Below are 72,089 nucleotides of genomic sequence, written 5' to 3'. Positions count from 1 at the left end.
TAGCCGTCCTCCAGTCAGCCTGAACCAATCTGGCTACTCTCCTCTGACCTCTCTCATTGACAAAGCATCTTGTCCACAGAAATAGCACTCACTGGATGTTATTCTCTTGTTTTCTGCACCATTCGCTGTTAACTCTAGAGACTGTTGACAAACAACCAATGCGCAAAAGACAGACTAAGCAAATATAAAAAGCAAATAATAAAAAAAGAGAATATGAGTCTTTGAAAGAGTGTTCATAGATAGTGGAATCAGTTCAGTGTTGGGGTTAAGTGAAGTCATCCACACTGGTACAGGAGCCTGAAGGTTGAAGGGTAATAATACTTTTAAGGGTAATAATGTTGTCATCCTCCTGTGAATATACTTGGAGCATAGTTTTGTTATAATGAATCCATTATTTTGTCAAAGGTGCAAGTCATGGACAAGTCCTGGATAAGGCAATTTCACTTGTTGGATTATGTTGACATCTGAGCAAGAAATCATAAAGATGTCTGCATTACAGGTGCTAACATTACCATTAATATGCATTAGTATCAATAGAAACATGGAAGCAAAAAGATCAATGTCAAAGCACTCAAGAGCTCCCAAAGCCAGTTTGTCTTGTACGTTAGAGGGAACGAGCACAGGAGGTGGCAGCCTTGACATGCTTGGGATCTCCAGCACTAACAGCGGCCCAATGCTTGAAGCCCCACCACATTGAGAGCCAAGAATGAAATGATGTTGAATATCAATTGGCTGCTAAAAGGTGGAGGTCACTGCAGCTTTATTCAGTGTTGACCTGAAAAAAGTTGGCAAAAGGAGAACTCGGAGGTAATAATACAGAGAAAATATTACAGAGGGATTATTAAAGGAACAAAACCAATTAAGCAACATATTCTGTAATTAATGACACTTTAATGCTTAACACTGTGCCATGGATGAAATTTTGAAATGAGACCACACTAAACAATCAGGTATAGAAAAGGTGAAGAATAAATTATTTACTATCTTCCTAACAGCTCTGAGACTCTCAGACAAGATTTCTCAAATGGCTTTGTTGGTAGAAAACTGCAGGAGAGAGTTCCGTAGAAATAAGTGAAACATTTTTTCTAATCACTATCAATATTTCATCTCCAGTATCCACAACAAGAACTATTAAATCAGATGCACAATAAAGATTTGTCTTTGTACCAAATTAATTTTAGTCGATTTAACCATAATGCATACTGTCTATATTTTGATGAAAGTACACGTTAACTGTGAAAGCACCATTGAGAAAGAAACAAACATGTAGTACTGCTGTAAGTCATAGAGACAGAGAGAAATACCGCTCCATCCCACTGAATCCATATAAACCATGAAGTGTGCATTTTTATACTAATCCTACCCTAATCCATTTTATCCTCTCCACACTCCCATCAGCTAGCCTCCATCACAGATTCTACCACCCACCTACAAGTTACAGTAGCTAATTACTAACTATCTGCACATTTTGAGTCGTTGGGGGAAACCAAAACAGCCACAAGAAACTATGCAGTTACACACAGAGTATTTTTAAGTGACAATTATTTTATTCATACAAAGCTGCCTACTCTACACAAATGCTTAAACTGGAATTACTGAGGCTCTTGGGCAAGTAGGACAATGTGGACTACAGAGGAAGAAGCTGGAGGTTCATGGTCCAGTCCTCATCGGGAGATTGGAGGCAAAGAGGGTCAGTCACTTAAAATTGAATTAAATTTAATTGACTTTATTTCTTACATCTTTCACACACATGAGTAAAAATCTTTATGTTGCGTCTCCATCTAAATGTGACGTGTGCAATCATAGTAATTTATAAAAAATAGAACAGGCAATGTAATACAGAATACACTCAAATCAGTGTGAGTTCATCAGTCTGATGGCCTGGTGGAAGAAGCGGTCCTGGAGCCTGTTGGTCCTGGCTTTTATGCTGCGGTACCACTTCCTGGATGGTTATCAAGGCTTCCTTGGCGTTATCGTATCAGTATCTGTCCTGGGATCAGCATATAGATACCATCACAAGAAAAGCATGACAAAGCCTCTACTTGCTTAGAAGTTTGCTTAAATTCAGCATGTCACCTAAAACTTTGACAAAATATGATAGGAGCACAGTGCAGAGTATTCTAACCAATTTCTTCATGGCCTGGTATGGAAAACCAATGCCCAGGAATGGAAAAGTCTATATAAAGTAGTAGATACAGCCCAGTCTATCACACGCAAAGCCCTCCCCACCACTGGGCACGTGTACATGGTGCGCTGCCACAAGAAAGCAGCATCCACCTTCAAGGACCGCACCATCCAGCCCATGCTCTCTTTTCACAACTGCCATCAGAAAAGAGGTACAGGAGCCTTAGGTCCCACACCACCAGATTCAGGAACAGTTATTACCCTACAACCATCAGGCTCCTGAACCAATGGATAACTTCGCTCACCATAATTCTGATCTGATTCCATAATGTGTGGACTCACCTCAAGGACTCTACAACTCTTCTTCTCGGTATTACTTATTTAATTATTTCCACAGTTTGTCTTCTAGTGCCCATTAATTGTTTGTGCGTCTTTGTTTATGTATGTATAGCGTTACATAAGTTATGTTGTATTTCTTTATTTTCCTATACATGCCTGCAAGGAAATGAATCTCAAGGTAGTATTTGGTAACATTTACGTACTTTAATAATAAATTTACCTTGACTTTGATTTCAATTGAACAGTTTCTTAGCATGATAAAATGGAGTCTTGGCGTTAAAATCTACCTTGTTATTATCTATCTGCTCTGCACATACTCTGTAAATGTAACATTTTATTCTGCACTCTTGTTCCTGTTTTACTTTATACTCCCTCAATGCACTGTTGTAATGAATTGTTCTGTAAAAATGGTGTGCAAGTTAAACTTTTCACTGTACCCCAGTACATGTGACAATAATAAACTAGTTTAGTAATTTTCAATATATTTTCCGTTGCCCATCCTTTTCATACTGTTTCATTACAGTATAAATCAAATATGAATTATACTAAGGAATTACAAGTGATGCTTTAAGACTCTCCTGCCACTGTGGGAGGACACACAGAAATAAAACTACAACTCCAATGTTCAAGCAACCTCTGCTGCTCTCTGCAAAATCTGTTTTTTTAAATTAAAATCATGGGCAGAGAGAGCAACAATGAGCCCACTGTCTTATTCTCTCCTCCCCAAATAAACCATTTTCAGATATTTTTTGATTTCCTAAAATCTAACCTTTCTGTAGTTTTTAAAAAGAAATACAATTGTTTATACTGTAAATAACAAGGGCTTTACAGAAGATCACTCTCCATCTCAGCATGACTTGACTTTAAGTTCTTTTCAAGCCTTGTGGTGAATTAGAAATTCATTGATTAAATCAAACAAGTCTCTGGAAAGCTTAAGTCTGAATTGTATTAAAGCTTTACTTGGGAAATCCTTGCGAAATCCCTAGGCTCACTGCTATTGATTTTTCTTTGACTTTTTAATCATCTGCAAACACTTGAGATGGGATCAACTGTACCCCTTGAAAAGCCTTTACTTTCACTGTTATGCATGAGTGCCTCTGAAGAAACTCACAGCCTTGTTTCACCAGCAACAGCTAGTCTTGTTCTAATTATTAGAAACAGCAGGAATTTCCTTTCGTGTTTGAGATACAAAGTGCTTCTTTAAGTAAGCTAACGCCCAACATGTTATCCTCATACTGTTTAAGCTCTGACTTCTTATCTTTTTATAAGAACACAAGGTGATTTGGAGCTTTTGCAGAGAAGCTTACAGAATTGCGGAATTTATAAGGTGCTTTTGTTTCGAATGTTTTCTTGACCTTTGAACAAACCACTTAAACACTTACCTTTCTCGTATCTCCCGAAGCTCATTCCCTAGGTATCTTGGTTCTCTAAGACCTTTCACTTGTGCTATTGATCTCTGCACGCCCAGATTTCAGGCTTCGGATGGCAAGCCAACAGATGGATGCCGGTCATCACCCAGTTGGCATCAAGGGAACATGTCAGGGGCAAAACACATGGGTAAGACCCATTGAAGGGAGAGTGGTGAGGAAGAGATAAGACCAGGAAGGGTGAGGGTGATTGGCAGGGAATGGGCTAGCAATGGAGCAATGGAGAAGGGATCAGACAGAAGCTGTCATAAGGTCTTTCAATGCTATCAATGACCTGGGAGGAATACTTTTGCTCCTCTTCTATATTTAGGGGATCGTTTTTCAAGAACTTTACATTTTTTGTGGGTACTTCAGTGATTCTTAGAAGGGCATATATGGCATTATGGCTGGAGCCTACACTTTTCTTCGGTCTTGAAACAGGGCGCAAATGTACTGTTTACTACATTGCAATAAGATAATTTAATTTCTGATCCTTGAACTGCATTTGGTACAGGGCAACAAACTATACATTTGTAAGGAGTATGTTGAGAGGACTGGATGTAATTGATTGTGGATATCAGGAAGGGGAAATCGAGAGAACAAACCCTGGTCCTTATTGAGAGATCAGCAGTGGAAAGGGAGAACCGTTTCAAATTCTTTGGTGTCAACATCTCTTAAGATCTATCCTAGAAACAGCAGTTGGAAAGGAGGCACATCAGCCGCTATACTTCATTAGGAGCTTGAGGAGATTTGGTTTGTCATCTAAGACTCTGGCAGGTTTCCACAAATGTACAGTGAAGAGCATTCTAACTGGTTGCATCACTATCTGGTATGGAGGGGCCACTGCACAGGATCGGATAAAGCTGAACAGGGTTGTAGACTTCATCAGCTCCATCATGGGCACTAGCCTCTCCCGCATTGAGGACATCTTCAAAAGCCAATTCCTCAAAAGGGTGGCATCCATCATTAAAAGCCCCCATCACCCAGGACATGCCTTCTTCTCATTACTACCATCACGGAGGAGGTACAGGAGCCTAAAGACACATGCTCAACATTTTAGAAACAGCTTCTTCATGTCCAACATCAGATTTCTGAATGGGCAATCAACCAACCCATGAATGCTACCTCACTATATTTGCACTACTTATTTAATTTAATCATATGTATATTTGTTATTGTAATTTATAATTTTTATGTATTGTACTGTACTGCTGCCACAAAACAACACATTTCACAAAATAGTCAGTGATATTAAACCTGATCCTGATCTGATCTTGTAATCTCCTGATCAGTTACTCGGCAACAAAAGTTCCCACTGTCCTAGTCATCAGCTAGTAATTCTCCTAAATAGTTGAGTGGGAGAAAACAAATATTTATTGGATCTGGCTGCGCAAAGTAATTTTCTAAGTTTATCTGGAATGGCCACTTCCATTCTAGGACAAAGTCCTGGCTTCGGGCAACTGTTATAGGCTCCCTGGCTACTACTGACATCTCAGGACCACAACTGAATTACTATATGGTATCTCTGAATAAGTCAGGTACCCCATGTCTAAAATATTAGGTAGAAAATTGCACACAAACTACTTCTGTCTGGAAGAGGTGTGCAAATTTTCTTCAAGCTAGTAACAGAAAGCAAACCTTTATCTGTAGCCCTGCACGTGCCTCCTGTCCCATAATGGGTATGATTGACTCCTAATGCCTTGTCAGTGTTTAAACAATCAGTGTAATACTCTAGCTCATAACTTGTCTCTAAGCACTACAGAAATTTAAACAGGGTACCTGAGCTTGGGCAATAAAACCATGGAATGCCAGAGTAATCCTCTCCACTCTGCTCTGGAGCATCTAGACAACAGCAAAATTTATGTCAGGATCTGCTTGTAGATTACAGCTTGGTATTCAGCACCATCTTCCCCTCAGTATTAATCACCTAGCTTCTAAACCCTGGACCTCTGTACCTCCCTCTACAATTGAATCCTTGACTTCCTCATTAAGAGACTACAATCAGTACAGATTTGTGATAGCATCACCTGTTCATTGACAATCATCACAGGAATACCTCAATGATGCATATTTAGCCCACTGCTCTACTCTTTCTACAACCATGCCTGTGTGGCAAAGCTCAGCCCAAACATCATCTATAAGTTCATAGACTGTTATTATTAAAATCTCGGATAGCAACGGAGACATGTACAGGAGTGAGATAGATCAGCTGGTTGAGTGGAGTTGCAACAACAACCTTGCACTCGGTATCAGCAAGTCGAAGGAATTGACTGGGAACTTCAGGAAGGGGAAGTCAGGAGAACATACACTTTCCTCATTGACAGGTCAGTGGTGAAAAGTGTGAGGAATTTGAGTTCCTGGGTACCAAGATCTAGGAGAATCTGCCCAACACATGGATGCAATGGTGACAAAGGTGCACTTGCAACTCTACTTAGTTATGAGTTTGAAGAGATTTAGTATGTCACCAAAGACTTACAAATTTATACAGAGGTACGACAGTTTGCATTCTAACGAATTGCATCACAGCTTGATATGGAAGCTTCAATGCACAGGATCACAAGAGGCTTCAGAGACTTGTAGACACAGCTAGCTTCATCACAGGCACAACCCTCTCCACAACTCAGAATGTCTTTAAGTAGCAGAGCCTCAAGAAGGTAGCATCCCTCATTCAAGACCCTCACCATCTGGGACATGTCTACTTCTCATTGCTACCATGAGCCTGAAGACCAACACTCAATTATTCAATAACAGTTTCTTTCTTTCTGCCATCAGATATCTGAAAATCCAAGAACACTTATTCGTTATTCTTTTTTTGCACTACTTAATTTGTAATTTACAGTAATTTTATGTATTTGTGGTATACTACTCCTGTAAAACAACAAACTTCATGTCTTATATGAGAAAACGATAATAAACTTGATTCTGACTGATTTTGACAGTGATCCCACAGTCCTATCCTCTCATCTCAAAAGAAATTTAGTGTTAGGAATTGATACATGATTTCTGAAATTCTGATCTTTCCTGAATTTATAAAGTAATACATAATTATAAACACACATTGAAGGATTCTCAAAAAGTCACCCCGGAAACAAATTTCTGGAAAGCTTAAGTCAAAATCACAATCGTTCATGCTTGTCAAAGCTGCCCAAACAGCAACTTGCTTTAATATAAGTTTTTAAGGTAGCAAAACATTCCAAGGTGCCAAACATTAGTGTGGATGCTGTTTTGGAAGAAATTGATTTTTTTGTGTAGATCAATCCTCCCTGGTTTTGCTTCCAGTGCCATGGCGGCCTGGCACAGTACTGTAGCAGTTAGTGCAAAGCTTTGCAGCACCAGCAACCCGAGTTCAATTACGGCAGCAGTCTGTCAGGAGCTTTTACGTTCCCCAGTGACGCCATGGATTTCCTCACGGTGCTTTGGTTTCCTTCCATATTCCAAAGAATACTAGTGTTAGTAAATCATGGCCATGCTATGTTGATGCCAGAAACATGGCGATACTTGTAGGCTGTGTCAGCTGACCTTCGGAATGCGTTGGTCATTGATGCAAATGATGCATTTTACTTTATGTTTCAATATACATGTGACAAATAAAGCTCATCTTTAAGATCGTTATCTGTATTATTTTCATATCCACGGGGCATTAGCAACGTGCTTGCTTATACTTACACCAATAACACAGCCAATATAATTTGTGACACAATGTAGTCACCATGATGTGACATAACATACATTGTGTTCTAACAATAGATGCTACACAAACTGAATTCTGGGGACTACGTATGTTTAGACAAAATTGTAAGGAGAAAATACTAGTAAAATATAAAACAATTAATATGATTACACTAATCAGAGTACTGCACATCAGGGTTTAATTCCTGATCTCTCTGACTAAATTGGTTAAATCAATCTGAAGTAGGGAATGGGAAAATACAATTAACTCAAACTAAGGGAGGTGAAGAAATCATTTCAGAGTCTCAACCCCAATCATTATCCAAATCATGCCCCCCACCCCCCCAAGCAGGAAAACTGACGTTTGGATGAAAATTGGATTGGACTTCATCTTAAGATGTTCCATTTTTAAATAAGCTCAGACCCCTGAGGTCCATAAAACTAGTATTAATCAAAAACCAATTCAATTACTGTAATTCAATATAAGAATTTACAAAAGTAATTGCAGTTAAATTAGAAGACATTTATTCAAGTTTCTTAAAATAATTGTAAACTTGGCCTGAGATTTAGCTTTAGCTTCAGTTTTAACTAATCAATCAGATCATTGCCTATTATCTTGTCATGCTTTTTAAATCCCTAACCAAACAAAGCTCATCCTTAACTAAACAAACAGACCACAGTCACTTACCTAGATTATCTACTTTGCAAAGTGACAATCCTTGGTAGAACCGAGAAAGTCTCTCTGCAACAAGGAGAGCAAGGTAATTATTTGTACTTAGAAATATTCATGTTATTAAGAAATATGTTGTCAGCAACAATGACTCATTTACTTGTTTTCCTTATTGTTTCTTTTCAGATTTGTTTCTCTTCTCCCTTCCTTAGCTGAGGGTGTTAATCTACAAGTTTGTTGGAAGTATTGTTGGTATTGGGATCTCTAGGCTGCAGAGTTCTCAGGTACAAGCCATAAACAAAAATTATTTTAACGTTCATTCCAGGTTCTGTTCAGGGTACTTGCATATGCATTCACAAACAACGGGGACAACTCATGTTCAGTGCCACAAGAAAACACTTTACTAGATCTACCAAATGCAATACAAAAGGAAAAACAAATTTCTACAGCAGTACAGAAATCAAAATAAAACTTATCATCCTCTAAATGAACTTATCTGTGGAATGCCAACAGACTTTCACACTGCCTCTGCTCTCTCTAAGTTTAAGTCTAAGTCTAACTCTGACTGGACATAATATCTTCATAACACTAGCCAGCAGCTATGATCTAGCCTAGGACAAAACTTTCTTCCCCCCCCCCCCCCCCCAGCCCTCACCCGCCACACCAAGAAAGTGCCCCTCTAATGCCCTTCACAACCCCTTACACTGGTACTTTTCCATTCCTTGGTGGTAGCGACTGCACCACACCCTTAGCCATCTTCTGCCCAGAAATATATGTCTTTCACCACTTTCCACTGTTACTGGTACTCACTTAAATTTCTCAAAACATTACTGTGGACTGTTTCACTTGTGCTTTCTCAAAACAATCCCACTCCAAGCTAACACCATTTTGTCTTACAGATTTCCATTTTATATTAGCACATACCAAGGAGGAATCACATTTAACTTCTTTCTTACACAAGCCTTGAACTTGAGTCTCTTCGGGTGACATTAGAGCACTATGCCCTTTGTCTTCTTCCAAACACCCATACCTGGACCCTGCCAGGAGTCACTGAATAGCAAATGAGAATCAGAAACCTATCCAACCTAGGTCCTCCGAGTTACATCACTGTGGCAGTGATGATCAAGCAATTTTACACAGAAAAAGTAATTGGTTTTCAGAATGGCCCATGAACCCATGAACACTACCTGATTATTTGCTTATTGCTTTGTATATTTGTTATTGTAACTCACAGAAATGTTTTATGTCTTGCTCTGTACTGCTACCACAAAACAACAAATTTCACAACATAGGTCAGTGATAATAAACCTGATTCTGATTCCAATTACCCACAGATTATTTACAAATCCCAAAATTAATGACATAACTTTAAATTCCTCAGTGTTATCATTTCAGATGGTCTGTTCTGGGTCCAGCACGTAAGTTCCATTAAAAGAAAGCACGGCAGCACCTCTACTTTCTTAGAACTTTGTGAAGACTTGGCATGACATCTAAAACTTTGACAAACTTCTATAGATGTGCAGTGGAGAGTTTATCAACTGGCTACATCAGAGATCAATGTGGAACCACCAAAGCCCTTGAATGGGAAACCCTGTAAAAAGGAGTGGATACAGCCCAGTCCACCACGGGTAAAACCCTCCCTACCACTGAGCACATCTACACCGTGTGCTGTCGCAGGAAAGGAGCACCCATCATCAAGGACTGCCAGCACCTAGGCCATACTCTCTTCTTGTTGCTACGAACAGGAAGAAAGTACAGGAGCCTTAGGACCCACACCACCAGGTTCAGTAACAGTTATTACCCCTCACCCATCAGGCTCTTGAACCAGAGTGGAAAACTTCACTCAACTTCAGTTGCCCTATCACTGAACTGTTCTCACAACCTATGACACATTTTCAAGAAGTCATCATCTTGTTTTCAGTATTTATTGCTTATCTATTTATTTATTTTGTATTTGCACTTTGTTGTCTTTTGCACAATGGTTGTTTGCCCATCTTGTTGGGTGCGGTCTTTCACTGATTCTGTCACACTTCTTGAATTTGCTGTGTATGCCTGGAAGAAGTTGAATCTCAAGGTCGTATATGGTGACATACATGTACTTTGCTAATAAATTTACAATGAACTTTGACCTTTGAGAATAGTCTAGTTTTTAAGGTAAATTTGGAAAACTCAGACTGCTGTGTTAGAGTCAATAAAACTGTTTGAAGAGCTGTGAAATGTTTGTTCTTTGAGGTTAACTGTTTGTGTACAAGAGAAAAGAAACAGACACACACAGTAATGCTTTCTAAAGGACAAAGTGCCCAGATGGAACGTTATAGAGACTACATGCAAGTGGACATTGGATAAGCAATGAGGCATGGTGAGACAGACCAAAACAAAGTAGTTGTCTTCCATTCCTGAAATTTAGGCTTTCAGCTGCTATCATGTAGACATCCTTCCAGCTGATGTTTAAGATACATGCACAGACCAAAGAAACCAAAAGAAAAATGGCCAACTTTTTAAAGGAATGCATTTTAATTTGACTGCATGGTAACGAAGCAGTTAGCATAACGTTTTACAGTGCCAGATACATGATTCAATTCCCGCCTCTGTCTGCAGGAAGTTTGTACATTCTCTCTGTGACCGTGCATGTTTCCTCTGGGTGCTCCAGTCTCTTCCCACACTCCAAAGTTTTACAAGTCAGGGTTAGTGAGTTGTGGGTATGCTGTGACAAGAGTCCTTGATGGTTTGGACCCAAATGCTGGAGTATCCAAGGCTCGGATTGAGACACTGAATAAAACTGGATCGGGAACTGAGCACAAAACAAAATGCTAGATGATATCTCCGATTGGATTTACGTTTGAGCACAGAGGCTCCATACAGGTGCTCTTTAAACCCTCAATTCTTGGCACCAATTAGCAATTCTAGTGATTGCTAATCAGCAGGATGGCCCTGAACCCTTAAAGGGGCCACGCCATCTATCCATACTCCGGAGATTTAGAGCATTTAAACCCCGGAAACTGGTGCAGGTGGGTGCGTCTTGTAACACTTGTTATGTTGGCAATACAAACATGACGCCCATTATGCACGTCCTCGGTCTGTGTTGGTGGTCGACACAAATGAAGCATGTCACTGTATGTTTCAATGTACGTGTGACAAATAAAGCTTATCTATCATTTTATCTCCTTCTGGAAAAATAAGAACTTTCTTTAAAATGTCTTTATTTTGCTTGCTTGCTCCTCTTGCTTTTCTTATGGAGTCACAGATGTTCCAAAAAGTGATTTGTGTAACTAAGGACCTTAATGCTCTCCCCCCCCCCCCACCCCCAACATCTCTTCACACTCCAAATGAAGTATAGCCACTGTCTTGCCTTCTTTATAACTGCATTGATCATTTTCAGGAGAAAGTGACTGAAGTTAAAGATGAAAATTAACTGATTTTATACAGTATTTACAACACACCTAAGAACAACCCCATTAGTCTCAGTCTATCCTCCTTATTCCCTATATTTCCCTCCTTATTCTCCCCCACACATGTCAGCAACAGCACTTTGATTCCTTCTGATATTAACCTACATTACAGAGTAATTGACAGTGGCCACTTAACCTGCAAAATGACATGGATGGAAACAGAGAACCCATGCACAGAGAGATGTTTTTTATAAGGTGGGTACGATAGCAAGAGGAAAACTGAATGTAATGTTGAAGTCAGTGCTGATACAATGGTCCAAAACTGAGTACGAATCCAGAAAGAGTGAGTCAAAACTGAAGACATATGCTGAGAAGACACATAGCTTTGTAAGTGATTCTTTGTCACATCATTGGGAAAGACAGACAGTAAATCTTCCATCCTTGGACTCACTTTACACAACACGCTGTCGGAGCAGTGCTGCCAGGATAATCAAGGACACGACCCACCCAGCCAACACACTTTTTGTCCCTCTTCCCTCTGGGAGAAGGTTCAGGAGCTTGAAGACTCATACGGCCAGATTTGGGAACAGCTTCTTTCTAACTGTGGTATGACTGTTGAATGGATCCTGACCCGGATCTGGGTCGTACCTTCCAAATATCCTTACTTTGCACTACCTTACTTTCCCTTTTCTATTTTCTAATTATGATTTATAATTTAAATTTTTATTACATTTACTTTGATTTGTTCTCCAGGGAGCGCGAAGCGCAGAATCAAATATCGCTGTGATGATTGTACGTTCTAGTATCAATTGTTTGGTGACAATAAAATAAAGTAAATGTTTAATAATTAAATCAAATAGGGGAAAATAGGTAAGCAGAAATGATGCAGGAGAGGGGAAAATTGATTTCTTTGAGATTGGTACTCCAGGAAAAGAAATGGCAGTAAGTGCATCAGTTTCCTCCCACATTCCAAAGACGTACCAGTGTGTAGGTTAAGTGGTCACTGTAAATTGTACCGTGATTATGCTAGCATTAAATTGAGGGACTGCTGGGTGACTTGGTTTGAAGGGCCGGAAGGGCTTACTCCATGCTTTATCTCAATAAATTTAATATGAGGCGGAGGCAAAGTAGTCTTGTTGCGTCTAGAAGTGGCACGTGTGTGTGTGTGTGTGTGTGTGTGTGTGTGTGTGTGTGTGTGTGTGTGTGTGTGTGTGTGTGTGTGTGTGTGTGTGTGTGTGTGTGTGTGTGTGTGTGTGTGTGTGTGTGTGTGTGTGAGAGTGTGCATGCACGCACACATGCTATAAGGATCAGATGAAGAATGCTTTAAGGAAGTGCAAGATCAGACCTGAGGACCCGGAGGATGTCACTGCTGACCGTAACACTTGGCGACAGCTGTGTCGGGATGGGGTTCATATTCTGGAGATGGAAAGAACAACCAGAAGACAGCAGAAGAGAGCCAGGAGAAATGCAGCCATGGTTGCCATCACTACCACCACTACCACATATACATGTCCCACCTGCAATAGAGCTTGTGGGTCCAGGATAGGACTGTATAGTCATCAAAGATCTCACCGTTAAATGAGTGGACGTTGTCATCAGATTCTGATGGACAACTGAAGAAGTGTGTGTGTGTGTGTGTGTGTGTGTGTGTGTGTGTGTGTGTGTGTGTGTGTGTGTGTGTGTGTGTGTGTGTGTGTGTGTGTGTGTGTGTGTGTGTGTGTGTGTGTGTGTGCCTAAGACTTTTACATAGAACTGTATATCAGAAATAATAAACCTGATTCAGTTGCATTATTGTCATGGCACACTGAAAGTACATTATTTTCATCTTTGTTCCAATGGACCTTTCCTTTCGAGGGAATATGATCGCTTATACAAAAGACAAGATTAAATGTTATGTAAAAGCACAAATCTGAAAACTGAGTCAAGGCCAGATGACAACAAAGCTAATCTGAATGTCTTGGGTAAGTAGCTGAGAACTACTGACAGGGTTGTCAGGTCCATATTTTGCTTATACGTCTTAGGTTAAAAAAAGAAGATAACTAATAAGATTTTGAAACATTTTCTGGCTGAAGACATTGTGGAGAGGATTCTTTTTGGTTAAGCGTTTTGGTTGAGCGTTTTGCTGGATCCTCCAGCATTTTGTGTGTGTCACTCTGATTTCCAGCATCTGTAGATTTTCTCTTGCTCATAAAAGTTGTCAGTGTTTCCTGAAAATACGCAATGAGAGTGAAAGGCTGGATAGCTCTTGTGCAGGACAGACATTTGGCATGAGAAACAGAGGGATCGGGAAAACCAGGAGTGGGGTGCAGAGCTTGAGAGCAAATGGAGGAATCAGAAGCCAGCATCAGGCAGCGATTAGTTCTAGGGAAGACAGTAGAACCAAGGCTACAGTCATGGAAGATTGAGGGGCCAAAGGAAGGTCAGAGGTCGGAAGGGAGAGCAGAAGAGTCAGGAAATGTATGATGGTGTTCATCACTGAAACCTGTGGCTGGAGTCACGTTTTAAATTCTTAATGTTTTTACATTAACCCCCACCCAATTTTACCCAACCTTGTATGTAACAATTGCCAAGGTTTCAGCTTAATGATCTTAAATCACCATCAGGATTGTTATAAATTAATTCACACTTACTGACAAATACATATGGAACAATGCAGAAAAGAACATTTGGCCTATCAAGTCCATGCTAGCTCTCATGGAGAAATGTCAAAGGTCCCATTTTCCATCATATCAGACATGGTCCTGATATGGTCATTGACCAAATATGGTCATCACAGCCCTCATATCAAGAAAGCACACCAGTGCTTCTACTTCTTCACAAGGCTAAAGAAATTTGGCGTGTCCCCTTTGACTTTCACCCATTTTTTATTGATGCACCATGAAAAGCATCATATCCCGATGTATCACAGCCTGGTGTTCAAACTGCTCTGCCTGAGACTGCAGAGAGTTGTGGACACAGCCGAGCACATCACAAGTTCCTTGAACATGAAGCATTTGAGAAGCTTTTACAGATTGTCCAGCGGTGGCAAGACCATGAATGTGGTCCTTATTGCAGAGCCTTTGTGCTGGCTGCTCTGATCCTCAATGTGTCCTTCAGTACAAACTCCAGCACCTTGGAATGTGCAAGATGGTGACATTCAGTTGTGGATACTCCTAACAAATGAAGATCAACAAGCTTTGTGCAAACCAAAATGCATCTCCTTATGCAAACCACTTTTTTATTTTAAAAATAAATCATACTCATGAAAATATACTGCACAAAATACAATATGAGCAGTACATCTTTCTATACATTCATATTGTTATCAAATCAGTCCTATCACCATCAACCAACGTATTTTATTTACAAAGCATCAATACACTCATGTTTCCTTCTCAAACAGTACTCCAAATGAAATGTCTGAGAAGCTGACACACAGGACCCAGGCCCTCAGAGTCTCGTGACAGCAGAACGTTAGATTTTAGACAGTCATCACAAAGTCTTTGTTGTGCCAGAACATCAACAGGCTATGGGCATCGTTCATGGAGTTGATGATATTGCATCAGCAGTTGTTATTTCTCTGACGAAGGGTCTCAGCCCAAAATGTCAACAGCGCTTCTCCCTATAGATGCTGCCTAGCCGGCTGCGTTCCACCAGCATTTCGTGTGTGTTGCTTGAATTTCCAGCACCTGCAGATTTCCTCGTGTTTGCGTTGATATTTCTCTAATGTGCATCCCTTTGAACAGCCTGGAGATCGTAGACTCCACTAATGGTGCAACTCCTTGGGACAAATCTTGACCCAAGTATTTATGTTTCCAATTAACGGCATTTGTAAATTCATAATTCATTCAGCAGTTAAGTTCCATCAGGAGATTTGAGTGGAGAGTATTGAAAGTAAAGGATGGACAAATATTTCCTGAGACAGAATACTTAATTAAGGCCCATTTGAGTGAGTGCCATGAATGGCATTTATACCATGTTCTTTATCTAACTAACAAGTACTTTGCGACAAACAAGATAGCATTGAATGGAATGCAAACCTCCTCTAGGAACACATTTTATTCCCAACTGTGTTGAGTGAGCATTAGATAACCAATGGAAAGAGTTAATGATTTATAGCTCCCCATGTGTTACAACTATGGAGCAGTAATAACATATATTGTTCACCCAGAAAAAATAAAGGCTTATTAGTTAAAACTTTAATAGATAAAATTGTAAGGTGTATATCTTGTATCTATATTATGATTATGTGATTTAATAGAGTGGCTTTAAAATACACATTCCTTCTCCCATCTGATACTGTCTCAGGATAGCAAACCCATCCAAAATCAAACTAAAATAGAATAAAAATGTTATTTTCTTTTGTATCATAGTCATTACAGATTTTTACAATCTATTTGTTTAATTCTAGAATCCAAAGATAAAATCGAGTTTTCAAGTTCCAAACGGAATTCAATTTAGTCTTTTTAATATAGTTTCACCTAAATCTGTACCTATGATATTAATGTAATTCACTATATGTCTAAATTAAGAAATTAGTCTAAAAAACCAACTTTGATATTAGGCCAGAGCAAGAATAGTGGGGTCATCTCCGAGTTTACCGATCTCCTACAAGTCATGACATTTGGCCTTGATGACCCAGGGCGAACAAGTAAAAAAAGAGCCAGGATTCTCACCTCTAATTGCTTTCCAAGTGACCCCCTGCTGGAAATTTCTTTCCCGTGGCCACCGGGTGACATCGGGGAGAATTTCTGGTCGGGTCTACTGGATGCTGTCGGTTTAGAGTCACATCCCCGCCAGAACGGTTCCGTTCTGAAATGAAACTGCGAGTAAATCTGGGGAAAGGAAGATAAAACCGAAAAGAGGAAAAGCTGAAGGTTCCTGTTGGATCATTTGAAAAGTGTGTGGCTTCATGTGGTCCCTTACCTTGAGGTGACCATTTTCATAACAGCTAAGCATGCAATGCCCAACAGCCGTCAATGATCGAACATTTGCTCAAATCAGCCTGTAAAAATTACTCTCTGGCCCTGTATTGACGTCCTGCCTTCTCTCGTCATCGCTAATAAATTGAGGAATGACTTATGCAGCGTCGGGTACAACTTGAAGCGCAGGAATTCAGAACAAAGTTCTCTAGAACTGATACCAATGCAGGGTCCAGCGGATCGCGTCTCTGCAAATCAGAGCGAAGGCATCGGAGCTCCCCGCAGCCGCTGGGCTCCTGTGTGTTAGTGTGAAAATTGCGGGTGGATCTGCTGCTTTCTGAATGTTGACATTAAAAATGAAAGCGAGTGAAAGATTCTGAAGTCAAAGGGAGATGGAGAGGCTGCTTATTTGAATGTGGAGGCGGGACAGGTTTGTACTGGTTTCCCGAGAGCTCGGGAAGGACGAGGTGAGAACTACAGTTGAAGAACGCTCCTGAATAGGAGGGTGGCAGCTCCCACTGGCGCCCCCTCGAATTTATCGGATTTCCGAGTAAAAGTGAATTATAACCCCTGAGCAAGAAAATGAAATTGGAAAGAGTCTCTCGGTGAGTTTACTGCAAGGATGACGTGCGAAATCCTCCGGTACGTTTAGTCCCAATATTCACCGCTATTTGATGTACTTTCAGGTTCCTGTCTGTGGTGATAGTCATCTTACAGGCGGCGGGAACTGAGGCTGGTAAGCGACTCAAGTGAAGCTTGAATTATTCATCTCATGCTCTTGATATTATTGATTTATTTATTTATTTATTTATTGTTATTTTACTTCTTTTTGTATCTGCACAGTTTGTTTACTTTTGCACATTGGTTGTTTGTCCATCTTGTGTGCGGTCTTTCATTGATGCCATTGTGTTTCTTTGTATTTACTGAAAATGCCTGTAAGAAAATGAATCTCGGGATTGTATACAGTGACATATATGTACTTTGATAAAAAATTACTTTGAACTTTTTCCTTGTGATATCCAGTAATACCAAACGGTTACGTTTGGTCAGCTTCAGGCTGCGAAGGTCAAAACTGTGAAGATAAGGATTCTTCCGACTCCACTGTTCAGAAACACACGGAAAAAAATCACAGATCTTCTTTAAGACACTTTAATCACTTTAACAAACAGGCGGAAGACCGAAAATCGAGAAGCCATGAAGCGGTCATACCGTTCATTGGATTAACGGACAGTAAGTCACGGCGATCAAAACATGAGATCGAGTAAAGTTGCGGAGTCTAATTTTGGATTCAGCCGTTAACTAACGGCAGTGTGTCTCTTTGTCAACGGCGATAAAATGGCATAATAGGTACTAATATTCCAGTTTATGCTGCAATATTCATACAGAAGTCGTAAACTTGATCCAAGTTGACTTTAATTGCCACGTCCCCCTAATCAATCAATCACATCTTCAATAATCTCTCTTTAGCTTTTTAATCCTTATCCAAACAAACGAGTCCTTACTAAGTAAACAGAGCACGCTCGCTTGGTTTTATTATCGTCCTACCAGCTGGGTGGGAAAATCTTCTGAAGAAGACGCTTCCAAAAGATAATTATTGACCGCATTTTAAATTCGTAATTGAAATTAATGGAATAGCAGAACGGGTTTGAAGAGCTAAATAGCCCGTTCAAACTAAGTGCCTGATAAGCGATAATTTATTTCTGCTTGTTGGACCCTCGGAACTGACCCTGTCGGACTCAAACGGGACGAAATTGAAATTGTGAGGGAGTAGGGGGTATTTCTCAATACAGTATCCAGGTTTTCCAGAATAACCATTTTTTACTGGTTTCTCAATTGTGATTAATTGAGCATTTTGAAAATTTTATTCTTACAGCGGTTAGTACTCAATATTTTAGTAGATTGTTAAGAATTGAAAAGCTTTCTGAATTTTCAAGCTTGCTGTGTCTGCTCTGCATGAATAATGGGATGTGTTGGAATTATGATTTTCAACCAAAAGAAGTATGCTGAAATATATCAGGATTTATTTAAACCCTGATACTTACAGTACATGGTAATTCTAAGATTATCCTATAGGGAGGATACCTGGGCGTAGCTTGACGTCAAAACAGGTGCATCTTTAGATGTAACATTTAGGTTGAGCCCAAGACAGAGTTCCATTTTATTTGATATTGTCAGCTGAGTGAATATATTAGCAAGACCTCTTGGTTAACCATCCCAATTCTTCTTTCAACAATGCAAAGACTTTCTTTTCAGCTAATTGATTAGGCAGGATCTCTGTAGAAAGCAAATACCCAAAACAACACAGTGCCACCCCACTCCTAGTACCTGTATTAAACTTCAATATCTCTGGAGTGGGCTTGAAAGTACAGCTTTCTAACCGATGGAAACCAGTGTTACCATAGACCATAGGAGCAGAATTAGGCCATCTGACCCACCGAGCCTGCTCAGCCATTCAATCATGACTGGTCCTTTTTTTCTCCTCCTCAACCCCAGTTCCTGGCCTTCTCCCCATAACCTTTGTTGCCATGTCCTATCAAGAACCTATCAATCTCTGCCTTAACTTCACCGAACGACCAGGCCTCCAGAGCTGCATGTGGCAGCAAATTCCCTAAATTCACCACCCTTTGGCTAAAGAAAATTATCTGCATCTCTGTTTTGAAAGGGTGCCCCTCTATCCTGAGGCTGTGCCCTCTTGTCCTAGATTCTCCCACCATGGGAAACATCCTTTCCATATCTACTCTGTCTAGGCCTTTCAACATTAGAAAGGTTTCAAGGAGATACCCCCCTCATCCTTCTGAATTACAGCGAGTACAGACCCAGAGGCATCAAATGTTTCTCATATGATAACCCTTTCATTCCTGGAATCATCCTTGTGAATTTCCTCAGGATCCTCTCCAATGCCAGCACATCTTTTCTAAGATTAGGGGCCCAAAACTGTCCACAATACTCAAGGTGAGGCCTCACCAGTGCCTTATAAAACCTGAGCATCACATCCTTATCCTTGTATTCTAGACCTCTTGAAATGAATGCCAACATGACATATGCCTTCCTCACCATCGAATCGACCTGCAAGTTAATCTTTAGGGTGTTCTGCACAAGGACTCCCAAGTCACCTTGCATCTCATATTTTTGGATTTTCTCCCCTTTTAGAAAATAATCCCCACATTTATTTCTACTACTGAAGTGCATGACCATGCGTTTTTCAAAATTGTATTTCCAACATTGTTACTACTAAACCTGGGTGAAATCAAATGCAAATCTCAGAATCAGAATCAGGTTTATTATCATCGGCATGTGTCATGAAATTTGTTAATTTAGCTGCAGCAGTTCAATACATGATAAACAAGAGAAAAAAATAATAGATAAGTAAATCAATTACAGTATACATATATTGAATAGATTAAAAATTGTGCAAAAAACAGAAATATATATTTAAAAAGTGTGTTAGTGTCCAAGGGTTCAATGTCCATTTAAGAATCGGATGGCAGAGAGGAAGAAGCTGTTCCTGAATCACTGAGGATGTGCCTTCAGGCTTCTGTACCTCTTACCTGATGGTAACAGTGAGAAAAGGGCATGCTCTGGGTGCTGGAGGTCCTTAATAATGGATGCTGCCTTTCTGAGACACTGCTCCTTGAAGATGTCCTGGGTATTTTGTAGGCTAGTGCCTAAGATGAAGTTGACTAAATTTTCAACCTTCTGCAGCTTCTTTCGGTCCTGTGCAGTAGCCCCCCACACCCCCCCCCCCCATACCAGACAGTGATGCAGCCTGTCAGAATGCTCTCCAGAAATCACTATGAAATTTAAATACTTGCATGTGCTTTGTTGAACCGAGTGACTGAGGGCTGTAATTTCTAAGTTAAATAGCCACAGCTGATCGGAAAGTACTGAGAAATTGAACAACAGTAAATATTAATCAAGTTGATTTTACTGTTTGATTTATATTTGTATGCATTACCAAAAAACGTCACTTGTCCTATGTTCTTTTGCTCCATTCGCCATTCTTTGCATTGTTTTATTAGACAAATGCAAAAATAGTGACAACCTCACTATTTTGCTCTCCTTTTGAATGACATATTGTATGTCAGTGATACTGATTCCATGCAAAGCATTATATCTGAACCCCGATCCTGTTCTCACTTAGCTTCCATTGGTGTGTGCTTTTCACCAAGATTCACTAGATATTGATTGGCATTTTATTGTAATAAGGAAACCAGTTGTAACAACACAACGAACAGTTCAGGTGAGATCAATCTTATTGATCATAAAACTAAATATCCACTCAGTGACCACTTTATTATGTACACCTGTACACCTTGTTAATGCAAAGGAGAGTGCCCTCTTCTTTGTGGTGGCGTGTTGGGGAGGAAGCATTAAGAAGAGGGTCGCCTCACGTCTTAATAAGCTGGTAAGGAAGGCGGGCTCTGTCGTGGGCAAAGTACTGGAGGGTTTAACATCGGTAGCTGAGCGAAGGGCGCTGAGTAGGCTACGGTCAATTATGGATAACTCTGAACATCCTCTACATAGCACCATCCAGAGACAGAGAAGCAGTTTCAGCAACAGGTTACTATCGATGCAATGCTCCTCAGACAGGATGAAGAGGTCAATACTCCCCAATGCCATTAGGCTTTACAATTCTACCGCCAGGACTTAAGAACTTTTTAAAAGCTATTATTAATGCTTTTTGAGATAGTGATTTAGATGTATATCATATTTTTTACTGTTAAGTATTGTATGTAATTAGTTTTGCTACAACAAGTGTATGGGACATTGGAAAAAAGTTGAATTTCCCCATGGGGATGAATAAAGTATCTATCTATCTATCTAAATATCTAATCAGCTGATCTTATCGCAGCAACTAAATGCATTAAAGCATGCATTTTAATGCCTCATTGTCAAGAGGTTTAATTATTCTTCAGGATGGGGAAGACATGTGATCTAAGTGACTTTTTGAATGTGGAATAGTTGTTGGTGCCAGACAGGATGGTTTGAGTATCTCAGAAACTGCTGATCTCCTGGGATGTTCATGCAGTCTCAGGAGTTTACAGAGAATGGTGAGTGCACAAAACCAAAAAAGCATTTAGTAAGTGGCAATTCTCTGAGCAAAAGTGCCTAGTTAATAAGAAAGGTCAGAGGAGAATAGCCAGACTGGTTTAAACTGACAGGAAGGTGACAGTAACTCAGATAACCATGCATTACAATAGTGGTGTGAAGAAGAGCACCTCTGAATGCATAACACGTTAAACCTTGAAGAGGATGGGCTACAGCAGCCGGAGACTACGAACCTGCACTCAGTGGCCACTTTATTAGGTACAGGAGGTACCTTATAAAGTGGCCACTGAGTGTATGTGTTCATGCATCTGGTTTATATAAGCATTGGTAGCCCAATGTAAAACATGATTTTTTTTATCATTTGAACCAAACAAAGACCCTTAATCAGAATGGCTCACTTCCACATTGCTTTCACTAAATCAGGCAACAAGTCAACTACCGGGTTCAAACAAGTTCTAATAATGAAACTTACAAGTTACATGCATCTTTCTTTGATGAAAGGAAATGGATCAAACCAGGCAATGCTCTATTTCTGAAGGTGCATGATTTATTTTTCTTTCCCCAGGCAGCAGGCTAAACAAGAGTTGCTGTCAGAATGGAGGAACCTGTGTACTTGGCAGTTTCTGCATTTGCCCCAAACATTTTGTGGGGAGAAGTTGTGAATATGATGAGCGCATTAGGTATGATCATTTGTGTTGTTAAATTTAAGAATTGCAATGCTCTCAGCTGGTCACAGTTGAGGTAGATATGGATTACATAGGCTTATAGGATTATGATAAAGAAAAATATTGCTATTCCTCCTAAGGTTTGCCTCCTCTTGACTTGTGCTGTTTATATTCCTTATATATTCAGGACCACAATAAAGGAAGACATTCTGTTACCTGCATTTAGTCATTATATATTGCATTCCAGATGACAAAACATTTATCTTGTTAATGCTTAATGACTGTGCGGTTCTCATCTTCTCGTTGGTTCTATAACAATTTTTTCTCACTAGTACAATTCAAGTGATTGATCTTTCAACGCCACCCCGAACTCCCATCCCCTCTCATTTCAAGTACAGATTCAGTGTCTTCCAGATATTCATTCTTTTAACGTAGTCATGGCACTGGTCGAACATAGTACTAAAGCACAGTAGAGAATATTCAAGAGTGTTGCTGAACCACACAATGACAAGCTTTATATCCTTTTGATTTCATTTAGGGGATCTTGGTTTCTGATATCCTTGATGCATAATTTTACTCCTTTCATTATCTATAATTGTAACATACACATGACTAAATATTTTGTCTAATATTTTATTATATATTAAGTATTGAATGGTCCCGGTCCCATAGTATAATAAGATGGACTCGTGACCTCACACTCTACCTTGTTGAGGTGTTGCATCCTATTGTCTGTCTGCACTGCCCTTTCTCTGTAACTGTAACACTTTATTCTGCTTTCTGTTATTGTTTTACCTTGTAGTAGCTTAATGCACTGTTGTAGTGAAATGATCTGTATGGATAGCATACAAAACAAAGTTCTTCACCGTACTTCATACATGTAATGATAATAAACTCATTTTCCAATTTATTTAAAAAAACAAGTTTGTACTGCACATTGAAGCATAAAATTAAAATCTTCAGATGCTTCTTAGTATACATAGGAAAGCAAATTGAAATTTTGCAATGATCCTGGTTGGTTGGCCAATAGGCTAGACAATACTAGGTTTCCTTGCATTGTCTGATTAGCAAATGGTTTTGTTTTATGAATCTTTATCACAATTTGACTAGAGAGAAAGGAAACTTAACTAGTTATCTGTATAATTCTTTTACAAGTCAAAGTAGGCTTGGTTGGGAAGCCTTTTACAGTCAATCAATTTGCAGATACACACTCTTTCGGTTCAAGAAGGATAAAAACTACTATGCTGGAGCAGTTCAAGACTATCTCAATGGAACACCTGCTGGAGAAGGAATATATATTCACAAAATTTGGAGGGAAATTGGGGAAATAAATTATATCTTTTGGATTATATTTTGCTGAATGATAGTTTATGCCAAATAATTGCCTATGAATTTTTTCCCACTTTGTGACAGAAACTGTGGCTACATTCCGGAAGGAGCATGGGTGCCTAAAAACTGTACATGGTGTAAGTGTAGCTATGGGACTTTACACTGTGTTCGTGGATCTCAGAGTGACTGTGGTAAGAATGTTTTTCTTGTGATCTTGATCTTAATGGAAGCTTTGCCATAGCACTCTTCAGATTCTTTTCAAGATTTAAGGTTCAATGTTGTTTATTGTCATTCTTCAGTACTTGAGAGTAAAGGAGAATGAAATGATTGGTTTTGATGCAACATAAAAGAACACAGTAAGCAGAAAGAACACATTAGAACTCGAAGTAACACAATGTACAAGTAACTGTGACAGACTGTACATCGATTGATTGTATATGGTTCTGTAAGGTTGTCATACCGGAAGGGGTTGGGGTGGGGGGGGGGGCGCGGGGCGGGTAGTGGGGAATAAGCTCCCACTACCTATTAAATGCTCCAAATGGTGTGTGTCTCAAACAGCCTCGACAACCAAGACCAGCTCTGGGCCTTTACATGCAGCTTAGCTACTAAGCCTAGCAGAACCAGTTCTACCGACAGGAGAAGAGGTAAAGGTGGGTTACTGGCACCTTAAAACCAGCTGCATTGGGCAGATAGGGTTTATTATCCATGGTTGGCAGGTCATCTCAGAGAAGGAAAACTTTGATCTCAAACCTCTGCTGCCTTCTGGCTGTACACACTCACGGGGAAGGCTTCAAGAGTAAACCCCGAGGAAAAATCTGGATCTGGGGTCTCTAAGGCAGACCAACATTGAGTTCAATGCTGACTGGCAACTCCTACGATGCCAAACTGTATCAGTCTTTGCCAATCCTTTTGATTCATCAGATGCATGGAGAGGGGGAGCCTGTGACATGGGCAACAGCTTGCTCTCCATATCGTGCTACCCTGGCTTGAATATCATGTAGACAGCTGGGACACAACTCCTTTGTTGACCCTGGCTAATGGAGGCCTCAAGATTTTATGTCCATAAAGTGACACCAGGTGGTGTGTATGTAGCAGTGGTGAGGGGTGGTGGGGTGGGTTAATTGGTGGAGGCGTTGATTAGTCTGACAGTTTGAGGGAAGTAACTGTTTTTAAGTATTGCTAATTAACATAGTTATTACCTAACATATTTATTATGCATTCCCTATGAAATCAGCATATTTAAGTGTTCATTAATAACTAATAACTCCACAGAAATAAATTGTTAACAGGAGGAAATCTGCAGATACTGGAAATTCAAACAACATACACAAAATGCTGGTGGAACACAGCAAGCCAGGCAGCATCTATAGGGAGAAGCACTGTCGCCGTTTCAGGCCGAGACCCTTCATCAGGACCCATCGAAGTCCTGACGAAGGGTCTCGGCCCGAAACATTGACAGTTCTTCTCCCTATAGATGCTGCCTGGCCTGCTGTGTTCCACCAGCATTTTGTGTGGGTTGAATAAATTGTTAATCTCTATAAAATTGGTTTGTCTCAGTCAATAAACATTTGTCAACAGAAAATTACAGGGAGTTGTTAGTCATTAGTTTCAGTAATCTTAAGCAATTTGCTGGAGGAGTCAATGTGAGTTTTTTGTGAGTCCACTGAAAATTCATGAGCACAATCATTTGGTTGAAGAGACTTTGCAACCATGAGTGTTTGTATAAACAAATTATTTTCATTCCAGATGAGGGGATGTTTGTCATGTAATCTGAGTTAATGGTTAACATAACAAAAGGAATTTGCAGGGAGAAAGGAGATGAATGATTCTTCCACTGATAAGGAATACAGAACAATGAATTAACACCCTGAAACTTTCAGTTTAAGTTTCTTGGTGATGAGCCTCATCAATACCACACACATGCAAACATATTAAAATTAGAACTAAGAGGGTATAGGTATTTGTGCTCAACTAGATCGCATCCTCAGTTCCCTATTCTACTCCCTGTACACTCATGACTGCATGACCAGATTCTGCTCTAACTCCATTTACAAGTTTGCAGGTGATACCGCTGTAATGGACACCACCTCAAATAACAATGAATCAGAACACAGCAAAGTGATAGATAGTAAAATGGTGTCATGACAATAACCTTTCCCATTAGTCAAAGGGGGAGGGCTTTACATACTTCTGTCTGCATCAACAGCGTTTGAGAGGGTTGAGAGTTTCATGTTCCTAGGTGTGAACATCACCAAGAGCCTGTCCTGATCTAATCTCATTGATATCAAGACCAACAAAGCTCGCCAATGCCTTTACTTCCTCAGGAGGCCTAAAGAAATTTGGCATGTCCCTGTCGATTGTAACCTTTTCTTTTATGCGCCATAGAAAACATTCTGTCAGGATGCATGGCAGCTTGGTATAGCAACTGTTCTGCACATGACCACACAAAAAAAAGCAGAGTTGTGGACACAGCTCAGCACACCACAGGAACCAGCCTCGCCTCTATGGGCTCTGTCTATACTTCTTGCTGCCTTAGTAAAGAAGTTGTCAGAAACGAGCCACGCTCCCGAATAATGGCTTTAAGACAAATTCAAGGAAACAAAGTTTATTAACAGTTCAGCAGAGCTGGGTGCCTTCAGAGAAGGGAACCCTGAGCCTTACAGGGCAGCAGGTTTTATCCTTCTTCCTTACCACCCCCCCTCCCTGACTCGGGAGGTACACAGTGTTTTCCCATTCCATATTTGGATAGATAGATAGATAGATAGATACTTTATTCATCCCCATGGGGAAATTCAACTTTTTTCCAATGTCCCATACACTTGTTGTAGCAAAACTAATTACATACAATACTTAACTCAGTAAAAAATATGATATGCATCTAAATCACTATCTCAAAAAGCATTAATAATAGCTTTTAAAAAGTTCTTAAGTCCTGGCAGTAGAATTGTAAAGCCTAATGGCATTGGGGAGTATTGACCTCTTCATCCTGTCTGAGGAGCATTGCATCGATAGTAACCTGTCGCTGAAACTGCTTCTCTGTCTCTGGATGGTGCTATGTAGAGGATGTTCAGAGTTATCCATAATTGACCGTAGCCTACTCAGCGCCCTTCGCTCAGCTACCGATGTTAAACTCTCCAGTACTTTGCCCACGACAGAGCCCGCCTTCCTTACCAGCTTATTAAGACGTGAGGCGTCCCTCTTCTTAATGCTTCCTCCCCAACACGCCACCACAAAGAAGAGGGCGCTCTCCACAACTGACCTATAGAACATCTTCAGCATCTCACTACAGACATTGAATGACGCCAACCTTCTTAGGAAGTACAGTCGCCTCTGTGCCTTCCTGCACAAGGCATCTGTGTTGGCAGTCCAGTCTAGCTTCTCGTCTAACTGTACTCCCAGATACTTGTAGGTCTTAACCTGCTCCACACATTCTCCATTAATGATCACTGGTTCCATATGAGGCCTAGATCTCCTAAAGTCCACCACCATCTCCTTGGTCTTGGTGATATTGAGACGCAGGTAGTTTGAGTTGCACCATATCACAAAGTCCTGTATCAGTTTCCTATACTCCTCCTCCTGTCCATTCCTGACACACCCCACTATGGCCGTGTCATCAGCGAACTTCTGCACATGGCAGGACTCCGAGTTATATTGGAAGTCTGATGTGTACAGGGTGAACAGGACCGGAGAGAGTACGGTTCCCTGCGGCGCCCCTGTGCTGCTGACCACCATGTCAGACCTACAGTCTCCCAACCGCACATACTGAGGTCTATCTGTCAAGTAGTCCACTATCCAATCCACCATGTGAGAGTCTACTCCCATCTCTGTTAGTTTGTGCCTTAAGATCTTGGGCTGGATGGTGTTAAAGGCACTAGAGAAGTCAAGGAATGTAATCCTCACAGCACAACTGACCCCATCTAGGTGAGAGAGTGATTTGTGCAGCAAATACGTGATAGCATCCTCCACTCCCACCTTCTCCTTATACGCAAACTGAAGAGGATCCTGGGCGTGCCTGGTTTGTGGCCTCAGATTCTGTATTATCAGCCGCTCCATGGTCTTCATCACGTGCGACGTCAAGGCAACAGGTCTGAAGTCATTCAACTCCTTTGGTTGTTTTTTTACACGTTTCTGTAAAACAATAGTCCATATCTCAGGACTTCAATGATTCCACAAACAGTTAATCTTGTCAGGGCTTCTGCATTCATAATTAAATCACATTTGTTTACAGACTTTAACCCAGGCATAATTAAATCACATTTGTCCTTTGACTTTAACCCAGACCTCTTTCAGAAACGCACATCTTAATTTTGAATCTTACAGAAGTCAATATAATCAAATACTCCACCCACCCAGACAATCTCTCTTTTCCCCAATCCCATCAGCTTTGAAAGCATGTACCACCAGATTCAAGGACAGCTTCTATCCCATTGTTATGGACCATGTGTACAGTAAAATGGAGTCTTACCACCACAATGTACCTGTTTCTTATCTTCATATATTTTGTACTGCCATTTTTTTGAAAGATTTTAATTTTTGTCCTTCATTTTTAAAAAAAATATTAAATACACTGAGTATTAATTTGATCTGTAGAAACATTAAGCAAGAACAAATACCAATATTAATGAATAGGAGCAAGAATCAGACCCCTAAAGACTTCCTTGCCATTTTACATGAACATGGTTGATCACTATTTCTCTTCTGTGCCATTTCTCCATAAACCTCCATTGCCCAATCTATCAAATATTTTGTTCTACCTGTTCTTTTGTTCTTGTGAACTTCATGGAAAATAGGCTTAAGACAGTTGCCTTATCCTAGGAATTAGCCTGGTGAATCTCCTTTGTACTGCTTGGTAAATAATATTCCACTTGTCTTACCAAAGTGCATAACCTCACACTTGCCCACATTGCTAATTGGTTTATTATTGTCAAGTGTACTGAGATGCAGAGAAAAGCTTTATTTTGTCTTCAAACAAACAGCTACAAACTGATCATCCCTAACATAAGTACAAAGAGGTAATCCAAAAGGAAAAACAGTATAGAATGTATTTTTAAAGCTTCGAAGTGCAGTGCAGGGAGACAAATATGGTGCAAGGGCCATGAAAAGGTCAACTGAGAGATCAAGAGTTCACCTTTATCCTGCAAGAGGTCTGCTCAAGAGTCTTAAAATAGTGTGATAGAAGCTGTCCTTGAGCCTGCTGGGTGATATTAACTTACATTTGACAGTCTTTTTTCTACAAATGTATTTATATCTATTGGCCGAATCACAATATGTTGTTCCATCTATTTTTTGTATCATCTGCAAATCTGAAATCTTCCAGGTCATTCCTGACTTGCTTTTGATTAATTCTGAATATCCACTTCTCTATGCTTATCCTTCCGTTTCTTTTATATTTCAGATTTTCAAGGTGATTTAAAAGAAGATCTCAGACATTACCAGTTAATTTCAGACGGTTCTCAGCTGTTACCAATAAGATGCTTACTGTTGCCTGGGATATTCTTAACGACTGTGATTCTTGGACTTTTACCTTTGAATGTATGGTCTGACAAATTAGAAACAGTTCATGGAACATTTTAATTGTGTTCCAGATATTCCAGAGAATTAATCCTCATCCATGAGAAGATGCTGCTGTGATATTAATAGTAGTTCACCTTTCAATGGATTCTTACTATTATTTTCCAAAGCACTGTATCAGCTTTATCATGAAAAGATTATGGGTACAGGGTATGTTTGTGACAGACTTTAAGTGCACCTTATATGTGAGGTATTGACTTAGTATAGTAAAATATAGTGTTTGTTTCATGATATCTTCATTGATTTGCAACAACATAAAGATAGGCGAGACGGGAGTGCTGCAATGATTCAATCGTGTGATATTGAAGAGGTAATATTGTTCAAGACAGCCTTGAGCAGATTAACAGTTTAATGAAAATAGCATTAAGCCCTTTCCAAGTTTTATTGTTCAAGGAATCTGCTTATTAGATTGTTGGATAATATTGTCAATGATAACCTTAAAATGTTATTTATGTTGTATATAATTTCTTTTAAAAATATGAAGTCATACAATAATATAATTGTAATAAACCTATTTATCCCAATAGATAATTACTGTTCAATCATATACAAGTTCCTTGATGTTTTGGAAATGACTACTTAATTCTGATGGCTAAAGATCTCCACTAGGTAATCAAATCCAGTAATTAATTTGCCATGCAGGTAGACTCAAATGTCATGTAGGCAGAAAGAAAACTGCAACAAGGTTGGCAGTACCCATTTAGCTCTTTACTACCATTTTCTAAAGCATAGAACATAGAACAGTCAGACTCGATGGCCCAGATGGCCTAATTTTGCTCTTACGTACATCATATGGGTTTACAGCATAGGAGCAACTCTTAGTTCTGCCAAACTAATTAAACTAGTTATCAATTGCCCAACCAAGCTAATCTCTTTTGCCTTCTCCTTCCACTTCCTGTACATTCATGTGCATATTTAAAAGCCTCTTGACTGCCTCCTTCATATTTGCCTCCACCACCACCCTGGCAGTGAATTCCAGGCACCTGTCACTCTCTGTGTAAAAACAAAACTTGCCCTGCACATTTTCGAAAGTTACCTCCTTCATGTCAAGAGTGGGGAAAAAGATACTGGCTATTTACTCTATCTATGTCTCTTACAATCTTATAAACCTCCATCAGATCTTTCCTCACTCTCGGCTGTTCCGGAGAAAGTAGCCCAAGTTTGTCCAGCCTCTCTTTACAGCAGATGCCCTCTGATTTAAGCAGTATCCCATTAAATCTCTTCTTCATTCTCTCCAAACTCTTAACATCCTTCCTATAACGGGGTATCCAGAAATGAATGCAATACTCCAGACGCAGACTAATGAGAACTTTATACAGCTGCAACATAACTTTGCACCTCTTGAACTTGTTCCTTGACTACTAAAGGCAAGCATGCCAGCTGCCTTCTTTACTACCTGTCATGGAAACACTAACTAAGAACACCAGAGTGACTTTGAGTTTTGATTTAAGAGTTTATTAACATATCATGGAAAGTCTGCAGCAGTCTCCACCACCACCAGAACTCTGATTTTTAGGTTGTACAAAGCTCATATTTATACAGCAAGACAAACAACGTCACATAACTTTGTTTGGCATCCCATGGTCAGTACAATATCAATTGCTTAAAAGACATGTCAATTATTCTCTCAGTGCGAGTCTAACAGTCCTCTTTGTTCCCTGTTATCAGGGCTCATAATTTACCCCCAGACACATCCTCCCTCCTGGTTCCAGGGACCTAGTATCTTATTAATTGGAGTTACTGGTACTGTGCTTATCATCCAAGGTTATTCTCGACACGTATCAGCAGTCTTAAGCCCAGCTGCACCAGAATGGTCAAGTAACCCATCAGATACTAGTTTTAACCATTTCTATCACACCTGCATAGCTGCATTCAGGGAGCTATGGATCTGAAGCCCAAGATCCCTTTCAACACTGTTAAGGCTCTTTCATTAATAGTGTCCAAAGTGCAACACTTCGCATTCGGCTGGGTTAAACTTCATGTGCCATTTCTCTGCCCTTATCTGCAACACTGCAAGTATGTTCAACCTCTCACAGGCCAGGAGAATCAGCTGCTGTTGGTCGTCTGGGAATAGGAGTAATCCCATTGACTTGACTGGATGCATTTTAAGAAGATATCCAGCTTGTCTTCTGCTCTTAGGCAGGATTACATGATAGATGATATCAATAAAAACTTCTTAGTCTCATGGTTATCTTGATTATATATCTCTCCCCCCCACCCCCCATCTCCTGTAAAAATGCTATTCCTTTTTCTCAGTTTCATTGCCTCCGCTGCATCTGTTGCCAGGACACAGCTTTCCATTCCAGGACATCAGAGGTGTCCTTTTTTAAAAAAATAACAGGTTTTCCCTCCCCTACTATTCACCCGCGACTCCCATGCATCCGCGCCTACCCCACCTTCCCGCTGCCGTAATAGTGATGGAGTCCCTCTTGTCCTTACCTGCCACCCCATCAGCCTCCACATCCAACACGTTATCCTCTGCAGCTTCAGCCATCTCCAAAGGGACCCCGTCAGTAAACATAGCTTTACACTCCCACCCACCCCCGCCTTCTGCAGGGATTGCTTCCTCCGTGATTCTCTTCACCATTTGTCCCTCCCCTCTAACTTCCTTCCAGGCACTTAGTGGCCCAAATGCTATACACGCTCACTTCCATTCTTGGGTCCCAAACAGTCCTTCCAGCTGGAGCAATATTTCACCAGCGAATCTGCTGGGGTCAGCTCTTGTGTCTAGTGCTCCCAATGCGGCCTTCTCTACATTGGCGAGACCCATTGTAAATTGGGGGTCTGCTTTGTCAAGCATCCCCACTCTATTTGCCACAAGTGGGACTTCCTGGTGGCTAAACATTTTAATTCTGATTCCCATTCCCGTTCCGACGTGTCATAGAGGAGACATAATGGAGGGGTCAGACACTGAGTCCATTTAGGTGGAACTCAGGAACAGGAAGGGAGCAATTACACTGATGGGATTGTACTACAGACCCCTTAATAGCCACTGGGACATTGAGGAATGGATATGCAACCGGGTTAAGGAAAAGTGTAAAAATAATGGGGTTGTTGTCATCGGGGATTTCAGCTTCCCTGATATAAATTTGGACCTTCTTAGTAAGGGGTTTAGATGGGGCTGAATTTGTTAAGTGTACCCAAGAAGGTTTCTTAAATCAATCTGTGGACAGTCCAACGACAGGAGGGGCCATACTGCACCTGGTGTTGGGTAATGAGCCTGACCAGGTGATTTAGATGAAGGTATTGAGAATAACATCAGCAAGTTTGCTGATGATACTAAGCTGGGTGGCAGTGTGATGTGTGATGAGGATGTTCGGAGAATTCAGGGTGACTTGGATAGGCTGGGTGGCAGTGTGACATGTGATGAGGATGTTTGGAGAATTCAGGGTGACTTGGATAGGCTGGGTGAGTGGGCAGATACTTGGCAGATGACGTTTAATGTGAATACCGTAGATTCCGGACTACAGAGCGCACCTGATTAAAAGCCGCTGGCTCTAATTTTAGAAATAAAATCAATTTTTTAATTGTAAAGGCCGCACCGGATTTTAGGCCGCACCGGATTTTCGGCCGCAGTGTCCCACGTTGTAATATGAGATATTTACACAGAAAGATATTACACGTGAGGATTTTTTTAACTTTTAATTAAATCCATATGGTAACAAAAACAAATACATATTGCAAATGCTTTTTTTCGAACCGTGCCCGTACGCGGCTACTTTTAAATATACGTTGCGTATACTTCTTTACTGAACAACATTCCAATATCTCCTAACGACTGGTAAAAAATATATATATTGCAGCCTACCAGGAAAAGTTATTGATCACCTTTAACTTAAAAGCAGCGTTCGCTCAGATCCAAAGCCGCTCGCGTAATGCGCTCCCTCCCTCCGTCCCGTTTCATCGCAAACCGGCATTTTCCCACAAGACACCGCGAAACCGGGTGTGACGTCATAGCATCCCACGATGTAGTACAGAAAACAAATATAGTTAAAACTCTTCTAACTTTAACTAGAAAATGAATTACTAAGCGAAAATATTATAAACTAAGTAACTGCCATAAGGCAGCACAATGCTTCGAGTGTTTTCCATGTTGATGAGGGTGAGTACAAATGACTGATTTACAATAATTTAATTGTGAAAGTGCGCTTGATTTATCGTACAATTTCATTGGAACTCTGTGAACTACTCATCAATTTTATTGGTCTACTGTTATGAGGCAAAATGTTTACGAGGCGGCATGAAAAAAAAACCTTGTATTAGCCGCTCTGGATTATAGGCCGCAAAGTTCAAAGCTGTTCAAAATGTGGGAAAAAAGTAGCGGCTTAAAATCCGGAATCTACGGTAAGTGTGAGGTTATCCACTTTGGGAGTAAGAACAGGAAGGCAAATTATTATCTGAACAGTGTAGAGTTAGGTAAGGGAGAAATACAAAGAGATCTAGGAGTCCTTGTTCATCAGTCACTGAAGGTGAATGAGCAAGTGCAGCAGGCAGTGAAGAAGGCTAATGGAATGTTGGCCTTCATTACAAAGGGAATTGAGTACAAGAGCAAGGAAATCCTTTTGCATTTGTACAGGGCCCTGGTGAGACAACACCTGGAGTATTGTGTACAGTTTTGGTCTCCAGGGTTAAGGAAGGACATCCTGGCTGTAGAGGAAGTGCAGCGTAGATTCATGAGGTTAATTCCTGGGATGTCCGGACTGTCTTACGCAGAGAGGTTAGAGAGACTGGGCTTGTACACGCTGGAATTAAGGAGATTGAGAGGGGATCTGATTGCAACATTTAAGATTATTAAGGGATTGGACAAGATAGAGGCAGGAAATATGTTCCAGATGCTGGGAGAGTCCAGTACCAGAGGGCATGGTTTGAGAATAAGGGGTAGGTCATTTTGGACAGAGTTAAGGAAAAACTTCTTCTCCCAGAGAGTTGTGGGGGTCTGGAATGCACTGCCTCAGAAGGCAGTGGAGGCCAATTCTCTGGATGCTTTCAAGAAGGAGCTAGATAGGTAATTATGGATAGGGGAATCAAGGGATATGGGGACAAGGCAGGAACCGGGTATTGATAGTAGTTGATCAGCCATGATCTCAGAATGGCGGTGCAGGCTCGAAGGGCCGAATGGTCTACTTCTGCTCCTATTGTCTATTGTGACTGACCCTTCTGTGGGTGAGCAGTTAGGGAACAGTGACCACAACTCCTTAACTTTCAGAATAGCCATAGATAAGGATAGGCATGGCCCTTGTGGGAAAGTTTTAAATTGGAGTAGGGCAAATTATGAGGGCATAGGCAGGAGCCAAGAAGCATTAATTGGGGGCACCTTTTCTCCGGCAAGTCCGCGTCAGACATGTGAAGTGTGTTTAAAGATCAATTGCGCAAAGCACAGGAAAGGTATGTTCCTATTAGAAGGAAGGATGGGGATGGAAAGGAAAGCTTGGATGTCCAGAGAGGTGATGGATTTAGTCAAGAAGAAAAGGATATTTATGTAAAGTTTCAGAAGTCGGGATCAAATGAAGCACATGAGGAGTATAAGGAAGCCAGAAGGGAATTAGGAAAGTAGGAGGGGCCATGAAAAGTCCTTGGTAAGTAGATGCATACATCAAGAATAAAAGGATACTAGGGAGAGGGCGGGACCATTAATGGGCAAAAGGGGGAACACTTGTTTTGGTGCAGAGAATGTGAGTGAGTTTCTTAATGAGTACTTTGCTTCAGTATTTACCAAGGAAAAGGATATGGAGGACCTGGAGATCCGTGGTGAGTGTATAAATATGTTAGGGCATTTAGAGGTCACGGACGAGGAAGTGTTAGGCCTCTTAATGAGTATTAAGGTGGATAAGACCCTAGGGCATGATGGGATTTACTCAAGTTATTGAAGGAGGCAAGAGACAAGATAGCTGGGCCCTTGACCAGTAGTTTTGTGTCCTCTCTAGCCATAGACAACGTCCTGGAGGACTGGCAGGTGGCTAATGTTGTACCTCTATTTAAGAAGGGAACAAAAGAAAATCCTGGGAACTATAGACCGGTGAGTCTCATGTCAGTTGTAGGGAAATTACTGAAGAAAATTCTTAGGGATAAGATATACGAGCATTTGGAAACCCATGGCCTAAGCAGGGCAGGTTGTGTCTTATCAACTTGATTGAGTTATGTGACAAGGTGATGAGAGAGATTGATGAGGGTAGGGTAATGGATGTGGTCTACATGGATTTTACCAAGGTATTTGACAAAGTCCCTCATGGGAGGCTAATTCGGAAGGTTAAGATGCTCGGGGTCGGCAGCAAATTGGCTGCTTGGATTCAGAAATGGCTTGTGCATAGAGGGCAGAGAGTATGGTAGAAGGAACTTATTCAGCCTGGAGGTCTGTAATTAGTGTTGTTCTGCAGGGATCTGTGCTGGGACCTCTGTTGTTGCTAAAGTATATAAATGACCTGGATGAGAATGTCGATGGGTGGGTTAGTAAATCTGTGGATGATACCAAGATTGGTGGAGTTGTGGATAGTGTAGAAGACTGACAAAGAATACAGAATGATGTGGATCAGTTGTAGACAAGGGCTGAGAAATTGCAGATGGAGTTTCTGCAATCAGGGTAAGACTCACACAGCAAATGGTAGGACACTGATGGCTACGGTAGAACAAAGGGATCTGGGAATACAGATTGATAATGCCTTGAAAGTGGTGTCACAGGGAGATCAGGTGTAAAGAAAGCTTTTGGCACATTGGCCTTCATAAATCAGAGTATTGAGTATGGGAGCTGGGATGTTATGTGGAAGTTGTACAAGACATTGATGAGGCCTAATTTGGAGTATTGTGTGCAGTCTGATCACTTACCTACAGGAAAACTATCAATAAGTTTGAAAGAGTACGGAGAAAATTTACAAGGATGCTGCTGGGACTTGAGGACCTGAGATACAGGGAAAGGCTGAATCGGTTAGGACATTTCCCTTGAGAAGAAGAGAATGAAGGGTTCAACATTTCCATATGAGTTAAATGGTCTTATCCTAAACCTTACTTTTATTATCTTTAATTATTTGGATGGAGGTTCGGAGTTATTGGCACTACTGTATGTATTTAACATTATATAATGGCCCATGTTGGTTAGTTTTTTTTTTCTCTTTTTTTTGGGGTTTTCTTTTTCTCTCTCCTTTTCGGTTTCTTTTATATAAATACCATGAGTTTGGGAGGCCTTATATATTGATTATTATATATCTGTGTCTATTTAAACTATTAATTATGTACTCTCAAACGCTTTGTATTCATATTTCATCTATGTTTTTCTTAAAATTAATAAAAAGATTTAAAAAGAAAGAAAAGAGAATGAAGGGAGATTTGATAGAGGAACACAGAATCACTAGAGGCATAGAAAGGGTAAATACAGCAGGCATTTTCCACTGAGGTTGGGTGAGACTAGAACTAGATGCCATAGGTTAAGGGTGAAAGGTAAAATATTTAAGGGAAACCTCTTCACTCAGAGGGTGGTGAGAGCGTGAGACAAGACATTGGTTGGGAGGGGTATGGAGGGTATGCTCCGGGTGTGGGTGATGGGACTAGGCAGAACAATGCACTAGATGGGCTGAAGGATGTTACTATACTATACTGCTCTATGAACCTACAACTTCATCCCCTGGTATTAAACACTGAACAGTAGTTCCAGTGAACTTTTGCAGTGCCCTCATTTGTTACTGTAGGTTTGTAAATTTGTTCTCCTCATCTTTCCTCCACTTCAGAAGGTGCTGCTGTATGTTTAGCAGGAACAGCAGGTGAATTTCACAGGTATAGATATTGCCTGTATGGCAAGTTAGCAAGGAGAGGTCCAGACAAATAAACTTGATTTATAATCATTCACCACTTCAAGCACAACTACTCAAACTGATTCTACAATCTATAGAATCACTTTCAAGGACTCTTAATTCATGTTCTCAGTATTTTTTTTATTTGCAGGGATTGTCTTCTTTTGAACATTGGGTGTTTGTCAGCCTTTGCTTATATATTGTGTGATGAGCAAACCAAGCTGAGATGGGGTCCAGAGTTGACCCACCTGTGAACTATGCTGCTAATGAGAGAGAGAGAAAAAGAGGGGGGAGGCATCCTGTGCAGATGAGAGAGAGAGAGAGATACATGATTTAATATTATGGCTCCTTGGCTGATTGTTTACCTTTGCTCCAAGGACACTTTTGCCTGCTTGAAAGATTCTTGCAGAGACAGCAAGGCGGGACTGCGTTGATGGACAGCCAGTGCCCTGAAAGGGGAGATAAAAAGCAGGTCTGCTAAGACACAAGCAGACATACCACGGGACACTGAAAGAGCGTAGTGCACCCACGTGAAGGTGGGGGTTTGGAGGACTGATTGAGGGAATCGATCAGTGGCTCACAGGGTGTGAAGGTGCGACCGGTGAGGACTTGTTTGTGTGTCCACCCTAGCCTGGGTGACAGGTCCACCACTGAAGAACGGTCATCGGTGACCGCAACAGGAAGACAACGGGAAGATCGATGGCAATGGCATCACCTCTCGCTCTCTCTCCAACAATATTCAAGCAACTATCTTGACCTAAACTGAACTGAACTCTGCACCATTGTAAGACTATCCATTTACCCCTAGACTTTGAAAGAGCTTGGTTTTGCTTCCTATTTCCACACTTCTGTATACATCATTGCTAACCTGTTGGATATATTTGCATTTTATAATACTGTATTACTTAGTTTACTAATAAACGCTATTAGTTACAGTTATACCAGACTCCAACATGTATTCCATTTCTGCTGGTTTGGTAACCCGGTCACGGCGTACGTGACAATTGCTTTTCATTAAATTCTATTGTATTTCCTTTTTCCCTCTAAATACCTTCAAGAAAATAAATCTCAAGGTAATAGCTGGTAAAATATATGTACTTTGATAATGAATGTACTTTGAACTTTGAAATCGACCATTGTTTTTATATTTGACAGATAGCTAGCATATCCGTTTGGAAACGTTTGTCTGATGATTGCTATTTCTCAAGACAGTGCAATGATTAATTCTGCACATTTCCCTGAGGTCCTCTGTTGGTTGAGGTCGACATTGTGTCTTTGCTGTCTATGGAATACGCAAGCCAGTGCAATACGACATGGAGAGCAAGCTGTTGCCCATGCAGCAGGCTCTTCCTCGGCTCTCTGGATCTGATGAATCCAAAGGAACATCAGAGACCCTTACAGTTTGGCACAGACAGCATCGCAGGAGTTGCCAATTGGTCTTGAACTCAATGTTCAACTGCCTTAGGGACGGCAGCTCTGGACATTTCCTTGGGGTTTACTCCCAAAGCCTTTCCCATGAGTGGGAATAACTGCAGCGCAGCAGAGGTTTGAGATCAGAGTTTTCTTTCTAGACGAGCTGCCAACATGGCCGACAAAGCCCATCTGCCTGAAGAGACTGGTTTTAAAATGAAGTTTAATGTAAATGTTTTGATAATATTAATACCTAATTAAAAAACCTAATATTAATAGATGACATTTTGTGTGACCTCTGGCCTGTTCAAATAGTCTTACTTTCTATGCTATCTGCAAAATAAATAAAATAACCAGCAGTAAACTGGTATTGTTAGAGGTCTTATTGTTCTTAAATAAATAAGTAGCCATTTTTACTTCTATTGATCTTTTATCTGCTCTTGCAGTGCTCAACAATTACACAAGATGTTCCTGTGAGCAATAAGATTTAGCACAGAATTAGTCTACTGAATTAATGTGCTAAATCAGTGATTATTCTGTGTAATTTCTTGAATAAAAATAATTATTTCTAAAATTTCCAGCTCTAGTTAAATGATCTTTGTTATATTGCAATCAATTACACCACTTTCAAGTTAAAATGAAGAACTATCAGATCTGCTGTTAGAAGCATAACTGTTTTATAAATAGTTTAACTTCACATGTTAAACTGTATATGTTGAACAATTTAAAGTTGATTACATGGTGGTAACCCAGTTTGAGATTTCAATGACATAAATTATTAAACACTTTATACTAACATTTGGAGTTTAGGACACTGTATAGAATTAACTGCTTCGCAGGATGTTTTTCAGTTATACTGACTTTTACTAGCACAGACTATTGCTAGAAACACTTGCTGCCAATGCTTCAAATCTCACTGATTTGCAACGATAGTGATGTGGAAGTCCTCCAAGAGGACCACAACTTTGTTGTAGGGTTTGGAGGTTTGTGTGCCTCAGTGATACAGAGAGCTACATTGGCTGGAGTCAGGGCCAGGTCCTCTAGGTTCGAAAGTTCATCTCTGGGCTAACAACCCTGACTGGTCAAAAAGCAATTGTTACGGAAACAACAATGAGGATTCCTTCTTTAATGGAGGACCTTCATTGCTGCCCTAAACACCAGCAGTGTAACGGGCAGTAAGTAAGTGACATGGAAGCATTCACAATCTTTAATAAAATATTAGAGATATCTGGACAGATTGTTCAAAGTTCAAAGTAAATTTATTATCAAAGTACAGATATACAACCCTGAGATTAATTTTCTTGCGTTGAATAAATCTATAGAATAATAACATTAACAGAATCAATGATAAGACCACCCAACCAGGGCGTTCAATCAAAGTGCAGAAGACAACAAAATGTGCAAATACAAAAGAAGAAATAATAATAATAATAATAAAAAATAATAAATAAATATTGCGAACATGAGCTGAAGAGACCTAGAAAGTGGAAAGAGGTATACAAAATAATGAAGTGCATAGATGTGTATATGGTCGGCAACGTTCTCCTGTGGCATGAGTATCTAAACCAGAGGGCAGTGGTTTAGAATCAGACAGGATCTGAGGAAGAATTGAATTGACTTTATTTCTTACATCCTTCACATACATGAGGAGTAAAAATCTTTACACTATGTCTCCGTCCAAATATGCAATCATAGTAATTTATAATAAATAGAGCAGTCAATGTAACATTAAAATACATTCAAATCAGTGTGAATTAATCATTCTGATGGCCTGGTGGAAGAAGCTGTTCTGGAGCCTGTTGGTCCTGGCTTTTATGCTGTGGTACTGTTTCCCAAATGGTAGTTCTGGAATAGATTGTAGTTGGGGTGACTTGGGTCCCTAATGATCCTATGGGCCCTTTCTTCACTCCTGTCCTTGTAAATGGCCTGAATCATGGGAAGTTCACAACTACAGATGCGCTGGGCTGTCCGCACCACTCTCTGCAGAGTCCTGCGATTAAGGGAGGTACAGTTCCCATACCAGGAAGTGATAGATAGATAGATAGATAGATACTTTATTCATCCCCATGGGGAAATTCAACTTTTTTCCAATGTCCCATACACTTGTTGTAGCAAAACTAATTACATACAATACTTAACTCAGTAAAAAAAAAATGAAATGCATCTAAATCACTATCTCAAAAAGCATTAATAATAGCTTTTAAAAAGTTCTTAAGTCCTGGCGGTAGAATTGTAAAGCCGAATGGCATTGGGGAGTATTGACCTCTTCATCCTGTCTGAGGAGCATTGCATCGATAGTAACCTGTCGCTGAAACTGCTTCTCTGTCTCTGGATGGTGCTATGTAGAGGATGTTCAGAGTTATCCATAATTGACCGTAGCCTACTCAGCGCCCTTCGCTCAGCTACCGATGTTAAACTCTCCAGTACTCTGCCCACGACAGAGCCCGCCTTCCTTACCAGCTTATTAAGACGTGAGGCGTCCCTCTTCTTAATGCTTCCTCCCCAACACGCCACCACAAAGAAGAGGGCGCTCTCCACAACTGACCTATAGAACATCTTCAGCATCTCACTACAGACATTGAATGACGCCAACCTTCTAAGGAAGTACAGTCGACTCTGTGCCTTCCTGCACAAGGCATCTGTGTTGGCAGTCCAGTCTAGCTTCTCGTCTAACTGTACTCCCAGATACTTGTAGGTCTTAACCTGCTCCACACATTCTCCATTAATGATCACTGGCTCCATATGAGGTCTAGATCTCCTAAAGTCCACCACCATCTCCTTGGTCTTGGTGATATTGAGACACAGGTAGTTTGAGTGATGCAGCCAGTCAGGATGCTCTCAGTTGTGCCCCTGTGGAAAGTTCTTAGGTTTTGGGGGCCCGTACCAAACTTCCTCAACCGTCATTTCACCACACAGCTGGTGTGTACAAACCACGTGAGGTCCTCGGTGACGTGGATGCCAAGGAACTTAAAGCTGTTTACACTCCCAATCCCAGATGCATTGATGTCAATATGGGTTAGCCCATCACCATTCCCCCTGTAATCCATAACCAGCTCCTTTGTTTTTGCAACATTAGGGAGAAGTTGTTTTCTTGACACCACTGTGTCAGAGAGTTGAGTTCTTTCCTGTAACCCACCTATTTATTGTTTGAGTTAAGGCCAATCAATGTAGTATTGTCGGCAAATTTAATTAGCAGATTAGAGCTGCAGGTGGCGACACAGTCATGGCTATACAGGGAGTAAAGGAGGGGACTTAGTACACAGCCCTGAGGGGATCCTGTATTGAGAGTCAGAGGGGTGAAGGTGAGGGAGCCCACTCTTACCAACTGCTGGCAATCTGACAGGAAGTCCAGGATCCAGCTGCACAACGCAGGGTCAAGGCCGAGGTCTCTGAACTTCTTGTCGAGCCTGGATGGAATTATGGTGTTGAATGCTGAACTGTAGTCCAAGAACAGCATTCTCACATAAGCATCCTTCTCCAGATGTGTAAGGACAGTACGTAGAGCAGTGGCTATTGCGTCGTCTGTCAATCGGTTGTGTTGGTATGTGAACTGTAGGGAGTCTGGTTTGGGTGGGAGCAAGCCATAGATGCAATCCTCGACCAGCCTCTCAAAGCATTTGCTTGTTATTGAGATGAGTGTGACAGGACGCCAGTTGTTCTCCAAGAAGGTGGTTGGAATTTAGAACTCACAGTGGGTGGTGCAAGCTGCTACCCCAATATCATGTAGGAACTATCTAGGTGGGCTACTACACAGGAGGTGGAGAACCAAATGCTGCTAACTAGGATTGGAACAGATAAATACTTGATGGTTATTTTGGAGACAGTGGGCCGAAGGATCTTTTTCTGAGATCAAAAAGAATTGGGAGACTTCTTGACCGTGTTCAGCTGGCTTTCTATTTCACTAGAACAACTGAGTTTCCATAATTTTTCAAAAACTCATTAACCCTTATTCTGCAAAATTCAGCTGAATGACGTAGAATTCAGTACATTACGGGACCATCCTTGCTTTTACATCATATTGTGCTCCATCTGGAAAAATTAACTGGGAGTAATCCAGAGATCACTGCCCTTGAGGTCCTGCTTTTTAATTTCTTTCCTAACTCCCTATATTCACTCCATAAGACTTCATCGCCTTTTCAACCTATATCATTAGGCGCTAAAGTGCAAATTGACCATTGGGTACTTCCCCTTCCCCTTTGAGAATATTCTGCAACCACTCAGTGAGATCCTTGATCCTGGCACGCGGGAGGTGACGCACCATCCTTGTGCCTCCCGCAGACACAGAACCTCTTGTTTGTATTCCTAACTAGAGAGTGTCCAATCATTGAGATAGAAAAGAGACTGCAGATGCTGAAAAAGAGCTCAGAAGATCACACAGTGTCTCCAATTACTATTACTCCATCTGAATGGAAAACCCTACAAAAAGTAGTGGATATGGCCCAGTCCATCATGGGCAAAGTCCTCCCCACCATTGTGCACATCTACACAGAGCGCAGGAAAGTAGCATCCATCCTCAAAGACCAACCTCCTGTCCCATCCAGGTCATGCTCTCTTTTCACGGCTGCCATCAGGAAGAAGATAGAGCAAGAGCTTCAGGACTCACACCACCAGGTTCAGGAACAGTTATTACCCTTCAACCATCAGCCTCTTGAACCAGTGTAACTGTATAACTGTTCCAATAACTTATGGACTCACTTTCAAGGACTCTTCATCTCATGTTCTGGATATTTATTTATTTATGTATTATTTATATTATTATATTTATTATTATTTCTTTTTTATATACACAGGTTGTCATCTTGCACATTGGTCTGTCCTGCTGGGTGTGGTCTTTCATTGATTCTTGGATTTACTGAGTACGTCTGCAGGAAAACAAATCTCAGAGTGGTATGTGGTGACAAATAGGGACTTCGATAATAAATTTCCTTTGAGCTTTGATTTCACTCTTCCCTGCTTTGTCTGACAGCAGTTACAATGCCACAGGCCTGGCTGCTGTTACCCCGCCAATGCCACTGCTCCAAAGAGGTAGACTTGTTGGTGAGGGGAAAAGGCCACAGGGAAACCCTACACTGTCCGTCTGCTCCCCTTGTTTTTCTTGGTGGTGTCACCCATTTTAGGTGCTGCCAGTCTATCAAGTCCTTGTGATGGGTCTCGATCCCATACTTCGACTGTTTATTCCTCTCTATAGATGCTGCCTGACCTGCAGAGTTCCTCCAGCACTTTATGCTTGTATCTGAAGATTCCAGCATCTTTTGTGTTTATCATTTTCTAATTTTATTTAATCCATTCTATACTCCGCTGCGTCTGTTTCTGTTCTACCCATCCCCTTCTCCAATGAAATCCACGTCAGATTTTACTTCTTCCCTGAGATCCTTTGCCTCCGCCGGTCGCAAGTGTACGCCAGACATCGTCAGTGCGCATGTGCTTTGCCGCCAGACACCGTCAGTGCGCGTGTGCCTTGCCGTCAGACTTCCTGTTGTGTCTCAACCGCGAGAGAATGGAGTCTGTATTTTTCCATGTTTTGATAGTGATTTAAACATCACCCATGGATTGAGAAGCAGTGAAAGTCCGTCCGGAACAGTGTTCGGCATGATTGAGGTGGTGGCTAAACTACTCCGAGGCCCGGTCTTCCTGACGGGCGAAGAGCTGGAATGTGTTATAACTTTCACCAATCCCGTCACGGCTCGCTCCACCTCGGCCAGCAGGTAAAGGGAGCGCGCCCGGCTTCTCTACCCCCCACCCAACCAGCGCGCGCCCGGCATCTCTACCCCCCCCCCCCACCCAACCAGAGCGCGCCCCGCATTCCCCCCCTCCCCCCCAATTCCAACCAGCGCGCTCCCGGCGTTCCCCCTCCCACCCCAACCAGCGCGCTCCCGGCATCTCTGCCCCCCCCCCCCAGCCAGAGCGCGCCCCGCATTCCCCCCTCCCCCCAACCCCAACGAGCGCGCTCCCGGCGTTCCTCCTCCCACCCCAACCAGCGCGCTCCCGGCGTTCCTCCTCCCACCCCAACCAGCGCGCTCCCGGCGTTCCCCCTCCCACCCCAACCAGCGCGCTCCCTCCGCAGACGATCGGAGCTTGCAGACTCGTGGCCGCTAGTGATGCGCGCGTCTGGCCTCGGTGGTGAGCTTGTGTGCCAGTATCGCCTGCCGTACACTACTCATCCCAGGCTGTCTTTGACACCCACGGATGAACTTCTTGAAGTTCAGGAACTCAACATGAAGTTCTTGGCCCGAAACGTCAACTCATCTTCATAGATCCTGTCTGACTTGCGGAGTTCCTCCAGCATTTTGTGTGTGCTGCTGTGGAAGCAGGGAGAGCATTCTAACTGGCTGCACCACCATCTGGTATGGGGAATGGTGTGTGTGTGTGTGTGGTGGGGGGGTGGGGGGCGAACTGCACAGGATCGAAAGAAGATGCAGGAAGTTATGAACTCCCTCAGCTCCATCATGGGCATTAGCCCTGTGGTATCCAGGACTCCTTCAAACAGTGGAGGCCACCTCAGTAAATGTATTTAAGACAAGAGTGGATAGATTTTTGCAGAGTAGTGAAATTAAGGGTTATGGGGAAACAGCAGTTAGGTGGAGATGAGTCCATGTCTAGATGAGCCATGATCTCATTGAATGGCAGAGCAGGTTCAATGGGACAGATGTTCTACTTCTGTTCCTATATTTTATGTTCATAGGGAACAATGCCTCAAAAAGGCGGCATCCATCACTAAGGACCCCACCACCCAGGACATGCCCTCTTCTCATTGCTACCATCAGGGACCTGAAGGCGCACACTCAACGATTTAGGACCAGCCTTTCACCTCCCCTTATACCCCTCCTGCTTCCCTTTATCCTGTGGCCCACTCTCCTTTCCTATCAGATTTCTTCTTCAGCCTTTTACCTTTTTCACCTATCATCTCCCAGCTTCTCACGTCGTCCCCCTCCTCCACCCACTTGGCTTCCCCTAATGACAGCTGGAACTCTATCCCTGTTAGATTGGTGGGGAAATGAGGTGAAGGTGGATGTCAGGGAAATGGAGATGTGGGTGTTGTGCAGCATCAGCGGTGTAGGAAGGGAAGCCCTGTTCTTTGATCTCTGATGTTCTGGAAAGGAAAGCCACATCCTGGGAACAGCATTTTGGTAATCATGCATGTTCCAAGGAATAAATTCCTAGCCTACTCAGTCTTTCCTTAAGACTCAGGTCCTCTGGACCTAGCAACATCCTTTAAAGTTTTCTCTTTTTTTAACCTTATTTGCATCTTTCCTGTATGTAGATGACCAAAACTGCACATATTACTCCAAATTAGGCCTCACAAATGTCTTATAAAACATCAACATAACATCTTATCTCCTGTACTCATTACTTTGATTTAGTTAGTCCAATGTGTCAAAAGCTTTTGTTATGACCTGTGATGCCACTTTCAAGGAGTTATGGATCCGTATTCCAAGATCCCTTTATCCCACCACACCCCTCAGTGCCTTACCGTTCACTGTGTAAGACTACCTTGGTAATGTCAGCAACACCTCGCACTTGTCTGCATTAAATTCCATCTGTCATTTTTCAGCCTATTTTTCCAGCTAGTCCAGATCCTGTTGCAAGGCATAACAGTCTTCCTTGCTGTCCAGTACACCCCCAGTCATGCTGTCATCCGCAAATTTGCTGATCCAGTTAACCACATTATCATCCAGATCGTTGATAGAGATGACAAACACAACAGACCCAGCACTGAACCCTACGGCACACCACTAGTCACAAGCCTTCAGTCAGAGGTGACTATCTACTACCACTATGATTTTTTCCCACAAAGCTAATGTCTAATCCAATTTACTAGCTCATCTTGAATGATCAGAGACTGAACCTTCTTGACCAAGCTTCCATGTGGGACATTGTCAAATGCCTTAGATAGAATCAGGTTTATTATCACCGGCATGTGACGTGAAATTTGTTAAATTAGCAGCAGTTCAATGCAATACATAATCTAGCAGAGAGAGAAAATAATAATATATAAAATAAAACATAATAATAAATAAACAAGTAAATCAATTATGTTTATTGAATAGATTATTTAAAAATGTGCAAAAACAGAAATACTGTATATTAAAAGAAGTGAGGTGGTGTTCAAAGCTTCAAAATCCATTTAGGGATTGGATGGCAGAGAGGAAGAAGCTGTTCCTGAATCACTGAGTGTGTGCCTTCAGGCTTCTGTATTTCCTACCTGATGGTAACAGTGAGAAAAGGGCATGCCCTGGGTGCTGGAGGTCTTCAGTAATAGACACTGCCTTTCTGAGACACCACTCCCTAAAGCTGTCCTGGGTACTTTGTAGGCTAGAGCCTAGGATGGAGCTGACTAGATTTACAACCTTCTGCAGCTTCTTTTGGTCCTGTGCAGTAGCCCCTCCATACTAGACAGTGATGCAGCCTGTTAGAATGCTCTCTACGGTAGATCTATAGAAGTTTTTGAGTGTATTTGTTGACATGCCAAATTGCTTCAAACTCCTAATAAAGTATAGCCACTGTCTTGCCTTCTTTATGACTACATCGATATGTTGAGACCAGGTTAGATCCTCAGAGACTTGATCCTCAGATCCACAGCCTTGCCTTCATCAACTTTCCTGGTAACCTCTTCAAAAAATTCTATAAGACTGGTTACACATGACCTACTACGCACAAAGCTATGTTGACTATCCTTCATCAGTTAATGTCTATCCAAATACTTATATATTCAGCCCCTCGGTATAGCTTCCAATAACTTTCCCACTACTGATGTCTGGCTCACCAGCCTATAATTTCCTGGTTTATTTTTAGAGCTTTTCTTGAACAACAGAATAAAATTGGCTATCGTCCAATACTCTGGTAGTTAAACTGTTGCTAACTATCTGCTAGGGGCTTGGCAATTTCTGTGCTTACCTCCATCAGAGTCCGAGGGAACACCTTGTTAGGTCCTGGTGATTTATAAACTAATTTGCCTCTTGTCAGCAAACACCTCCTCCTCCTCTGTAACATGTATAGGGTCAATGCATTTGATGCCGCTTTGTCTTACTTCTACAGAATCTTGTGTACATCTCCTGAGTAAATACAGATGCAAAAAAAATATTAAAATCTCCCCCATCTCTTTGGCTCCACACATGGATTACCATTCTTATCTGCCAGAGGACCAAATTTTTGTCCTTTGCAATTCTTTTGCTCTTAACATATCTGTACAATCCCTTCAGATTCTCTTTCACCTTGTCTCCTAGGCAACTTCATGCCTTCTTTTAGCCCTACTGATTATTTCTTATGAGTTCTCTTTCAGTTCTTGTACTCCATTAGCTCATCATTTGTTCCTACCTGTCTGTAGCTGCTCTGCACCTCCTTTTTTCCCTCAATCAGGGCCTCAATATCTCTTGAAAACCAAGGTTCCCCACACCTGTTATCTTTACCTTTTATTCTGACAGGCACATACAAGCTTTGTGCTCTCAAATTTTTTTCTTTTGAAGGCCTCCCACTTACCAAGTTCATTTTTTCCAGAAAAACAGCCTATCCCAGTCTACACTTGCAAGGTCACTTCTGATACCATGAGAGTTGGCCTTTCTCCAATTTAGAATCTCAACCTGCAGATCAGACTTTTTTGCATATTTTCTTTGCATCTAATGATCACAATGCCATTAGTTTCAAAGTGTTCCCCCACATAAACTTCTGTCACCTGCCAAGTATCTTTCCCTAATAGCAGATCAAATATAGCACACTCGACTTCTACAAATTGATTAAGAAAACTTTCCCGAACACATTTGACAACTCTATCCCATCTTGTCCTTTTACAGTATGGGAGCCCCTGTCAAAATGTGGAAAGTTAAAATCTCCTACCATAACAACTTTGGATTTCTTGCAATAGTCTGCAATTTACAAATCTCTTGGACTGTCTTATCACCCCATTTCTCAGTTCCACCCATAACGCCTCACTAGATGAGTTCTCCAGTCTGTCCTAGCCATTCTCCATGACTAGTAACACCACCCCTCCTCCTTTAATCTTTCTCACACTGTTGTATTTAAAACACTGCAACCCCAGACTATTGAGCTGCCAGTCCTGCCCCTCCTAACAGCCAAGTTTCACTAATGGCTACAATATCATAATTCCAGGTGTTGATCCATGTCCTGAGCTAACCAGCCAATACTTCTTGCATTAAAATATACGTAGCTCAGGGCATTACTTCCATCATGCTCAATCTTTTGGTTCCTGAATTTGTCTGAAGTCTTAACAACATCCATCTGCACAACCTTGTCAGTATTTGGACCAGCTGGAAAAATGGGCTGACAAATGGCAGATGGAGTTTAATACAGATAAGTGTGAGGTATTGCACTTTGGAAGGACAAACCAAGGTAGAACATAAAGGGAAATGGTAGGACACTGAGGAGTGCAATAGAACAGAGGGATCTGGGAATTCAGATACATAATTCCCCAAAAGTGGCGTCACAGGTAGATAGGGTCGTAAAGAGAGCTGTTGGTACATTGGCCTTTATAAATCAAAAGTATTGAGTATAAGAGTTGGAATGTTATGAGGTTGTATAAGACATTGGTGAGGCCGAATTTGGAGTATTATGAGCAGTTTTGGTCACCTAATTACAGGAAGGATATTAATAAGGTTGAAAGAGTGCAGAGAAGGTTTACAAGGATGTTGCTGGGACTTGAGAAACTGAGTTACAGAGAAAGGTTGAATAGGTTAGGACTTTATTCCCTGGAGCGTAGAAGAATGAGGGGAGATTTGATAGAGGTATATAAAATTATGATGGGTATAGATAGAGTGAATGCACACAGGCTTTTTCCACTGATGCTAGGGGAGAAAAAAACCAGAGGACATGGGTTAAGGGTGAAGGGGGAAAAGTTTAAAGGGAACATGGGGGGGGGGGGCTTCTTCACGCAGAGAGTGGTGGGACTGTGGAATGAGCTTCCAGATGAAGTGGTAAATGCGGGCTCACTTTTAACATTTAAGAAAAACTTGGACAGGTATGTGGATGAGAGGGGTATGGAGGGATATGGGCCAGGAGCAGGTCAGTGGGACTAGGCAGAAAAATGGTTTGGCACTGCCAAGAAGGGCCAAAGGGCCTGTTTCTGTGCTGTAATGGTTCTAGCTGTTCTGGCACTCTGGTTCCCAACCCCCTGCAATTCAGGTTTAAACCCCACCATGCAGAACTAGCAAACCTTCCTGCTAGGATATTAGTCCCTTTCCTGTTCAGATGCAAGCTACCCTTCTGTACAGGTCCCACCTTCCCAGGAAGAGAGCCCAGTGATCCAAAAATCTTATGCCCTCCCACCTACACCAACTCCTTAGCCACATGTTAAAAGGCATAATCTTACTTCTTTTGGTCTCATTAGTACATGGCACGCTGGTAATTCTAGAGGTTCTGCTCGTTAGCTTAGAACCTAACTCCCTGAACTCGCTTTGCTGAACCTCGTCACTCATCCTACCCATGTCATTGAATCATGGACCATGATCTCTGGCAGTTCACCCTCCCACGTAAGGATGCTGAGAACTTGATCCGAGATGTTTTGAACTTGGCACTTGGGAGGCAACATACCATCAGGAATCTCATTCTTGTCCATAGGCCTTCCTTTCTGTTCTCCTAACTAATGAATCCCCTATGTCCACCACTAACCTCTTTCCCCCCTTCACTTCTGAGTCGCAGAGCCAGACTCGGTGTCAGAGAGCTGACCACTGTAACTTTCCTTTGCTAGATCATTCCCCCCCCAACAGTATCCATAGTGGTATACCTTTTGTTGAGGGGGATGGCCATAAGGGTATTCTGCACTGGCTGTTTAACTCCTTTTCCCTTCCTGACTGTTATCCATTTTCTGGTTTCCTGCACCTAGGGTGTAAATACTTCTCTATTCTATATAACCCCCTTAGCCTCCCAAATGATCTGAAGTTCATCCATTTCCAGCTCCAACTCCTCAACACATAGTGTTAGAAACTGCAGCTAACTTCTCACACATGTAGTTGTTAGGGACACTGGAGGTCTCCTGCCTTCCTACATCCTGCAAGAGAAGCATTCCACTATACTGCCTGGCATGTCTACTGTTCAACTAAGCAACTATAAAGAAGAAAAAACAAACTATGGGGGTCTAAACAAAATTCTACCTACACCTTATTTTTTCTTCTCTGACTGAAGCCATGAAGAGCTAAAGCCTCAAAATCCCAACTCTGAGCTCTACCTGCTCTCAGTGGTCGCTCCACCTGCCCGTGCCTTACTTTAATTTGTTCTTGTCAATCAATCCTGAACAATGATTGGCTACTGTTCAATCCTCCGAACCTCACTCACCCATCACTAAACTGTTCCTATAACCTATGGACTCACTTTCAAGGACTCTTCATCTCATGTTTTTGATATTTATTATTTATTTATTATTATTATTTATTTTCTCTTTCTGTATTTGCAGAGTTTGTCTTCTGCACATTGGTTGTCCATTTTGTTGGGTGTGGTCTTTCATTGGTTCTATTGTGTTTCTTGTATTTTCTATGAACAACAAGAAAATGAATCTCGGGGTTAAATGAGTTTATGTACTTTGATAGCAAATTTACTTTGGGCTTTGAACTTTTGTGCCTAGTTATAACAAACGTGTGGTCCCTAAATACAGGGTTGCAGTCGGACTGAGAATTTTTAAGTATTTACAATAAAGATGAATTGAACGATTACTTGGAAATGGTTTTGAGAAATGTACTTGAGATTAAACTGTTTTTGGATTTTGAATATTTTCAGTTCTCCACGTGCTTTGTAAAATGTAATATTATAGATGTACTAATGTATTTTTAAATTGCATCCGTAACTTTTGTCATTTATTTCAGTGAGATGTTGGCATGGGCAAGTGCTCAAATACATTGCCAATTTCATACTAGTGAGAGTCGTGTTGCACTTCCTCCCTCTGAAGACGCAAAGTATGATGTGCAGGCTGAAAATGAAACTGTATTTGTTCCAAACAGAGGTAGGATGTTATTTTTGAGTTCGTCTGGTGCAATGGATCAAATTATTTATTCTTAAAGCTTTGTATTGCTTGATTTGAACACAGTGTACTGGATAAATCAGTATTACTTTTTGCTGTCTTGAATTGTTGTGTTAAAATTATGCACAGGAGTTCTCAACAGTCCTTGCGGAAAATTATCTTTTTTTTAATGGGTGGGAGCTCAGTGGTCTAATTAGTTTTTTCTTTTATTTTTTTAAAATTCTCATCAAATCCCATCTCATCAAACCCCTTTCTTCAAGCTCCGAGTTATCCTTCCAGTTTCTTTCCTATTTACTTAATATACCCTTAGTACTAGTTTTGTTTGAGAACCAACTCATGCATTATAGCATTGGTTCCCAGCCTTCCTTCTTGGCACTTTTATTTGCTGACATTTTGTTCCTTGTGCTCTGTTCGCTTTTCTACTTCTGTATCTGATCTCTAAATCCCTTCATTTAGAGGATTTAAATGAATCTACTTTATTTCCAAAGTCTTTTTCCTCTGCAAAGCTCTTAAATGTACTAAGTTTAAAGATTGGCTTTATTTGTCGAAGCATACAATAAGATGCTTCATTTATGTCACCGGCTAACACAGTCCCCAAGGATGTGCTGGGGGCACCTGCAAGTGCCACAATTTAGTAATCCTAACCTGTTTGTCTTTGGACTGAGGGAGAAAACTGAGCACCCAGAGTAAACCCATGCGGGTCATGGGGATAACATACAAACTCCTATGGACAATGGTGGGAATTGAACTCTGATCACCAGTACTGTAAAGCATTGCACTAAATGCTACTTTAACATGCCACCTCATGGTCACTTCAAGTTTAAGTTGTTCTTTGAATCTCTTCAGTTGCATTTCTCTTCTTAAAATTCTACCATAATTGCTGTAACCAAAGTCGCATGTGATTTTGACCACATCACAAATGATTTTGACCACATTGACCATAGTTCCTGTTCAGGTTTTTTTCTCACTATTCAGCTGCTTGTTTCTGTTGTCCATCCTTTTTTTTCAGTTCTTAATTTTCCTAACTTTCTTAATTATATTCTGGGTAACTTCAGTTTCTCCCTCAGCCTCTGTGTCGTAGGACCTAGACAGCACTCCAGAAATCCATCATAACCTCAGTCCCCAGCCCTTTACTTTGTCTACATTCTCCTGGATGCTATATTCTGGATATGTGACGTAAATTTCCACTTCCTGTTGAAACTGCTTTCTTCTCCATCTCTGTTGGCCTGCAGTTCAAACAGCTGGTTTTGGATGAGTTAAAATTTATGAAATCTTCAGTCGCCATCTCAAATTTCTACCCCTGTCACTGATTTCTTCTCTCTCTTAAGCCTTTGTCCCGCATTCATCGAGGCTACTTGCAACTTGGACTTGCTCTTAATCCTTGGAGGAGATTTGGGTCTTATTTCCTCTCTCACCAATACTGTCTACTCTTCTGACTCTTCAGAAATATGCCTCCATCCTTTTGTTGAAATGTTCAGACATACCTTTGCCACCTCCAGATATAACTAATGGCCAGACGCTTGTGTTCCATCATGTTAATGTTATTCAAACTCTAATTGTGGTATATCACTGTATATTGGTCCCCTTTCACTCCCTCATTTTTCTGTGGGATAACAACAGAATACTGGAACAACTCAGCAGGTCAAGCAGCATCAGAGAAGGAAAAGAGTGTATGTCGTTGTTTCAGGTCAACGCCCTGCATCAGGACTGAGAGGGAACAGGAAAAGTTGCTGTATATATCAGTGCAAAGGTGGGTGGGATCAAGGCTGATAGGTAAAAGATGAAGCCAGATGAGGAACATACTCTGAGCAGACAGAGGGACAGTGGGACAGAAACTTATAATGACAAGTGGAATCAGATGCCGGGGCAATGATGGGCAGGTGGAACCAGTTAGTGGATGGGAAAGATGAACAAAGGGAAAAGAAAACTAGGTCACAGGTGAGTGTGTGTGGGAGGAAAGCTGTGGGAGTGAGGGTTATCTGAAATTAGAAAATTCGGTGTTCATTTCCAAGCAGAAATCTATCTTTGTTTTTGTTGTTTTGTATTGGCTTAAATTCCCAAACCTGTGTCATTTTAAATTCTGCTCATTTAGATATCAAAAATGTCCACTTTTTCCCATCTTTAACATTACAACTCCAATGACAAACTCTTAGACACCATGTTTCTTGTTATGATATCTTCACCCTTTTCTCTCAAAAATTTCTCCCTAAATCATCTTGTACACAGTAATTTCAACTTTCAGCTCAAATTATTGTACATTATCTCCATTGGGTTATCTATTTTTGTTCATTTCTCCCTCCGCACAAGCTCATTTAACTAATGGTCATTCCTTCCACCTTGTCATCTCACTTTTGATTTCTCTTCAATCACAACTATGGCTAATTTTTTTTCACCTGTTTTCATGTTCTGGGTTCACCACTAATAAACCATATCAGATCACTTACAATGGCACATTTAGAGTCCCAGCAATTTTAGTTTTTAAGCTTTATTCACTGTGACACTGTGTTGTCCATCTAACAATCACACACTCATCCTTGATGTCAAAGAGATTTTAAACCTCTCCAATCCTTACTGTTTCCTGGTCTTGCTCCCATCAACATTACCATTGTATTTATACTGTACAGTTGGTTCAATGATTGATTAATCAGCCTATAGCAAAATGGATCCCAATCTGCTATAATTTTGGGGACATCCCAAAAAGCAGTATTCTTTCTGCATCCCCACCGCACCCAACACTAGTGTCTTCATTTGTTTCCTTGAACAGCTTCTGCTTTTTCTTTCAACTACTGCGAGGATTTCCTGGACTTGGTCAAAAAGATTGAAGCTGCCTGTACAAATGCCTCTGTGGCAGGCCATACCTGTGCCGTTGTTCACTCTCCATCTCCCATCTTCCTTTCACATGATCTATTTTTCTCATGTCTTACTCGTAAGACTTGCTTCTTGGTGTCTCTCTCTCCTGCTCCCAGTAAATCGCTCATGGTTCTCTTTCCGTTTTTGGCCATTTTGCTAACTGATTATGTATTGCATGTATTTCCATCTCCTTTAAAGGAGATCTTTCCTGAATCTTCTTTAAATCACCTCAAAAGAGACTGTCTGTCGATGCCATTATCCTTGTGGATACTTGCCTCATCTCCAAGCTCTCTTTCTTCTCAAGCCTTTCAGTGCACTGTCTGACTATAAATCTGTATCCTATTTGTTAACTGTTTTCAGTATTAGTTGATCTAAAATTAAACATATTGTGGAAACAGTTGAAGTACTCATTTATTTCCAGGTGAAAGAGGAAAATGTATTTTAGCCACTAATCCCAAGATACTGTTCTGTGACCTGTGCCTTGATCCTGGTGAATCAAAGTCATGTAAGTTGATGTATTTTGATGTAGATAAAAACTTTTTCACAGCTTAATAACAGTTATACATAGTATTCAGTATGTGCTAGGCTTGGAGTTTTTTGGTAAATGGTACTTGAGCTGCTTTATTGATGTCTGCTAATTTTAGTATATAGACTGGTAATGTGGTGGGGGAATGGAAAATTTGACAAGGCATAGAACATTATCAAATATCTTGTTTCTGCTGGTTCTGTCCCCAACAATAGTTTTTAAAAAATCCTTCAGATGAAATTTATCCCCGTTTCTTTTCAAAAGAGCATACTGCAGGAATGGTACTGATAGGTTAATCCTAAGTGCTATTATTATCATGTGAACAAAATTTAAAATAGTCTGCTCACTGTTTTCTGTAGTTAAATATTTTTTCTCCATCTTGTTCAAACAAGTACTGTAACATTGCCTTGTAGGCTATATTGCTCAGGTAGAATTTTTCCTAATTCTCAGCTGTCAGCCAGCTGAATCTATTGTTTATGAGTAGGCCCTGTGGTCAATTAAGCATTAATACAGTAAATCTTTCACTTTCAAAGTTCAAAGTGAATTTATTATCAAAGTACAAATATGTCACCATATACAACTCCAAGATTCAGTTCCTTGCAGGTAATCACAGTAAATACAAGAAACGCAACAGAATCGATGGAAGACCACCACCCACTGCAAAAAGAAACAAGACTGCAAATACAAAAAGAATAAGAAAATAAGTAAATAAGCAATAAATATCAAAAACATGAGGTGAAAAGTCCTTAAAAGTGAGTCCATAGGTTGTGGGAACAGTTCAGTGATGGAGGGAGTGAAATTGAGTGAAGTTATCATTTCTGGTTCAAGAGCCTGATGGTTAAGGGGTAATAACTATTCCTGCACCTGGTGATGCAGGTCCTCAGGCTACTGTACCTTCTTACTGATGGCAGCGGTGAGAAGAGAGCATGGCCCAGATGGTAAGGCTCCTTGGTGATGGATGCTGCTTTCCTGTGACGGCACTCTATGTAGGTCTGCTCATGTATGCTTTTCCGTACAAAGGCAACAGTGTTTCCATACAAGGCTGTGATGCAGCCAGGTACTCTCCACCACACATTTATAGAAGTTTGTCAAAGTTTTAGATGACATGCTGAATCTTTGCAAACTTCTGAAAGTAGGTGTGTTGGTATGCTTTCTTCATAATGGCACTTGCATGCTCAACCCAGGACAGATCCTCTGTAATGATAACACTAAGGAATTTAAAGTTTCTGACCCTCTCCACCTCTGATTCTCCATTGAGGACTGGCTCATGGCCCTCCGGTTTCCTCCTCCTGGATCATCTCCTGTGTCTTGCTGACATTGAGTGAGAGGTTGTTGTTGTGGCAACACTCAGCCAGATTTTCAGTCTCCCTCCTATATGCTGATTTGTCAACACCCTTGATTTGGCTGACAGTGCTGTTGTCAGCAAACTTAAATATGGCACTGGATCTGTGCTTAGCCTCAAAGTCTTAAGTATAAAGTGAGTAGAGCAGGGGTCTAAGCACACAGCCTTGTGGTTCACCTGTGCTGAGGGAGATTGTGGAGGAGATTTTATTGCCAATCTGAACTGACTGGGGTCTGCAAGTGAGGAAATCGAGGAACCAGATGCACAAGCAGGTATTAAGGCCTCAGATGAAGATTATTGATTAGTTTTGAGTAGATGATAATATATTGAATGCTAAGCTGTAGTTGACGAACATCCTGATGTATCATCTTTACTGTCCAGATGTTCCAGGGCTGAGTGAAGAGCTAATGAAATGTCATTTGCTGTTGTGACAGTAGGTAAATTAGAGTAGATCCAGGTCACTTCTCAGACAGGAGCTGAGATGTGTCATCACCAACCATTCAAAGAACTTCATTACAGTGGATGTAGGTACTAATGGACGATAGTCATTGAGGCAGGTTACCATGTTCTTCTTGAACACTGATATAAATGAAGCAGCTGGGTACCTCAGACTACCAAAGGGAGAGGTTAAAGGTATCCTGTTGAGCATCCTTCTGGAATTGCTACGTTACATGTGAGATGGCTTTCCAGAGATCGATGTGAACCTCTTGAATTTAACACTCCAGCCAGTTGATCAGAAGAGGTGTTAGTACTCAGCCAGATACTCTGTCTAGGCTGAACGCTTTCCATGGGTTCACACTTCTGAAGGATGCTCTCACGTCAGTGTCAGAGACTGAGATCACATGGTCATTGGAGGCTATGGGTGTTTGTGAAGGTGCCTCCATGTTTTGATGGACAAAGCAAATATAAAATTACTGAGCTCATCTGTGAGCGAAGCCTTTTCACCTATGTCTTTTGGTTTCACTCTGGAATTGCTACGTTACATGTGAGATGGCTTTCCAGAGATCGATGTGGACCTCTTGAATTTAACATGATTCCCAGATCTGAGTGTGACTGATATGGCCCTCAACAAATTGCAGATCGCATGGTTCATCTGGGGCTTTTGGTTAGGGAAGACTCAATGATTTTGTTGGGACACACTCATCTACAACTGTTTTTATAACCTTTGTGACAACCATGGTGTATTCAGTCTGATCCTTGGAGTCAATAAATACAGCTCAGTTCACTGACTCAAAGCAATTCCTCAGCCTCCCTTGATCACCTCTTTGTTGTCCATGTCTGTGCTTGTTACCACCCAGCGTCTAAATCCTGGAACTCCCTACAAAAATCCACTCTAGGAGAGTGTTCACCAGAAAGAGTTCAGCAGTTCAACAAAGGAGGAAGCTCTACTATCACCTACTCGGCAATAAATGTTGGCCTTGCCAATGACACACTGACTCTGGAAAATGAATTAAAAGAAATAAACTTCTTCATTCTCTAGGAGTTTTTCTGGTAATCTCCAACACAGCAGTATTAAATAAAATTTTTAAAAATGCTAAAACGCTCCACAATTCATACAGGACCTCGGAAGAGAATTGCTTTTGGAACAAAGCTGGATTATTGAAACCTAGTTGTTCTAGGATTGTCCAACAGTAGGTACTTGCAGGAAAGTTTGGTCTATTTCTGTTACAGTTTTTCCAAAGGTAAGTTGCAGGGAGACAGGTGTCAAATGGACAAGGGTGAAAGAGCCTGGGTGAACTTTACTGCATTTCACTCCAGGTAAAGCCAATTTTCAGTTATGTAACACTGGACAAAATAATGTGTTAATGTCTAATTTGTAAGTACATATGTCTCAATAATTCTACAGTCTGAGAAGGCATACTTTTGCTTGTTTATGTGTTTCCTTGTAGATGGAGTGTAAAGTGCCTCAAGTCACAATAAAAAAAGCTCATTGAATTCTTTGGACTCATGAAGGCATAATGAACATAGAGGAATGTTTGACCACAAAATATGTGCTAAAATAACTGAAGTGTAAGAGTCCCCATTATCTACTTATGCAGTGACAACCAAATGTATGGTATATAGATCAAAGTTGAGTTTATCGTCATGTGCACAAGTACATGTATGCATAAGTGCAATCACAGGCACATAGCATCAAATCAGTAGCATTCACAAGAAAAACATAAATATAACAAATTATGCAATTTTTACGAGAAAAGCACAAAACCCAAAAAAGGTCATTTTGATGCAAATTGATCACAGTGGTTGTGGTATTCTAAAACTGTAGTGATTAGGTTGCTTCAAAAACTAAATGGTTGAAGGGAAGTAGATGCTCTTGAACCTGGAAGTGTGAGACTTATGGTAGCTGTAGAAAGATACTGTGGCCTGGGTGGTAAGAATCTTAGATGATGTTGCCTTCTTGAGGCAGTGCCTCCTGTAGATACTGCCAGTTGTGAGGGTGGAGTTGGGAATGTGCCCATGATGTACTGGGCAAAATCCACTACTGTGCGGCTTTTTACATTTGTTACATTACAGATGATAAAATCTGTTCGAGGAACTTAATGTATCAAACATCTGTGGGGGGGAGGGGAGGAAATGATGATGTGTTGAGTCAAAACCTCACATCAAATTTTGTTGCCTTCCATTCCCCCATCTCAAAGATGTTGTTCGACCTGCTGATTTTTTCCAGCTTATTGTATTTGTCTTCAGCTTTTCGTTTCTGTGTCTCTGTAGATAGATAACCATTTTTTTTGCTTTTTATTAAAATTAAAATAACCCCTTCCATAAGTCAACAAGACAAAGGAGATGCTTATCGACAGCAAGCAGTTTCAAACTCTTGGAAACGCACATCACACAACCTTTGATGGTCTCAGAATACATCCTACTTAGTCAAGAAAACTCACCAACACCTGTACTTTCTGAGGAGGCGGAAGAGAGCTGGACTTTGCACGTCCATACTCGTGTCATTCTACAGACTTGCAGTAAATAGAGAGCATCCTATCAAGCTACATCACTGATTGGTATGAAAACTGCACTGCGACGGAGAGAAAGGTTTTACAACAGGTAGTCAAAACTGCCCAACGCATCACTGGCACTCGCCGCCTCACCGTTAAGGACAGATATACATAAAGGTGTTTGAAAGGGCCAGTAACATCATGAAGGGTCCCACGCACCCTGCTCATGGACTTCTTTTCCCACTCCCATCAGGGAGGAGGCTATATAGCATCCCCAAGCAGTAAGCTTGATCAACACCTCCACCCACTAACTCCACCACTACTTTATTAATTCCCATCAGTCACTTTATGGACATACAGTCAATCTATGTATCATTATCTTTTGTTTTTGTGCTGCATTGGATCCAGAATAAAAATTATTTTCAGTCCTGATGAAGGGTCTCGGCCCGAAATGTTGACAGCATTTCTCCCTATAGATGCTGCCTGGCCTGCTGTGTTCCACCAGCATTTTGTGTGTGTTGTAAAAATTATTTTGTTGTTCTTAACACTTGTGTACAAGAGATAACATTAAACGATCTTGAATCCTCTAGTCATGGACATTTATCTGGAGATATCCAATGTGGTTTTGCTGTAAATTTTCAGATTCCTACTGTGAAACTGTACCTCTTGATGGTCCACCATCCTTCCGAGGCCAGTCGGTGAAATATGCTTATAAATTGACGGTTGGTTGCCAAAGAGTAAATTCTCCAATCAAACTTCTTCGGGTTCCTTTTCGGGTATTTGTTGTTTATGGTGAGTTGATGACAAAGACTTATCTGATTTGAATTAATTCTAATTGTACTAATGACCCGGCTAATTTCTCAATCAGCAACAGTTTGTTGCTTCTAGATTAGAGATAATTCCGAGGCAATTGATCGTATTCTTTCCTTTTTAATTTGTAATTTCTCTTTGATGGAAGTCATGATTGGTGAATTGAGGTTTTCAAAAGTCAAAGTCTTTATGATAAATAAATTTGAATTCAAGAATAAGTATGGCATGGTCGTATTCCTACTGTTACAGATAGTGTGTCTTTTGGTTATGTTATAGAGGTTCTTTGCAAGCTTCTAGAGTCACACAGAATAGAAGCTGGCATTTTGGACAACCGTGCCATACCCTATCTATGCCCCTTATAACTTCGTACATCTCTCTCTGGTCTCCTTAAATTCCTGCTCCTGTTCCAAGAAAAACAATGCAGCCTATTCAGTTCCATCTCTTATAAATGATGTGCCCCATCTCTGGCAGCAGTATGCTGAATTTCCTCTGCATTCTCTCTAGTCTAATCATGTTCTTTTTATGGTGTGACAACAGATCTGCATAGAATCCTCCGGATGTGGTCGAACCAATATTTTATAAAATTGTACAATAACCTCCATTCTGTTGCATTTTTGCCCTAATTAATGAAGGCAAGTATGCCGCTACCCTGTCTATTTTTGCTGGTTTCTTCAGGTTTCCTTGGACTTGTACATGAGGTCTGTCTGTTCCTTGATACTCTTGAAGTTAGGACCATTTATTATGCATGTCCCCTATACTTATTAGTCTTTTTCCTTTATCAGGATTAAGTACCATCTGCCTTGGCTCTGCCCAACTTGATCTATGACTATCTTCCTCATTAACAACAGTAGTAATCTTTGTGTCATCTTCAAACTAATCATGCTTCCCATATTGTAGACTTTGATACCTTATTTTGTAGTTAATTGTATTTTTTCTTTGGAAATGGTTGGATGAATTTCCAGTTTTATTTACAGCAAAAATCAGGTGGCAACTTCTCCGTTTTCCATACTGTCCAAGTTTAATTTATATATGCCATTGAGGATTGTGTAATTCTCTTATTGACCATTTTCTGCAGGATGGTGAATATTTGCCTTTTAGTTATGTGTGTAAATGACTAGATTTCATTTATTGGTTGCAAGGCTTTTTAGTGATTATTCCATTTTTATCCATATCAGGATTGGAAAATTATCAGTTTCCTCCAGATGAGGCTATGGCACCTACAAATCCATTTTTGGATGAAGATGAAAGTACTAAAAAAGACACTAGATTAGTCGATCTTGCAACTGAAATGTTGATGACCAGCACATCTCGCCGTAGTCTTCGTGAGTATTAATTTTAAACCAGCAGCAGGCAGTATAGGACTTCTAGTCTAGATACCTTTGCATCCATCAAAAGTAGAACATTTATCTATTTTTAAATAATGGTGTATTTATGATTGGGGGGCAGGATAGTTTCACTAAAATATGAAAGAAATTAACAAGTATTTTTGCAATGCACTCAAAATGCTAGTGGAACACAGCGGGTCAGGCAGCATCTATAGGAAGAAGCACTGTCGACATTTCGGGCGAAGGGTCTCAGCCTGAAATGTCGACAGTGCTTCTTCCTATAGATGCTGCCTGGCCTGCTGCATTCCACCAGCATTTCGTGTGTGTGGCTTGAATTTCCAGCATCTGCAGATTTCCTCTTGTTTGCTTAACAAATATTTTTTATTGAATTCCATTTTTTGGGATGGTTTAATAATGCAAATGGTACCATTGAAGTTAATTACTTATAGTTACTGAATCTGACTTGAAGGAACTATTGGGAAGATTATTTCAGAAAATAAATTGGATTAATTAAAAATCTCATCCCTCAACATTCAAGCTGCACAAACCTCGAGGCAAAATATGCAGTATTCTGCATTCTGCATCAGGGTTGGGAAGAGTTTGTGTTCCTGAGGAAGGATATTCAGAATGTTGGGATTGATGTTGGACATTGAGCAGATCAGACAGAGGAGAATAGGTATTTTGATAAAGTAGAAAACGTCTTGCACACTGTTTCTACAGATCAATTCATTGCAAGGTAAAACAATAACAGAATTTAAAGGGAAGTGTTACAGTCACATTGCAGGTAGATAATAAGGTGCAAGGTCATAATGAGGTAGATTGTGAAGGCATTACCCCACATTATACTAGGGGACCATTCAATAGTCTTATAACAGTGAGATACAAACCTTCATGAGCCTGGTGTTATGTGCTTTCAGACTTTTCTGTCCAATGGGAGGGAGAAGAAAATGGACTGTCCATGTGTGAGGAGTATTTGATACGTTGGCTGCTTTACTGAGGCTCTAGAGTCCTTGGAAGGGAGGTTGCTTTCTCTGTGCTGAGCTGTGTCCACCACTCTGCAGTTTCTGCAAGTGGAGAACAGTTACCATACCAAGCTGTTATGCATCCAGATAGAGTGCTTTATATGGTGCATTGATAAAAATTAGTATGAATTGACAGGGATGTGCCAGATTTCTTTAGCCCACTAAGGAAATAGAGGCATTGGTGAGCTTTCTTCGCCATGACATCGATGTGATTGACTTGGCTATTGGTGATGATCCCTGAAACTCTCAACACTCTTAACCTCAGCACTATTGAGTAAACAGGAGTATATGCACCGTCCCCCTTCTCCCTTTCTAAAGTCAAGAACCAACTCTTGTTTTCCTGACATTGTGGGAAAGGTTGTTGTCATGACATTATGTTACTAGGCTTTCATCTCTTTCCTTGACTCTGACTCGTTATTTGAGATATGGCCCACTCTGATGATATCTGCAAACTTGTGAATGAAATTGGAGCAGAGTGCATCCAGGAACGTATAGGAGTAGAGTAGGTGGTTGAGGAGGCAATCCCGTGAGGCACTAGTGTTGAAGTTAGTCATTACTGCCTGTCATTATTGATTGCTGTCTGTTGGTCAGGAAATTAGGGATCCAGTTTCACTGGAGGTGTTGATCTCCAGATCTGGGGTTTGGAGATGAATTTGCTTGGAATTGTAATATTCAGGTGGACCTGTAGCCGATAAATGGAGGGCCTGAGGATCTCAAAACGGGGGTGATGGGGTGATCAGTACTGATAGAGACCTAAAGAATACACCTACCTCATGAAATTTAATTCTACATGCATTCCAGCAATGGTGTAAGGTACTGTTTGAAAGGAAATTTTGAAGTATGTCTTAAGTCTGATCTTAGTCAGATTACACTGAAATGAACATACGGAATACAACACCATCATACATGTTCTGCATTCCCCATGCACTAATGTAAACGACAATTTTGGTGTGTGGTCATGTGCTCTGATATGACCCTCGTCTCCTAATTAACCTTTTAAAATAAATCTAAAAGAATTACAACAGTAATACTGTGCTTTTGCTTATAAATTATGTTTGACTGAAAGTGAAATAATATATTTTGTGCAGATTTGTATAACATTACTAATGTCAGGGGAAAAGTTGGAAAGTTTTGCATTTTCAAAACTATTTATAAAATTGGAGAAGATGTATTGGGCACATTTGATTTCTCTGAAGGAGATATTCCATGTTTACAGGTCAGTACATTTTATAAATATTTTGACTCTGCATTTGACAATGTCTGTTATTACAGCATTTACCAATATGACTATCTTTACCTTTTAAACTGTTGTGCAGGTATTGTGTTAACAATATCTGCATTTTAGCACCCATTGTATAAAGATGAAGAGAAAGTAATTTGCTGCAATTGTTCTGCATTACTGCCATCCTTCAAAATGTATCCAACAATGTTTGATGAATGTGGGATTGAGATTGACTGTGTTTACCTCCATGACCAACTGTTTTATCAGCAAGCTTCTGGACACGATACTTGCAGACAGTCAATGCTGTTTTTGCAGTTCAGGCTTCTTTCTCTTCAGGTAAACAGCTACTGCTGGTTCAGTGCATGTAAAGTTCAAAGTAAATTTATTTATTATCAAAGTACATGTATGTCAACATATACAACCATGAGGTTAATTTACTTGTGGGTATACTCAATAATTCCATAATAGAATAATAACCATTTCAGAAACAATGACCAACCACGGCATTCAATCAGTGTAATTGATGTTTCCCCTGATTGTGCTGCAGTTGATCAAAATGCATTAATAACCTTTGTGGCACTGTTAGATATTTTCAGATTCAGATTTATTTATCACGTGTACATCGAAACATGCAGTGAAATGTGTTGGTTACATTAACAACTAACACAATCTGAGGATGTGCTGGGGCAGCCCACAAATGTTGCCACACAGTCTGGTATTAATGTAGCATTCCCATAACGTTCAGTAGAACAACACAAGCAACAACAATAGCAACAGCCATAGCAATAACAATAACCATTCACACACACAGACAGACCTCCAACACCAAGACAGGCTCCCTCCAGGCCATTAGCCTCCAGTGGACTTATGGACTCGCAAGCATTGGGCATTTGACTTCCCTGGTGGATTTGCAAGCCTAGAGCTTCAGCTATTGGGTCTCAACATCTGGTCTTGCTGACTTCAGTTTTCGACCATGGAACTTTGATCTTCGATATTGACCCAGGATTTGCAGATAATGGGACCCTGAATTCCAGCCTCAAGCTCCTGACTCGCTAGCCTACTGCCTGCACAAACTTCTGATTCTGGGACCTGCTGACCTGGGAGGCACCAGTCCTTGTCCTTGCTGGTCTTCATTCACAGTGCTTGCTGGTTCTACATCTGTCTATAAATGTCCTTTGTTGCACATCCACGTCGCTGGTCTTTGAATGCAGAGGATGGAGTAGAGGTCTAAACTCCAGCTCTAACTCCTCTAAACCCCCATCCCCGATCCCTAACCAAACCTCTAACTCTCCTCTCTATCCCCAGAGTCATTCCTATGAACCTAAATAACAACTTTGACAGAGACCTCAGCTTGGCGCCATCTTGACTGGAAGATTTTGCTGAAGTCATGGATAATTTAAGAAAACATTATTTCTTAATATTTGTCTTAGAATACTTTAACTGGTTATTGCTTTCGATTTTTGTTCTTTTGTTAACTAATCCATTCTTTAAATATGCAACATAAAATTTTAATTGTTTCCAGCTGAATAATAGATGAGATCTCATGGTTTAATTTCCACAAGTGTACAGCTGACTGAAATTTGATTAACTTTGTTTGGTAACTAGATCTTGCTGTTTTTTTCCCAATATGGAATGCTACCACTAACAAAGATGAAACTCACCTTTTGTCTAAGTTTACTCATTAATTCAAATCCTTGAATCTCCTTATTTCCAGTTCTCAGTATCTTTGCAGACTGAAGAGCATGTACAAGAAGATTATCAAAGAAAACCAGGGCAACCTGTTTCACTGAGTACTCATGCTCGGCATCAGGAATCATGTTTGCATACTGCTAAAACTCATTTCAGTTTACCAGTTCCACTTAGTGCTACACCCAGCTTTATGACCACTGTAGGTAAGTGTTTTATTAATCATCATTTGCATAAATGACTTTATAGATGACATATATGAAAATATGTATCAACATATCTTGCATATTTGGATAAACCTGTTCTGGTCCACTGAAAAATCAAACCTACTCTGCCATTTGTTAAGACAATGGGTTTGCTTTGCTAACCCTATACTTCCATATTTTAAATATCTATCCACTTTTCTGGAATATATTGTTTCCACAGGCCTTTAAGGCAAGGAATTCCAAAGATTATTATGCTATGGTTTGAAGAAATTTCACACCCGTCTTTGATAGCTTGCCACTTTCTTTGATACTATAATTTCTGGGTCTGGATAATTCTGCCATGAGAAATATAATTTCTGCATTGATGCTGGCAAGCTTCATAAAAATTTGCACTTCATCTTTAATGTTTATAAAATAAAAGACAATATTTCAATTAGCTTTCTCATTCTATATTTCCTCCATCCCAAGAATCAATGTCTTAAGCCTTCACCATGCTTCCTTAATCCTTAAATCTGTAGAGAGATCAGACTAGTGTGCAATGTTTCAATATTTTACTTCCTTACCTGGGATTTGCTAAAGAAGTAGTTTGTCAAACTATTAGACTAGATAAATTGTTTTCTCTCTTCACAGATGCTATTTGACCTGAGGAGTATTTCCAACATCAGCAGTATTTTACATTTGTATTAATTAGTCTAATGTAATTTAATCAATAATCACTCACTCATTTACTGCTCATGATGTAGCAAATGTTATGACTTGGTGGTAGTTGTCAGTCATATCTGACGATGACAGGAACTTGTGCAGGAGAGTTTTAAATGGATGAGCCATTGTACTGGGCCACTTCCACTCTCTCGACCTCAGAAGTGGTACAGATAGGCATCACAAATTGGGATTTCCTTGGTTGCAGTAGATGACCATGATATCTTCTGTGCCTTGGCATGCCCTTTGCTCTTGATAACAAATTTTTGTTAGCAAGTGCTTACTATTATAAGATTTTAATAATGAGATGAGCTTGCTAGTAGGTCCAGATTAGGGAGCAAATCATTTACCCTACTTACTGGAAGTTTTGTGATCAAAGTCATGAACTCTTGGTTCTTCTGGAATGTGTTATACCTAATGAATACACTGCAGTAATGATTTCATAGGTATCAGGAACAAGGATGCAATCTGTATGTCCCTCTTTCTACCTGCTCTCAAATACTGTGACTGTTGAACAGTTTGAGTTGCAACACCAGGAGTGAATCTTTATTTATTTATGGTGCAGAAAATACAGTTGTATGTTAGCAGACATTTGCCAACTAAGTCAATTGGAGAAGCCCTGGAATTTTTTTGTGTCCTTCACTTAAAACTCTGTACTTGTTAGAAAGTTTTGATTTCTGATTATACTTAGTCTTTGTACCTAATAGGTGGTAGTTTGCCATTCTTGAAAGAATGATCACTAGATAGTGATCATAGTGCAGTCCATAATTAGCACTATTAACTGTACTATGAAATATTGTTCCCTAAGCTGTATTTGAAAACAACTGCTCATGTTCTATTTTGTATTAATTTTTTCTCCTGTAACCCTAGTCCTCAGTCCAATAGCTTAAACTCTCACTATGTTAAATTCAAATTGCTAGTTGACTGCTGTTTGTGACTCTGAATTTCCAAGTTTTATCTTGCAATGCATTTTGGATGTTTTACAATGAATGAACGCCATCCCATTGTGGACCTTTCTTTAGAACTTATTACTTCAAATTTCTCTTTCATTCTCTTTCTTAGAAACCTCTATTTCTTCTTACTTTTTGCTTAATATCTTTTTTCTAGTTTCTCTCCTCCTTGAGAAATTGAGCATTTTTCTTCTTTAAAAGTTTTGAAACATGCTATTTTAATCATTTGGTTGCAATTGGGTCTTAAGTGACTTCAGTGCAAAAATTCTCATTAAATCTTGTGCAACACACCAATTTATAATATTATATTCATGATTTTAACAATAATTTGATATACTTGTATATTTCAATTTCAGTATCCTTGAAGTGGCGTTTACACTTTGAGTTTGTCACTGCTTGTGAGCCAGTGGAACCACCTACTGTACTTGAGAACCAATCGGAGATAATTACTTGGACTGGGGCAGGGAAAATAGATGTGGACACATTCAGCTGGGATCTGCCAATAAAAGTGCTTCCAACTAATCCTGTACTCGCATCATATGTTTCACAGTTGACATCTTTTCACTCCATTGCTATCTGAAATTCATTTGAAATTTTGGAGAAGCAATTGAATAGCAACAACAAATGAAAAAACAAGCAATGATATTGCTTAAAGTATTACGTAGTTCTTTTATTTCTTAATCAAAAATTACTGGAACATACCACAGAATGCAATTCCAAATCACAGTATTTCTTCATGGAAGTGTGAGGAACAAGATTAGCAATGACTACAGTTTCTCCCATCATTGAATGGACTAAGATGGAACACTGCACCTACCACATTTTGTTTTTCATTTTAGACATCCAATTTCAAAAATTCCTTACATTGATAATGATGAGAAGATTTTATCTGGAGAACTGTTTTGTCTAGACAGTGTATAGCTTTTGGATCTGAAGCGCTTTTTATTGTGGGTTTTGCTGTAGATAGTCTAAATTCTGTATCCCACAACTGAGAAGAATTGCAACTTCACATTGGTGCTTGTTGTATTTGCATTTATTTATCTTAAAAACTTGTTGCACAATTACACGTAGTTTGTTGTTCTTGAACATTTTCTATTAAACGTAGATTTTACTCATTGTGCTGTAACACAACAATAAACCTTGTCAATCACCATTCAACATCTTAACCTCAGGAGTAAAAAATTAATTATATTTTAGTAAATCAGTTTTGTTTTCCTGTGTTCCTGTTGGTTTTATTTACTGCTATTTACATTTATTTACTGCTTTGACTCTTGGCATGTCATGGAAGTCGCATCTACAGCTGTGTTTTGATTAACTGGCAGCTAAAACTATGTCCATCTTCATTTTAGTCTTCGTCCTGTATATTTACTTCACATTAAAGTTACTGGTCATCACAACTAAATGGCAATAATTATACAAGCCAGCATCACTTATCTACAGAACAAATAGTATTTAAATTAGTATTCATCAAGTTTTCCCCCTTTTTGTATATATCCTGTGTACCTTTCTTATTGGTAATTTTGGGAAGAAATGAACTATAAAATGTTATCCAATTTTTTGCAAAATATATTAATACCATGTTTGTAGGATATAACATTCACTCCTTTTGAAGCTATTTATGTGATGGTTTGTGCAAAGGTTTTGCAGCCTACTGGCTGACAGAATTTGCAATATTCATCTGCTGTGTGAAAAATGTTGAAGGTTTTATTTCATCAAGAAAACATTTCTCTACTCATTTAGTATTTTTACATTTATTTAGCAATTCATCTGAACAAAATGGACATCTCAAAAATCATATCTACTAAAAATGCTAGCAACTCCATATTTTGCACTGTGCCTAAACAGTTGCGAACAAACATGAGAAGACTTGAAACATTCGATTTTTGGACTAAGACTGGCAGTAAATATGGCAAAATTATTTGAAAAGAAATGGGGAGGTTATAACTGATTTGGTGGTTAACATAGAACAGTATAGCACAGGAATAAGCCCTTCAGCCCACAATGTTTTGCCAAGCCAACTAAAAAGTAAATCAAAAATCCTCAAAAACTAATCCCTCCTATCTACACAATGTTCATTTTCCCAATCTTGCAGATTATAGCCACATTCCATGCAAAATGAACATAATAAATGAAGTTCTTACAGCATACTTAGGAATGTAGTCAACTGTTTTAAATATACAAATGTAAATACAAATAAATTTTGCTTTTCAAAAACGTGGCATTTTTTTTCTATTTTCGTAAGCTAAGCAAGTTTCTGTATACTGTAATTGATTTTTTGTAGCGCTTCAATTGTTGCTTCAAACGTCGACCACATGGTTGAGAAGGATGGCAAGTCCTTGCACCGTACCACATATCACAATATTGACGAACATCAACTGTATAATTTACCCTGAACAGATAGCAATTCAAGTTAACTTTCCATTCAATAAAAATGAAGTCTAATTTATAGTCATCTATGAAGTTGATGAGATAGGGGCCTTTTTTATTTTGTCATTTTGTGTACAACAGCAATTAAAGGTCTCTAGCATCCAGCAACAATAACTGCATTAAGATAACAGCACTCTGTTTAAATACATTTTAGATGGCAAACTTGGAAGGTATATTTCACAGTGTAAATGTGTTAAATGCGTACACATATGATGCAGCTCAACAAATGATTATAATCTTTTAAAAAATTCCTTTATATTTTGAGACATTTATCCAAGGGAATTAAAATCAATGTACTTTTATGTGGGCCAAAGCATATGCTAATTGAAATCATTATACTTTAAGACCATAAGTCATGGGAGCAGAATTAGGCCATTCGGCCCATCCAGAGTGCCTCACATTTTTCATGATTCATTATCCAACTTGCTTTCTCCCCATAACTTTTGACGCCTTTACTAATCGACCTCCGCTTTAAGGATATCCAAATGACTTAGCCTCCAGCCGTATGTGGCAATGTTTTAAAATGTATTTTTCTTTGTAATAATCTGAAATATTTATGGATGCCAGTGTTATTTGCAAGCATTCTGTCTCCATTATAAGATGAGAGTCAAGCTTTTCCTGGCTGTCTAGGTCATACAAGAGAGTGTTGCACCCAGGACTATACCGGAAGAAATGGCATGGTTTCAGTAATTTCAGGCAGTTCTTTTTCTGCAGATAATTTGGCCTATGTTGTTGCTCTAACCACAATGTGCTCAGTGTTCCTTGCATATCTTCTAAATCTTGGGAGAAACAACTTTAAGGAGACTTTCCTGTTGAACCAGTATAGGAGAAAGATGAAGCTATTTTACTGGGGAAGGCTGCATTTGTACTGGGCTGGGGCCAATGTCTTTGTGAATTGAGTAGCTAGAACCACAGATACCACAGTAAGACAGCAAACCAGAAAGTACTGTTGTTGAGAGCTTGAATACATAAATTTAAGCTTTTGTGAGATACTAAATTGAGGTTGTGTCTGTTTGCTCCTATCCAATGACATTAGCTAAAGCCTGATTACACCAAAGTTAAAAGAAAAACTGTCAGTGTAAACGAAATAGAAATTCACTGCATGGGAAGTGGGATTAGTATAGATGGGTGTGATAGCTGACATGGCGCTGCATGACTATGAACCAGAAAGAATGGTGACGTTATATTTGTGATCCCTTGTTCCATTCTTCGATAATTAGGTCATCTCTCAATCTTTATTTCCAATGTAAATTTTTTGGCCAGTTCATTGTTCTAAATGGCTATAAATTCCTGAATTGATGGAGCCACTTGAAAAAAATCCTAACACGAATATTTTTTGCCTGTCTTAGAAGATTTCCCAGCCAATTCAGCAAATCCACAAACTCCTGAACATTTGGCGTTGTTGGTTGAAGGCATTTTTAGAGGAAATTTGTAACTTCTAGCTGATTGGCAGTATATTTATATCCCTGTTCAATGAGAAATCCATAAATCACTTACATGTCACAGCAAATAATTTGTGTTGGAGCTATACAGCTGCATTGATAGCAGTCACTGGTCTTCCACCTCTCCCCAACTTTATACTTGTATTTACCGTACTTGCAGGCTCCTGGAAAATACAAACATGTTCTTTGCAAAATAGCTGGAAAATGGTATCAGTGAAAACGCGGCTGATTTGTCCGGAAACAAAAAAGCTTAATGATCAAATTAACCCACTGCCAGATTGTACGTTAGTCGGGGTCAACTATGGATATTGCCTCTCAGCTGCCTACGTGATACTTAAGTCAGTACACAAGCTATAACAGTATGATACGGAGAGCAAGCTGTTGCCCTTGTAACAGGCTACTCCTCCACACAGCTGATGAATCCAAAGGAACGACAGAGACCGATAGTTTGGCATCAGCAGCGTCGCAGGAGATGCCAGTCAGCCTTGAACACAATGTAGAGACTCCATTTTGAACAATCAAACAGTTTTACTGTGAGAACAATTTATAATAAAACATACAGAGTAGAGAATTATTTATGTAATTCGAAGCAGTCTAAAGCATAACTAAACACCTAATCAAACAAAGCTCACTTGGATGCATCACTATACAAAATGTGTATCTGCTTAACTATAACATTTATATTTATTGAAACAGTTCAATATAAACCAGTAAAAAGTTTACTTCTCGTTTAAAGCAATAATAAAGCAGAACAAAAACAAGTTGCTCATGAAGCATGTAAAAGAACAGTTGAATTATTACATTACCTGTTGTGCGCCAGTAGCATTCAGCCTGGAATTCAGGGATTAATAATGTCAAGAGAAGAGAGAGAATGAGATATTTGAATTTGCGTTGTTCCATGAATGAAAGCCAGTGGAAATTCAGTGTTTCAAACTGCAGCCTGCAATGTAGCCGTTTGAAGATCTATTGAGGAACTTACCAACCCCTGGGGAGGTACCTCGTAACTTAATAGAAATGCCAGCTACTGGCCTGCAATCAGATTTTGTATATTAAAATAGGTAAAAAGCAATCGAATCAGTTTATAATAGAAAATTAGCGTTACTCTTACGTACAACGCATCAACGTGAAAATACGTGAAAGATGAACTCCATTACTTTTTTCAAGAAATATTGTTACAGAGAGTAACTTTGTTTTTAAGAGTCTAACAACAAAATGTACTCATATTGAACCATTAATTTCAGAGATCACAGAGAGAAAGTTTTAAAACAATTTTAACATTTAATTACTGTGTCATATTAAAACAGATGATCAAAAGCTCAGCAGTGAAACGGTTTTTATGACTTCTTAAAGGAGAAGTTTAGGAAGGAAATGCCAGAACTTGGACTTTG

At 40.3% G+C, this 72,089-nt stretch overlaps 2 protein-coding genes and 1 long non-coding RNA gene across 5 annotated transcripts; 2 read left to right on the top strand and 1 right to left on the bottom strand.

Annotated features, from left to right (window-relative positions):
* The first annotated feature begins 17,070 nt into the window (after positions 1-17,070).
* On the top strand, positions 17,071-29,604 carry LOC140737474 (cryptic protein-like). The gene is made up of 6 exons (XM_073063932.1): positions 17,071-17,103; positions 17,185-17,234; positions 17,549-17,728; positions 22,113-22,227; positions 23,626-23,732; positions 28,937-29,604. Exons 1-6 carry the CDS (start codon positions 17,081-17,083, stop codon positions 29,113-29,115), a joined length of 654 nt encoding a protein of 217 aa, XP_072920033.1. The 5' UTR covers positions 17,071-17,080; the 3' UTR covers positions 29,116-29,604.
* A 14,140-nt stretch (positions 29,605-43,744) lies between these two features.
* On the top strand, positions 43,745-69,046 carry rgp1 (GP1 homolog, RAB6A GEF complex partner 1). Of its 3 annotated transcripts, none has more exons than XM_073064284.1 (8): positions 43,745-44,005; positions 51,107-51,243; positions 54,533-54,616; positions 59,555-59,704; positions 60,898-61,044; positions 63,158-63,285; positions 65,006-65,183; positions 67,189-69,046. In XM_073064284.1, the coding sequence occupies exons 1-8, from the start codon at positions 43,890-43,892 to the stop codon at positions 67,410-67,412; spliced, it is 1,164 nt and encodes a 387-aa protein (XP_072920385.1). In that variant the 5' UTR covers positions 43,745-43,889; the 3' UTR covers positions 67,413-69,046. The 3 variants fall into 3 exon arrangements, with proteins under 3 accessions (XP_072920385.1, XP_072920384.1, XP_072920383.1); XM_073064283.1 differs by having other exon boundaries at positions 43,748-44,005; positions 65,006-65,179; positions 67,189-67,354; XM_073064282.1 differs by lacking the exon at positions 54,533-54,616 and having other exon boundaries at positions 43,748-44,005.
* LOC140737718 (uncharacterized) lies at positions 68,515-70,868 on the bottom strand. The gene is made up of 2 exons (XR_012101241.1): positions 70,757-70,868; positions 68,515-69,221 (listed from the first exon to the last, which is right to left on the bottom strand). It is a non-coding gene; the product is annotated as an uncharacterized lncRNA (long non-coding RNA).
* Between the last annotated feature and the right edge of the window lie 1,221 nt (positions 70,869-72,089).

This window comes from Hemitrygon akajei, chromosome 13 (genome assembly GCF_048418815.1).
Source record: "Hemitrygon akajei chromosome 13, sHemAka1.3, whole genome shotgun sequence".
Taxonomy (NCBI): domain Eukaryota; kingdom Metazoa; phylum Chordata; class Chondrichthyes; order Myliobatiformes; family Dasyatidae; genus Hemitrygon; species Hemitrygon akajei.
This window is presented reverse-complemented; position numbering and strand designations above follow the sequence as displayed.

Bases quoted from the DNA above. Each gene is read 5' to 3' on its own strand.
- LOC140737474 (XM_073063932.1), top strand. From the start codon at position 17,081: ATGAAATTGGAAAGAGTCTCTCG. The intron at 17,729-22,112 runs GTAAGTCACGGC...TTCTTTCCCCAG, and splicing joins GTTCATTGGATTAACGGACA to GCAGCAGGCTAAACAAGAGT. The intron at 23,733-28,936 runs GTAAGAATGTTT...TTTATATTTCAG, and splicing joins TGGATCTCAGAGTGACTGTG to ATTTTCAAGGTGATTTAAAA.
- rgp1 (XM_073064284.1), top strand. From the start codon at position 43,890: ATGATTGAGGTGGTGGCTAAACTACTCCGAGGCCCGGTCTTCCTGACG. The intron at 44,006-51,106 runs GTAAAGGGAGCG...CATTTATTTCAG, and splicing joins CGCTCCACCTCGGCCAGCAG to TGAGATGTTGGCATGGGCAA. The intron at 65,184-67,188 runs GTAAGTGTTTTA...TTTCAATTTCAG, and splicing joins CAGCTTTATGACCACTGTAG to TATCCTTGAAGTGGCGTTTA.